Source organism: Rutidosis leptorrhynchoides, chromosome 11, assembly GCF_046630445.1.
Source record: "Rutidosis leptorrhynchoides isolate AG116_Rl617_1_P2 chromosome 11, CSIRO_AGI_Rlap_v1, whole genome shotgun sequence".
NCBI lineage: Eukaryota > Viridiplantae > Streptophyta > Magnoliopsida > Asterales > Asteraceae > Rutidosis > Rutidosis leptorrhynchoides.
The window spans coordinates 317549751-317621839 of NC_092343.1; the positions used below are offsets into that span (position 1 = coordinate 317549751).

Sequence of the window (72089 nt, forward strand, 5' to 3'; positions counted from 1 at the left end):
ATGAAAGAAACAGATACAATGGAGAGACTTGCTCAACTGTACATCAAAGAGGTTGTATCTCGACATGGTGTGCCCTTATCAATCATCTCAGATCGTGATCCCCGTTTTGCTTCCAGATTCTGGCGTTCCTTGCAAGAAGGCTTGGGAACCCGTCTCGACATGAGCACCGCATATCACCCCCAGACCGACGGTCAGAGCGAACGAACGATTCAGACTTTAGAGGACATGTTTCGTGCCTGTGTTATTGACTTCGGAAATCTTGGGAAAGGCATCTGTCGCTAGCCGAATTCTATTACAACAACAGTTATCATTCGAGTATTAAAGCCGCGCCTTTTGAAGCATTGTATGACCGCAAGTGCCGTTCTCCTATTTGTTTGGCCGAGTTAGGCGAAGTGCATATCACCGGATCCGAGATAGTCCATGAAACGACGGAGAAGATTTCTCAGATTCAGGCGAGACTTAAGACGGCCCATGATCGCCAAAAGAGTTATGCTGATATTAAACGTAAAGACTTCGAATTCAACGTGGGTGACCGAGTAATGTTGAAGGTCGCACCTTGGAAAGGTGTAATTCGGTTTGGAAAGCGCGGAAAGTTAAACCCGCGATATATTGGTCCTTTTGAGATTTTGGAACGTGTTGGACCGGTTGCTTACCGTTTGGATCTTCCGACTCAGTTGGGTGCTGTTCATCCTACCTTCCATGTATCAAATTTGAAAAAGTGTCTTGCTCCACCGGAACTTATCATACCATTGGAAGAACTTACGATTGATGATAAACTTCACTTCGTGGAAGAGCATGTCGAAATTATGGACCGTGAGGTCAAAACCTTGAAACGCAATAAGATTCCAATTGTCCGAGTTCGATGGAATGCCAAGCGTGGACCTGAGTTTACCTGGGAGCGAGAAGATCAAATGAAGCAAAAGTATCCTCACCTTTTCCCGACTCCAACACCTGCCTCAGCTTAAATTTCGGGACGAATTTTCCAATAACAGGTGGGTAATGTAACGACCCGACTTTTTCGACTTGCTTTTGTGCCTTGTATTTTAGCGAAACTGCGTATTTGTGAGTACTGTGTTATTTTATACTCTGGAAACTTGATATACGTGGTTTACTTCCAATTATATGTTAAAACGTGCCTTAGAGTACATAGGATACTTAAATTGTTCACCGGATGCTTTTATAACCGTTAGTGTTATTTAACGTTTCGAATAAACAGCGAACTGCGTGCACGTTTAACTTTATCGTAACCGGAATATTATGACTGCGAAATATTGATTATTATATTATAATAATAATTACCTGGGCTTTTGGATGCTTAATTTTATTTATTTAATTGCTAAAGCCCAATAGTTAGTCTTGTTGGACTCAAGCCCACCCTACTCTAGCTAGTGACCCAATTAATTAGCCCAAGTATTATTACTAGTGACCCATAATAATAAATAAATAAATAAATAAATTAATTAGTGAGTCATACTAGCATAATGGATAAGGTTTATCTAATTGTCACATGTGATTCTAGCATTAGTACACACTTTAGACAACCATTATCCATAAAGCAAAGTGGTGTCCCCTCCCCTCCCCTTGAAAATCACGGCCCTAGGCCAATCCATGTCATCAATCCTTGTCAATTTTCTTGCTTATAAATACTAGCCATTCACCTCTCACTTGTTCATTTGATTTTCACACACAATTGTTCTTTCTTTCTTTTCTTTCTAGTAATACTTGTAAGTTTTCTTTCTTCTTCCTTTTTCTTTTCAAATTTGTGATCATCATCATCATTTTATGGAGATCAAAGTTCCATTTAGCTTTGATCTTGGTTACATCTTGTTGATTTAAGCATGAATCCTTCAAGAACATTGAAGATTCAAGTTTTCTAGCTTTGAATCTTCACCAACTTTGTAGATTCATCTTTCTTTTACTTTAATCTTATTATTTTGTGATAAAGATTCAAACTTTTGTTTGTAATCTTCATGCATCTTCAAGATCCAAGCTTTATGCTTCAAGATCTTCAAGAACAATTAAGATGCAAGCTTTCTAGCTTGAATCTTCATATCTTTTTGTTAGATCTAAGTTCTTTTTGCTTTGATCATGTTGTTTTGTGAAAAAGATTCAAACTTGTGTTTGTTATCTTCATATATCTTAAAGATCCAAGCTTTATGCTTCAAGATCTTCAAGAACACTTAAAGGTTCAAGCTTTCTAGCTTTGCAACCTTGTAACTTGTGTGAAATGGATCCAAGCTCTCTAGATTAGGGTTCCATCACCACATTTGACTTGGATTGTGGTTATACTTATTGAATTGATGTAAAGTTTGTAGCTTTAGTTGTTATTGTGAATTGAAATTGTGTTAAGACTAAGGATATGATGTAACCTTGGTTCATCATCCATCTAAGACTCATGAATGAGTTGTGTTCTTACTTGGTCTTAGCATATTGTGTATTGATGGTGAATCTTGGTCAAAAGTGATGCTAAACCATCAACGAGTTGTACACTGTAAGCTACAAGCATCAAGGATGAGAACCGTGATGAGCATCAAGCACCAAGAACCCCACCGGAGCAATTGTCCACTGATTTTCGTATGCTATCAGACCATCTGGGCTACTAGAAAGTTGATTTTCAGTTAGTTCGGTTCGAGTAGATGATTTTACGTTTAGGCCTCGTCTTAATCCGAGTTATGATTTAGGATTTATGGCCCTCCGATAGTCACTACACCCTATTATCGTTGTTCTGAAATTTCTGACCTACTCGCACTTAAACCGTCACCACGGTCAAACGAAGATGAGTTAGGTTCTGGAAATTGTTCAGTGGTTTGGGGACTCATATACGGATCCATAGCCACTGACTATGCGTCTTTTTGATTTACGTAGAGGTCGTAGCACCTGACCGAAGTCAGCCTATTGTTTCGATCTCTATTCTTGACGAACTTACTTAGCTTTTATGATGATGAATGATGATGATGATGACACTTAAACTTAATTATGAACTATTTGAACTTATAAAGACAACCTACTGACCAAGTAACCTTTGATTTAGGTTGAGTATCTTTCGGACCGACTTACTACTTGTGTACTTTCATTACCGACTTTACCGCATTTATCACTGTGAGTTATAGCATCCCTCTTTACTACTTTTACTATTTTTGGGACTGAGAATACATGCGCTTTTTACGTTTTACATGCTAGGCATGAGTACTTAAACCTTGTATGTATGTGGGTTATACAACGGCATAAACTTTCCCCTTAGCACGGTAACGTTTAGTCATTGGTTTTTGAACTGGTGAATGCGAATCTTAGATATGGATCCATAGGGTTTGACATCCCCACTTGGGCTCGTCGCGCTAGCATTTAACGGGTGTTTAATACTTCGTGAACATACGCACTCGCCAAGTGTACTTTCAGGAGGTTATAAACGTTAAGTCTAGTTACCGGGTGCCCACGGTTATGCATATACTTTTCATACTGTTTTGATACGCTGTTGCAGCACTGAAATCTCGTGGCCTATCTTACGTTACTATTACAACTTAAACTATAGCTCACCAGCATTCGTGTTGACTTTTTAAGCGTGTATTTCTCAGGTGCCTAGAGGTTTATTGCTTCTGCTGTTACACTTGCTATCATGCTGTTATTGAATTGCTGTTATGGACCTACTGTACTAGTTATCCGCTGCATTGCTAGAGATGTCTCAAATTTTGAAACTTATGTTTTGCATTCGTAAACTTATGTTATTTTGGAACAATGGTTTGTAATAAGTCTTATGACATGTTATCTTTGTAAAACGTTATCTTTTTAATGAATGCAAATCGGTTTTCAAACAGCATATAGTGTTTGACCTTGTGATGATCCTGATGTTGATGATCCGTACACGATGGTTTTGTACGGGGCGTCACATCATACAAGTCTCAAGTAAATAAAACCCTAGCCATAAACCGATTAAAACTCAAAACATAGAGTTAAGACTTACCAATACTATCACAACATAGCTAGTGACTTAGGGAACAACTTTAAAGCTTGGGTTCGGGTGAGATTGGCCTTCTTCTTCACCAAAGGGAGCTCTCTCACTCTAAAACCTTATATCTCTCTAGATTTAATTTGGGTAGATGAGAATGTGATAAATGAAGTTAGGATAAGCTTGAACCAGCTTTTAGACTCCCAAAATCGGCCACAAATAAAAAGACCAATATACCCTTCTTTTAAATTACAAAATAAAAAGGTATGCTGATTCAGGGGTGCGCGCGCCGCGCACCAAGTGTAAATTCTGTGAGCCGCGCACATGAAAGTGCGCCCCGCGCACCTAGTGTAATTTTTGACTGATTGCTTTTTCTTCATACGTGCGCGCCTCATATCCTAACTAGCGCGCCTCACACATTCTAGACTTCAATTTTTGGACATTTTCTTTCACTTTCACCCTATCTTGCTTTCACGGCTTTGACCGGGGCCTTCCGGGCCTTCGAATCCCGGTGCGCTTGTGACCCCAAATACTAGCTTGGAGACATCCCTACGGGCTAGAATTGGTCATCCTCTCCCATCCAAGTTTGGGCTTTCAACGGGTCTTACCAGGCAAAGGAAGGAGTGGAAAATCCTAATCGAACTTATACCCACAACCTTTATAACACAACTTTCACGATAAACATAAGAGCTTCAAAATATAGGAAAATAACACAACTTTCACGATAAACACTTTAAACTACACACAATTGATCGCGGTTAATATTAAACATTTACAAGGTAAAAAAATACGTACCTTAAGTCATATATAAGGAAAACGGGATGTTACAACTCTCCCCCACTTGAATTGGAGCTCGTCCTCGAGATCAAAGCCGCATGACAAGTCGGGAGATAAACCAAAACAAACTCTTCGGATTCTCACGTAAATTCGGAACCCTTTCGATGTCGCCATTGCACTTTGAAAGTTCTAACTTCTTTGTTCCGCAACATTTTAACCTTTTCATCAAGGATTGCAATCGGCTCTTCAACATACTCTAATTTGTTGTTCAACGCAATCTCATCTAACGGCACCCAAGTCGAGTCATCCGCAAGACACCTACGAAGATGGGAAACATGAAACGTGTTATGGATCCCCGCAAGCTATTCGGGTAACTCTAGTCTATAAGGAACCTCACCAACACGAGCCAAAACCTTGAAAGGAACAATAAATCTAGGAGCTAACTTTCCCCTTTTTCGAAACCGAATAACACCTTTCCATGGCGAAACCTTAAGCATCACCATGTCACCTTCTTGAAACTCAATCGGTCTCCTACCTTTATCGGCATAAGATTTTTGTCTATCTTGCGCTGCCTTAAGTCGAGCCTGAATCATCTCAATCTTACTATTCGTCTCTAAAACCAAATCGGTACTCCCGATTTCTCTTTGACCCACTTCACCCCAACAAATAGGAGTTCGACACCTATACCCATAATGCATCTCATAAGGTGGCATTCCAATACTAGTGTGGTAACTATTATTGTACAAGAATTCCACCAATGGTAAGTGCTCATCCCAACTACCACCGAAATCAATAACACACGCCCTTAACATATCCTCCAATGTTTGATTCGTACGCTCGGTTTGACCGTCCGTTTGAGGATGACACGCCGTGCTCATTTTCAATTGAGTACCCATATCTTCATATACCTTATTCCAAAACCGAGACGTGAAACGAGTATCTCGATCCGAAATAATAGATATAGGAACCCCATGTATCGATATCACCTCCTTGATAAACAACTTGGACAAAGTCTCTGACGATATCGTTTCCCGAATGGGAAAAAACAAAGCACTCTTCGTCAACCGATCAACTATTACCCATATCGTATCAAATTGGGTTCTCGCCGTCTTGGGTAACTTTGTAATGAAGTCCATGGTAATGTGCTCCCATTTCCATTTTGGAATTTCCAATGGTTGTAGCTTACCGTACGGCTTTTGGTGTTCGGCTTTAACTTGCAAACACGTGACGCATTGTTCAACATAATTAACAACATCACGTTTCATGCCAGCCCACCAATACTCTTTCTTCAAATCATAGTACATTTTTGTGGCACCCGGATGAACGGAATACTTTGACTTATGTGCTTCATCAAGTAGCACCTTTCGGTAATCGCCCATCTTAGGTACCCACGCTCTACCTTGAAAGGACAACAAACTATACGGGCCTAAGGAAATGGACTCCGTTTGCCCCACGATTCGTTCCTCATGCTTGTTGTTAATAAAAGCTTCAATTTGAATCTCACCAAGATTTACAAGAAAATCGTTAGTAATAATCATGCGTAACGATCCTACTCGTATTGCTGGATGTTGACTCTTCCGACTTAAAGCATCCGCGACCACGTTCGCCTTACCCGGATGATAAAGTATCTCACAATCATAATCCTTTACCACATCCATCCACCTACGTTGACGATAATTCAAATCTCGTTGATTAAAGTGATGTTTCAAACTCTTATGATCCGAATAAATCGTACACTTGACACCATACAAGTAGTGGCGCCAAATTTTCAACGCATGAACCACCGCCGCTAATTCAAGATTGTGAGTCGGGTATCTCTTTTTGTGTTCCTTTAATTGTCGAGAGGCGTAAGTGATGACTTTACCTCTTTGCATTAGAACACACCCGATTCCATTTGATGTCACATCTTCGATTCCCTCCCGTAATACCAACACCGGAGCTTGACACAATTTCTCCTTTAATAATTGGAAAACAATTTCTTGCTCGTTTTCCCAATTAAACCTCACGTTCTTCCTTGCAACTTCGTCAAAGGAGAAGCAATTTTAGAAAAGTCTTGGATAAATCGACAATAATAACCGGCCAATCAGAGAAAACTTCGAATTTTCGTAGGCGTAGTCGGTTTTCCCCAATTCTTCACCGTCTCTATCTTCCCCGAATCTACTTGAATACCTTCTTGATTCACAATATGGCCAAGGAATTGCACCTCCCATAGCTAAAATTCACATTTGGAGAATTTAGCATACAACTTCTCCTTCTGCAATGTCTTCAACACTTCACGCAAATGCTGCTCATGCTCTTTCATACTCTTTGATTAGACAAGTATGTCATCAATGAACACAATTACCGACTTGTCCAACATAGGTTGGCACACCCAGTTCATAAGATCCATGAATGCCGCCGGTGCATTCGCAAGACCAAAAGTCATAACTACAAACTCAAAATGCCCGTAACGTTTTCGAAAAGCCGTTTTCTCTATATCTTTCTCACGGACCCGCACTTGATGATAGCCGGACCGTAAGTCAATCATAGAAAAGTACGTTGCACCTTAGAGTTGGTCAAACAAATCGTCAATCCGAGGCAATGGATAACGATTGTTGATCATCACTTTGTTCAACTCCCGATAATCGATGCACATCCGCATACTACCATCTTTCTTTTTCACAAATAAAATCGGAGTGCCCCATGGTGAAGCACTCGGTCGAATGAAACCCTTTTCAAGCAACTCGTGAGTTTGATTTAACAACTCTTGCATTTCCGTCGGCGCTAAACGGTAAGGATTTTTAGCCATGGGAGTAGCTCCCGGAACCAACTCAATGCGAAATTCAACTTGTCTTTCTGCCGGAACACCCGGTAACTCATTCGGAAAAACGTCTTCAAACTCATTAATCACCGGAATTTCATGAATGGATGGTGGCTCATCACGAGTATCAACTACATGGGCGAGAAAAACCATACCACCACTCTTGAGAAAATGCCGCGCCCGTGAATAAGTGCATAATGGTACGAGTCTTCTTCGTTTATCGCCATGAATGATTAACTCTCCCCCACTTGGGGTCTTGACACGAATAAACTTTTCATGGCATGCAATATCGGCTCTATTACGATCGAGCCAATCTATACCAACAACAATATGAAACTCACCCAAGGTCATCGAAATGAGATCATATTTAAACGTTTCGGTACCAAACATAACATTACAATCTTTACACACATCAACCCCTAGCATCATCTTACCATCCTCTATTTAAACTTCTACCGTATGACATAACTTAGCTAGCGGTTTGTTAAGCTTAGACACAAATCAAGGCGACACAAAAGACAAATTAGCACCGCTATCAAATAATATCCTTGCCGGATTAGAGTTAACTATGAAAGTACCTGACACAACTTTATTGGATTACTTGGCCTCATCATTGGTCATCAAATAATTTCGCCCCCGAGCCGTACCCGCCGCTTTCTCCAACCTCTTAACATGATCACCCCGCAAATCGGGACACTCCGTCCTTCGGTGCCCTTCCTTGCCACAATTCAAACAAGTGAGCTTGGTTGTAGATGAGGGTTTCGGACAATCACGAGCCATGTGCCCCTTTTGTCCACAATTGTAGCACGCATAAGTAAACTCTCCGAAAGCACCCTTCTTCACACTACCAACACTCTCGAAGCCCTTCTTGTTCTTTTTGTTTGAAAAGTTCGAATGACTAGTAGCTTCAAACTTCCTTTTGCCAAAAGTAAAGCCACTTTTTCTCAAGACGAGCGACTCAAAACCTTTAGCCATATCGAACAACTCATCAAAACTTTTCACCACATTCACACTAATCTTCTCTTGATAGCTATCGTTCAAGGTTCGATAAAAATATTCTTTCAACATCTTATCATTCCCGACATACTCCGGGCAAAATTGGGTCTTTGACAAGAAAACGAATTTGAGAGTGTTCAAATCCATCGACCGTTGCCTCAAGGCACACAACTCGTCCTTAAGTCTAGTAAGATCGACCGAAGTTCGGTACTCTTGGAAAAACTCCGCCTTGAACTCATCCCAAGTAAAGTCCATACATTGTTCTTCACCATAAAGTTGGATTTTCGCATCCCACCACAACTTAGCATCACCTCTCAACATGCTACAACCATACCTTGTCTTCTTATCGAGAGGGCATTCACAAGTATGAAAAGCCCCTCCATATCGGAGATCCACCGGGCACTCTTAAGTGGGTCCTGTTCGCCCTCAAAAGTAGGAGGTTGAGCATCTTTGAAATTCTTGTAGAAAAAGTCCCGCCTTCCAACGTTATCCTCTTGAAGGACAACCTTAATTTGTTCCTTTACTACATTGACTAATTGCTCATCAATCGTATCTAGAAACATCTTCTTAACATCTTCTAAGAAGGCCGCGTGATGACTTTTCAAAATGACCTCAACTTTGGCCGTGAACTCGGGGTCCTCGCTCGTGCCCCCATTATCGGTGTCGTGTCCGTTTCTCATCTTCATTCTATAAAATGGAAGAGGTTAAACAACGAAACGAAAAGACATGACACATACATATACACATATACACCTCACTACCCCATCTTGCTCAACAATCATCGTAAATCGCTCGTTTGACACGATTTTCACCCGTAACAATGGTAGCTAGTCATTATTATGCGAGCACATCGCATTAACTTAGTAGTACAACGTCTACCTCGCTTGATGATTTCAAATACAACTCAAAACAAGTAGCGCAAGGTTAGTTCACATAAACCTATGCACTAACCAAACCCGGTCCGACCCGTCTCCTACAAGTCCCGCATACAACACACACACAATAAAGTCTAAGTCTAGGCACCTATCTCAAGTCGCCTAAATCTCTTAGACCATGCTCTGATACCACTTGAAACAACCCAACCCGTATTCAACACGACAAATTTTTTTTTTTAAAAATAAATAAACCATTAACGCCTAATTAAATGGTTACATAACTTGAAACGTTCCATTCAATCCATTAAAACAATGTCACAAGTTTAATATTTACAAATAAGGCACAAAGGCCCTTAAACAAATGTAATACAAGCTCGACCCATTAAAAATGATAGTTTCGCCCCAAACCATGCTCGAGTGTTGTTTGGATTAAAACTATCATTTTTAATGGGTCGAGCTTGTATTACATTTGTTTAAGGGCCTTTGTGCCTTATTTGTAAACATTAAACTTGTGACATTGTTTTAATGGGTTGAATGGAACGTTTCACGTTATGTAACCATTTAATTGGGCGTTAATGGTTTATTTATTTAAAAAAAAAATTTGTCGTGTTGAATACGGGTTGGGTTGTTTCATTTTTGTAATGCCTTTCAGTGCAACTAATGCCCCGGCCATATGCATGGGTTGTTTCATTCTTGTAATGCCTTTCAGTGCAACTAATGCCCCGGCCATATGCATGGATCTTATGAATCGCATATGCAAGCCTTATCTAGACAAATTCATCATCGTATTCTTCAAAGACATCTTAATCTACTCCAATGGTGAAAAAGGAACACGAACAACATCTCCGTCTTACGCTCGAACTCTTGAGAAAAGAGCAACCCTACGCCAAATTCTCCGAGTGTGAATTTTGGTTAAATGAAATCCAATTTATAGGCCACATTGTTAGTGGTCAAGGTATTAAAGTCGATCCCGCAAGAATCAAAGCCATAAGTAATTGGGAGACTCCCACTACTCCTACTCATGTTCATCAATTTTTAGGCCTCGCCGGTTATTATCGTAGATTCATTCAAGATTTCTCTTTGGTTGCACGTCCTTTAACCTCGTTAACTCACAAGAAAAGAAATTCATTTGGTCCGCCGAACAAGAGTCGGCATTTCGAATCTTAAGGAAGAAGTTAACCACCGCACCTATCTTATCTCTTCCTGAAGCTATGATGATTTTATTGTATATTTTGTGATGCATCCAAACAAGGTTTTGGGTGTGTGTTATGCAACGAAAGAAAGTTATTGCTTACGCTTCCCGACAATTAAAATTTACGAACAAAACCATATGACACACGATCTCGAACTTGGAGCCATTGTCTTTGTACTTAAATTGTGAAGACACTATCTTTATGAAACCAAAAGTACCATTCTCACCGACCACAAAAGCCTCCAACACATTTTCGATCAAAAACAACCCAACATGAGACAACGACGGTGGTCTAAAACATTAAATGATTATGATTGTGAACTTCGTTACCATCCAGCCAAAGCAAATGTTATAGCCGATGCCTTGAGCTGAAAGGAAAGAATTAAACCTCTCCGTGTCCGAACTTTAAACGTGATTATCCACACCAACCTACTAGTTAAATTCACGTAGCGCAAAATGGAACTCAAATATGAAAATATTTCTAAGTGAACACCTGAAAGGCCTCCTCTCTCGACTCGAAATCAAAGAAACTGAAATTCGTTGTTTGCCGGAAGAATTTGAGTACCTAATTATGGGCTCAATCAACCTTCTCATCACCACGTACCATGTTACATAACTCTGTAATTTCACTGTTGCCGTCTGATATTACCGGGACCCAAGATAGCACACAATCCAAGGATACCTTTTCCTCTATTGACTTACCATCCTTATGCTTCTGATAAATGGCCAACTACTACTCAACTCCGAAATATATAACTATGTGTACTATCTCGTTTCCACCAAGTCTCAACATTTGACCACAAGATGCGCGATGTGACTATATCAAAATGAAAACTCCTCCTATCATTACGCTCATACTCCCGTATAAGAAACTTGTTATAACAAACATTTTCAGAAACAGATAAGAAACTTGTTCTAACAAACGTTTTTTTTTTCCAGAAACTGACAAGATGGGAAAAACTTGTACAACTATACATTATAGGAATTCTATCTCGACACGGTGTGCCATTGTCATTTATTTCAGATCGAGATGCTCTTTTCACTTCTAGACTTACAAAAAGCCTTAGGAACACGTTTAGACATGAGTACCGCGTATCATTCACAAACCGACGGACCAAGCAAACATATGATTCAAACCTTAGAAGACATATTATGAACTTGTATTGTTGCCTTTAGCCGATTTCTCTTACAATAATAGCCATCATTCGAGTATTAACGCCGTACCTTTTCGAAACTTTATATGGCCGCAAATGTCGTTCTCCTAATTGTTGGTCCGAAGTAGGCGACAAAGCAAACCACCGGACCTGAACTCATTCATGAAATAACCGTTAAGATCATTCAAATCCAAGAAAGGCTTAAGACGGCCCGTAGTCGCCAAAAGAGCTATGCCGATGTTATACGTAAATCTCTCGAATTCCAAGTGGATGACCGCGTAATGTTAAAAGTCGCACCTTGGAAAGGTGTATTCCGTTTCGGGAAACGTGGAAAGCTAAATCCGCGATATTGTGATCCTTTTGAAATCTTGGAGCGTATTGGACCTGTTGCTTATCGTTTAGATCTTTCAACTCAATTAAGTTTCCATTTATGCTACATTCCATGTGTCAAACTTGAAGAAGTGTCTTGCCGAACAAGAACTTGTTATTCCTTTCGATGAACTTACTATCGATGACAAACTCCACTTCATAGGAGAACCGGTTGAAATTATGCATCGTGAAGCTAAACCTTAAGACAAAGTAAAATCCCGATCGTCAAAGTTCGTTGGAATGCCAAAAGAGGACCCGAGTTTACATGGGAAAGAAAAGATCAAATGAAAAGGGAGTACCCTCACTTATTCGTAGAATTGGTAACGCAAGGTCTCGAGGAAGAAACAATGACTACTACTTCCAACTAAATTTCAGGACAAAATTTCTTTTAAGGTGTAGGTAATGTAATAACCCGCATTTTTCTGTTAATTTATTTTAACGCCCGTCTTTTTTTAGATAATATCTTTCGTTATCTAAATTCGTATCTTCCTTTGATTAGCATTTTTAATATTTTCGTTATTTAATTATAACATCGCTGGTTTACCCTAGCATATTTAAAATAATTCGTTTGGTTAATTTCCACACCCGACTACAAACTCGAGGGACTAACTTTGCCAATGGACCAAAGATGTAACTAGTGTTGACTAGTCACCCATCTCCCACCACTCATTCTTCACCTCCCATTTCTTTTTTCTTTCTTGATTACTTCCAACTTTTCTCTCAAAGCCCAACATCAAAGAATCATCATCTAAATCCGATCTAGAAAGCTAACATCAAAACAAACTGCATATTTGGAATCCTTGCATCTTCCTCTACAACTTGATACTAATTTCATTTCTTTTGGGTCAAGACTAAACAACTTTCATTGCAAAAATTTTAAAATGAAGTACTTTGGCATGCAACTACGGTGAGATCATAGTCCCACCTTTCCAACAATTTTTACTCTTTAAATCATGGGATAAGAAACATATACAGTTTATACTTTTATACTTTGAACACAAGTACGAAAACAAACATTCCACGTACAAGTTATAACAAAAATTCTCAAGTTCAATTATCATTAGTTGCACTTGCAGGTTGTAAGAGAGCACTTATGCTGTGTGGCCATACGGGTTTGACGAACCCTCATTCGGACGGTTCGCTACCGTTAGCGGATGAAACATATTTTCGGGTATAGTGTAGGTTCTAACACTATGATTCAAAGGTACCATTCAGTTAAGCCTTGATAATTGGGTGCTCATGATACAAACAACACCTTTGGAATGTAAACGATTTGGATAATCAACTTATAATAAATCTTGTGGTTCAAAAACAACGTTTACAAATACACCTATGATTTCACCAATGTTTTTCGTTGACAGTTTTCTATATGTTTCTCAGGTTCTTGATTGGCTACTTGATACATGCTTTCGCACACTTTGATTACTTGCTTGGGGTCAAGCATAGATGCATACGCTATTGATAGCACCTTTGGATTCAAACTTAAGTATACATGCATAAGCTATTGATAGCATCCGTGATTTTCAACTTACATTATGTCGCAAATTATTTCACTTATACTTTATAACTTTTGTAAACTTAAACTTGTTGTCGAATCCGTTTGTTAAAATTAAAACTTTGCAAGTCCTTCGACATAATTTCGGTCAAACACGTCTCATTTAGGGACTATGACCACGTAACGGGACCTAAGTTGACGGCGCCTTCAATGGCGATTTTGGCGGGTCGTCACACTCGAGAACATGACAATGCATCATCATGACTGAAATAGTGGTGAAACAACATCATCATCTGCACCACTCTCCGCACTTAATAATCAAACAGAGGCCATCAAATCTCTCACAGACAAGATGGAGTCTCTTGCCAAACAACTTGGAGAATTGAAGACGCAGCCACAGCAAGTTAACCAGGCCCAGGCCTGTGTTAATTGTACCAACCCGCAACCCATTGAAGAATATCAAGTTGAGTACGAAAACCCTGATGGTTCAATCCGTTACGTTCAATACCCAGCACGCCAATCAAATCCCGGATTCAATCAACAACCTAGGTTTAACCAATTCCAAAGAAACAACCAACCTTTTCGCTATGGTTACCTTATCCACCCTAACAATCTCAATTGATCTACGATCAACCACTTCCACTCACTAATCCACCAGCTGAGAAAAATTCCCCAACCACCCAGATTACAAAAGTAACCAACCCTACTCTCGGAGATGATGATCAGTTGACACAGTCCAACCAAGGACAACAATAACTAAATCAGAGAACTGCATCTAGACAAGACCACACGGAGATACTAATGAGAAATCAATTGGCTCTGCTGAAAAGTCTAGAAACGCAGCTCGGACAGTTATCACAACGCCTTGAAACCCGGCCTCAAGGAAGGTTGCCCAGTAATACTATCCAAAATCCCCACATAGAAGAAGCTAAGCAAATGGACTCAGTAATTCCAGGAGAAGAACCACGGAGAAGGTCAGCTAGGCTCAAGAACAAATCGACGTATACTCAGCAGCTGCCCAATACAACTCCGGTTCGTGTACCTTACCCTGGAAGGTTACAGGAGGAACCATCCAAGCTTGATTCCTTCAAACTTGATGGAAGATTCGTGGACACCGTATCCAAAGTGCCCAATCAAAAGAGATATATCTGAAGGCTTCTCTCTACAAAGGAAAAGATACCAGATTCTAAAAAAATTCAGCTGAGTGAAGAATGCTCAGCAGTACTCAGAAACTCTCTACCACAGAAGCTAGGAGATACGGGCCGATTCATTTTCCTGTGTTCAGTCTACCAATCTGGAACCATTCATGCGCTAGCAGATTTAGGAGCAAGTATCAACCTAATCCCCTACTCTCTCTACAAGAGATTAGAGTTAGGATACTTGTCACCGACCAAAATGACAATCCAACTTGCTAATCACATAATTCGATATCCTAAGGGCATAGTTGAGAACGTCTTGGTGAAAGTTGACAAATTCTTATACCCTATGAATTTCGTAGTAATGGACATTCAGGAAGACCTACACACACCAATAGTGTTAGGAAGACCTTTCATGAATACGGCTAGGACTGTCATTGATGTGTACAATCAAACCTTGATCTTACGATCACATGGGGAGAGCGTTACCTTCAAAATTGACCGACCTACCGATCTTTCTGGACAAGCAGAGATGTTTGCTATTTCCATCAGACGGATCAATTCCGAGAATGAGTCCCCACCACCAGCCGAAGATATCGATATGGGTGTCGAATCTCAGTCTGTTGACGACCCAGAAATGGAAGAAGAGGATCCCGGTGAAGAAATAGAGGAAGAGGAAGAACCCGAGGAGAAAGATGAAATAAAAGACGTAAAAGAAACTGCGATAATACCATCTCGGAGCCCGGAACGTCACGAAGAATTAATGAGGCTTGAGACAAAATATCACATTTTAATCATTTGCTTCAAGAAGAAGACTGATAAAGTTGAAGTTAAGAACATAGAAATTGATCACGAAAGTGTCAAAGTGAAGAACCAGAATACCGAAGAAACCCGTTCATCAGATGAATCTTCAGACGACTATTATACCAATGATAACGAGGAAGAGCAACATGAAGACATTCTAGATAACTCATATTCTCCATCCGAACCAGATCAGGAGGAGCCAGACTCTTCTTCAGATCGAATTCCGATCATATCTACTCACGCCGACATGATAACCTTCATCAATGACACTGAAGAATTTGAAGAGATTCTTGAAGCCATCCATAAATCAAAAATTGATTACATGTTACGCTTAACCGAAAGAATCACGGCTATCAAAGACGAATACAACCTCTATCTATAGAGAGAAGACAATAATGTTGAAATCCTAGAAGAACGCATTCAAGACTTTATCAATACCCTTCACGATCATATCTACCGCGAAGAAAGGAAACGAGAGCACGATTCAGTAGTTCGCACTATTCTAGAGTCAAGATTCTGTCGAGATCAGAAGATCATTTACTCGAAGGTCTACAACGCCTTAGCCGGATCTGCACTTCCGTTCTCAGCAAATCAACGAGCAATACTGACTCTCATCCGGAAGTATATGGATCTTTCCACCGGATGCCCTACTTATCACTCTGATTTGCAAATGATCGAGGATATTCACAACTTTTTCGCTCTCCTGGAAAGAGATAATTTTGAAAGCACACCAGAGAGGCTAGTGATTTACGTAACAATTGATCATCATGCTGATCTAATTATCAAAGAGTTACGAGATTCAGTCACAGAAGAAGTAAGATGCAACAATCCATTCCTTCATCTTGAACCAGATCGAGTCAACATTGCCACCTACGTTACGAAACAAATAGCACGTATCTTCCAAGAATCCACGAATCCCAGTTTCACATTCAAAGCCGGATGTCGGGAGATATACTCAAAGACGGTGAAATTAATGCTTGGGTCAGGACTGCTCTTCACTTCTTTTCAGCTTCGCCTCTTGACTACTCTGTGCAAGGCTACAGATTCGTACTGTGGAGACCACCGATCAGAAGATTTTGAGATACTAAAGATACAATTTCTGACACTATTTTAAGACCTCCGAAATGAACATCCTATCAGAGAATTAATCACCACCAGCACTACCTCAATGATTGACATTCATGGATCAATCAGCAGAGCAGTTGATCATATTCTTATCGGACTTCAAGATTTGTCATGAGCTGAAACCGTGGATTATCTCTCTTTCAGAAGATCTTCAAGAGAAGTCCCGAATCTGTTACCACTTTTGGTCCGACACTTTCTCGGGATTTATCCACCAAGACTCACATTCCCTCGAGAAGACCAAAATCACAACTACCAGAGGGGAATTTCTGCTCTTTAGACATCATTACAGTCGAGCCATCGACCTTAAACAAAAGCGCTTCTCGAGAGGCAACCCGTGCAATAAAGTAGAGTAGAAGAATAAAGGATGACAAGTGAGCCGATAAATAAAGGATGAAACTTCCAAGCCCGCCAGCTTCTTCACAAACAACCACGTCTGCTGGGGTACTCCTTTCTTCCCGTTACTAGCTCAAATTTTGAAATTATGCAGCATCCTAGCTTATCACTAAGTGTGAGATTTCAACCTAAATAAACACTAAACGAATAATCCCAAATCTTTAACTAAAACTCCTAAGTGTGAGATGCACTGGGAACATTGAGGACAATGTTCGTCTAAGTGTGAGATGTTGGTATAATCTTTTTATGCTGTATTAAAATAACCCATTATGAAGATTCCATGTTCTTAAGCCAAATTTCAAATTTTTAACAAAAGAAAGGCTTTTCAAAAAAGTATTTTTGAAAATCTAAAACGTTTGTAAATAAAAATAAGGCTTAAGTAAGGTGGAAATCTTGTTAGGACGAACCGAATCTCTAAAAGAGCATTGCATGCCTAGGCATTATCGACCTAAATTGATTATGGTGAGGCACCCAAATAAGACCAGCATTCATCTTTAATGCTTCATTATTTTTCGTTGAGAGTGCCGATGTCTGTGCTCAGAATCAGAACTTGCTCTAGTTCTGCATTTCCAAATAACGAAATGTGATTCGGCTATAATTAGAAGAGCTAGCCATTTGTCAAATACCCCTTTCACACCTCCGCTACTTCTACCACACAACCTCATCCACATCATCTTTACTATCACTCGAAAACCCATAAAATGAGATTCCTCCCGAAAACCCGATGTTATAAACTTCTCAAGTATCACGGCAAAGGTCTTGAAAATGTTTACCGGCAAAAAGTTTCTCGATATTAATACTCAAAAAAAAAAATTCAAAGCTCTGAGAAAAGGAGCAGAACATATAAAGAGAAATGCCGAAAAAGAACTTGACCACAAATGCCTATCACTCCAAAAAGAATAGTTCAAAAAGTGCTTCTCAAAAATATCAGCACTCCTACCTATCTTAAAATCCCCGAAATCCAGAACCAAAGTCTCTTGAAACCATATTACGATATTTCTCACCCCTTAAAACAACTTCACCACCACTTCAAAATTCCTTTCCATCATTGACAATTGACCTAGAAGCTATGGTTACTACCATTTTCACATTAGTAGCAAGGATTTGAGTCTTTATCAAGCCTATGACAATGAGTGCAACATGACTGGCTATGAGTGAATTCATTTCTTAGATCTACAGGGAACCCTAACATAGATGACTCACCTTATCTTTCGCTCTTATAATCAAAAGCAAACCGCTTAGGCTATTAGGAAGGAAACTCTGAAAAGATTTCTTGAGGAAAAATGAGAGTTTTCTTGAGGACAAGCAAAGTCTAAGTTTGGGATATTTGATATCGGCTAAAAAGTTACGTTTTCACCTCGGTATTAAGGCCCAAAAATAATAGAGTTCCAAACTTTATCGCCAAAATACCTGCTTCGTCGGTTAAAATTGAAAAAAAGTGGTTACGAAGACGGTGCAAAAAGAATCAAGAAAATTGGAACTAAAACGAAGATTCTAGAGCGAAAACGGTGAAAGAAAAGGAATCGAGTTACGATCCGGCAAATCATCAAGCCAAACAACTTGCCAAACGGGCTTCCAAATGGCCTGCCTGGCTTGCAAATGGCCTGCCACACACCCAGATCAAACGGCCTCAGCAAACGGCCTGGCTTGGCAAACAGCCCCTGCAAACGGCCTGCCAAACGGCTTGCCAAACGGCCTGCCAGCTGTTTGCAGACAAAAATTAAGCTTATTTAAAGGGTCTTTGTCATTCATTTCAAACACACACTTCAATTCACTTCTTTCTCTATCTTGTACAATATTAGTCATACTCTTAAGGCTTTCAACTCCATGCGGGAAACCTAGTACCCGGAGAAGAATGCCAAAGATTGTATTAGGAGCGGTTTGGAGTTTGAAGTTGTCACTTATGTAGTCAGAACTCGTTTAATCTACTGGTACTTCTATCCTTTGTCTTTATATAATGTCTTCCATTATTATGCTTTGTGATGTTGTTGCCATGATTAGCGAGTAGTTATCTTTAGTGTATGTTATGACGTAGTCAGTTATAATGTCAAAGTTATATTATGGCTTGTGTATGTTGTTAAAATGCTTCCCGATTATGCTTTGAACTCAATCGCTTTTCCAACTAATAGAACGTAGTTATTGGATCTGTTATTGGGAAGTCACAAACCCCAATTCAGAGTACACTATCTGTGTCACCCCTTGGTAAGAGAAGTCTGTTGGTTGAATGTTGGTTAATGAACTAAACGACAAAGTTAAGTATAATGATTAACCAAAGAATATGTTTTGATGATGACACATACATATGCATAAGTGATGACCGACATCTTAACATAAAACACGTAAGGTCACTAATCCATACTTTATCTTGCAAATGACCAAGTCAAACATAGCTTAAAGAATAGAATAAAAGATCAGCAAAATACACGGTCAAAGGTACGGTCGACCGCATAGCCAGCCGTAGAACCTCAAACTCAATTGCAACGCAGTTTTGTGAAAACAAGTTGCACGGTCGCCACCACGGTCAACCGCAGTGCGACCGCAGTTTTCTCTGTTACCACTTTTGACCAAATTAAGTTTGACTAGTTCCTGACATCTATAATTCATGAAACCTTTCTCAACATGTTTAGAATAGATGCCTTCTCCATACTCAATTGAGTTTTAGTCATAAAAACACTAATCGTGGTTAATTTCGCCTAATGACATCTTAATGACAAATTAACCAAGATTAGGCATAACACATAAGTGTTAAACAACAACTTGTGATCTAAATCTTATCTAGACATCCTTAGTATGATCATCAAGTACCAACACACTTAAGCCAATGTCACTAGAACAATAATTACTATTAAAGATGACTTAGTGATTAATTAAGGCTAAATGAAGAACAATGCTTTCAAGTGTAAATAGTAAAGATTTGTAATCCTAAAATAAACTTAGATACATTTAGGATGGTCACCAAGTCCCAACTAGAGATTGCTCTTCCCTGTGTATGTGTTGGACATTAATGTGTGCTTACACATTAATCATGCAATATGTTATATTGCAAGAAAGCTTGCTAAAAGCTTAAATTATAAGTTGTGCAAATGTCTATATAATTGATCTTAGAGTAACTATCTCTTGCTATGTGTGAGTATTACTTGCTACTTGCTAATATGTTTAATACTCATAAATTTGTCAACTTAATTAATATGCTTGCTATGTGCTTACTAGTTAGAATACTAGGATTCAAGTAACTAGCCTACTCCAATTAATTAAGTGTAAAATGGTTCACAATGGAATTACAGTCAATTGCTTATTTGGTCTTGTCTAAGTAACAAGTTGTGATTGCTTATTCAAGTGTGACTTAACTTTGATGTCTCTACACACTTAATGATTATCTTAGAAAGACATCATTCAATTAATCTTTACATAATCATAAAATGAACATGACTTGTGATTAATTGAAACTAGAAAGTTAATGACATATTGACTAGTCTTTAGAATTGAACCAAATGCATTAATGTGACTAACTAAGTCTTGACCAAACTGAGATTTCCTAAAATATCAATCAAGACACTTCTCCAAGAATGTTTGGTTTACCACAATTGGAGTGTTATGTCACTTTCACTCAATAAGACCAAATCTCACACAATTAATGCATCTAGTACTTGTATAGGATGTTGGGTTTCTTTTGCAGGTGCTAGATGGAGTAAAGGTTCCAAAATGTGGTGTTCAAATCTTAGTGAAACGTTCATACAATGGATACATATTTTGGAGTAGAGCACGCATGGTCGAACCACGGTCGACCGTGTTGGCAACCGTGTGACAACGGCTATTTTTTGAATCCTACTATAAAAGGCAAGCATTAAAGAGCATTTGAAGCTGATCCTCTTGCATATTTCAAAAGCTTATTTCCAGATATCACAAGGGCTCTAATTACTACTCAAATGTGATCAAGCAAGAGAGGATTCAATGATTTTATAGATATAGAATTTGGTTATTGTAAACTTACTAATCAAAATCATTAATCTTGTGAGTTTACTTAGTGTAATGTATGTCCTATTATTGTCTTAGGATCATCATTACAAAGTGTATAAGTCTTGTAACTTCAATTAGTAGAAGCATAGGCTAGCTTATTGATCTACTTCCTTAAAGGGACTTAGGAAGTTGATTAATCTTATTTGGAGATTAATACTTGTCCAAGGTGAAGACAAGTTAATCTAGGTTGGAGTTGATCTTTCAAAGGGATAGAAAGATTAGGTTTGTTGTCTACCAAAGAAGTTGAAGACATGTAAATCGGATCTCCACTGGGTTTGGAGAAAAGTGCTTAGTGAAGCAGATTAGTGTAATCGGGGAGTGGATTACAGTGGATTAGTTAACATCCACATGAACCACTATAAATCTTTGTGTCTATGTTCTTTACATTACCCTATTCATCATTTTGAACATATACACTATACACATCATGTTTGAGTTGAATTGGTTGATCATAGGTAATCGAATTTGGCGATCAATCGAAAAATTGTTAACAACGTATTAAGTAACTATTCACCCCCTCTAGTTACTTACAAAGTCTATCGGATACAACATAAGTTTGACTGAGGCACACCGGTTGTAGTAAGTCCACCGAGCCTTAGATTCCGACTGAGGACTCTTTCATAGTGAAACATCTAACTAGACCCCTAGTACATTGTCGGTCCTAGACCATGCTAGTGTAGTCACCAAGCATATAAACTTCGTACATGCACGCTGAAGCATAACGGTTGTTGTAAGCTGTACCTATGCTAAGTTAGGCCATGGAACACGGTTAGTGTTGACTAGTACACTTCACTATAACGCGGTCTCAAGCATTGCACCCCGTTTGAAGGATTCTTGGTTAATTAAGAAACTGTTTGTTCGAACACATAAAGGATTGGACCGTTAGGATAACCGAACGTGTTCATGGAAGTCAACTTGACTTGGGCATGGTGTTCTTATGGTTGAACTCTTTTAAGGGCCTAACTATCTTTTAAAACGAATCATTAACAAAAGCATTGAGGTACATCACATTTCTCGGATATGGAAAACCATGTATTCTATTATCATTAAGAAAGTTTAGACCATTGTGGAATGTTAATACGTCACCCAACCGAGTCGCTCAATTGGATGAGCCGTCTGAACGTGTATGCTTGTAGTCAGACTGCACGGGCGTCGGGGGTAAGGGACGTTGCTGTCTATTCAGAATCTTCAAGCCTATCGCATTATCCAGTGACATGTCTTATGATAGGGGCGTTTAGGACTAGTGTAGTAAATATAAGGTCACTGCCTATCCATGAGCCAGCATTCCATAATCCTGCCAAAGTAACTGACGAAATCATAGCATGCACTTGTTTTAGCTTTATCTGAATTACAAATTTTATCGTATTTACTTTACTTTATCTTATAAACTAGAAAACTGTGACGACCCGGAAAATTTCGACTAAATTTAAATCAAACTCTCGATACGATTTAATATTTTTGATACGATAAGCAAAGTCTGTTATGTTGCGTCTCAAAATTTTTGATCTATTTTCGTACATTTGACTTCGACCATTTTCGACGATTCACGAACATTAATTGTAAATAGATATCTGTGTGTGTGTATATATATATATATATATATATATATATATATATATATATATATATATATATAATAATTGAAAATATAATTTGAAATACTATATGCTGTTGTTATTAAAATTAATTATGTAAAATAAAATAAAAATATAATATTAGGATAATTATTATTTAAAACACATCTATATATATAAAGTATATTAAATATATATTTGTGATTTCGAATCTATTTAGTAAACGTCAGTAACACTCGATTGTCATTCGATCGAAAATAAGCAAGTTAAATTCGAACTTATGTGATTTAAAGATAAACAGTAATTCGAAAATGAGTTATATAATTTATAGACTTATTCAATATGTATTTAGGAACTATTTGTTAAGTTTTAAATTTTTTTATATTTTATCTGAGATCGGGCGTGGACAGTGAGTTAATTTTTTTTAATATTTAATGATCGAATTTTATACCATAATGAACAAAATAAATAAATATAGTTAATTTAAAAATATGAGATTTTTCTGAACACTTTTATTCGCCACTAATGTACAACGGACTACGATATAATATTCGAAATTAAAACTGTCGGTAATTAGAATCCAAATTAAAATGATGACACACTGTTCTTTTTTTGAATTCATCACATGATCTAGTTTTAGAATGATATTATATTTATTATTATAATATTTATATTCTTGTTGTGTTTCCCACTTTTAAAATTTTGTTAGAGAATCCAATATTAGTACTGTGCCATCTTTGAAACTTTGAGGATTACTATTCTATTATTATTATTATTATTATTATTATTATTATTATTATTATTATTATTATTATTATTATTATTAATTATTATTAATATTATAATTATATATAAGTTATATATATGTATATGTATCTTACGGAGGAGAGAGGGATACAAGTAAACCACCATTTCTTCTCCATCTTCAATCTTGAACCACTTCACAATTACCATCTCAACCTCCGGTCACCAACATCATCCGATCATAACCACCGAACCATTTTTCCCCACTACACCCACTTGTTTTAGTGCATAGATTGTTTCATGTTCTCAACTCACCATCATAAAATCCACAAACCACCATCTTCATTTGAATTGTTGTTCGTACTCGTGTTCCGATCAACAAACCATCACCACAACTACAACCTTGTGTCGTGAGCAACAACCATCCATAACCAACCTCATCTTCAAACCCACCCCATTGAATCACCATCGCTCTATAACCCATCACCACCTCTTCGTTAACTGTTACACAAATCAACCACCTTCACCATTAAGTTGCTATTCGAATACCTTAAACTGCTGCTCGGTTTTGTTTCTGTTTGGACGGAACACCCACCACCACAAAACCACCACAATCTCACCGTCACCCTAAAAACCCAATATGATCACCATGTAAACTATTTCTACTGATGTTATACTTGCGATTTCTGTTTGAAATAAAACCCACACGCCACCACTTTGAAACCATCTCCATCTCTCTTTCTCTATATATATCTCTCTCTTCCTCCTTTCAAACGATAAAACTCCATTGAAGGCTACTGCTGCTACAGCCGTCGAATCCATCACAACCATCATCATGTTGTTATTCGAGCTGTTACGTTATTATTATTTTTTCTCTCAAACAGCCATAAACCCGTTTAACTTCACTATGTGCTACTACTCTATGTTTTCTTACTCGTTCGAATACCATAACACCCACAACTCAACTATTAATTCTTGCTACTAAACGCACGTTCTGCTTCTCGTTCAGACCATAATCCACGATCCCAAAATAACCATAACTGCTGCTGCTAAATTCCCTGTTTGGGTTGCAACGATGTTGAAGATAATGATATTTTATAAAAGAAGATGTATAGTGAATATAGATTGTTTATGTATTTTTGAGGCTGCTATTCGATTCCCATTTAAACATCAACGACACCCCATGAATTTTATTTGGGCTTCAAAATGTAACAGGCCTTAATTAAACTAAATATTGCTAATTGGGCTTGTGTAACTTGGGCTCATGAAACTGTTGTTGGGCCGAAGGATTAGGGCTAGATTAATAGGGATGATGAAAATGATGGTTGTTTATACGAGTTAAATATTTTTTTATACGAGTTAAATATTTTTGGTGAAATAATAATCCCAGAAAAACAGAAACAGAGGGACGGTTAGGGTGTGGTTTCTAAACGAGAGGTCTTGGGTTCAAGCCCGGGCAGTGGCATTTTATTTTTAAAGTTTGCTTCTTCAAAGGTTGTACTCTTTAATTATTATTATTTTTATTATTATTATTATTAGTATTACAATTATTATTATTATTATTATTATTATTATTATTATTATTATTATTATTATTATTATTATTATTATTATTATTATTATTATTATTATTATTATTATTATTATTATTATTATTATTATTATTATTAGTATCATTAAGTATTAAGTATTATTTTCAAAATTATTATTTTCATTATCATTATTATTAAACTTATCTTTTTATAAAAAAAAACTATTATTATTATTATTAAAAGTATCATTCCTATTAAAATTATTTTTTTGTTATCATTAAAAACTATCATTTTCTTTATTAAAATTATCATTATTAAAATTAACATTTTTATTAGTATTATTACTATTATTACTATCATTATTATTATTATCCTTAACTTAGTATTATTAGAATTATTAATTTTTGCAAACAGAAGATACTTATATAAAAGTATATTTCTGTATACTAATATTACATAATATTATATTTTAACTAATATAATATTATTTATGTTGATATAATAAGCATTATAATATATTATAAGTATTAATAAAAAAATATATAAATATTAATCTTAATACATAACTAAATATATGTAAATTTGTTCGATTACAATTATGAGTGTTAATATATATATATATATATATATATATATATATATATATATATATATATATATATATATATATATATATATATATATATATATATATATATATATATATATAAATGATATAGGTTCGTGAATCCGAGGTCAACCTTGCATTGTTCAGTTCCGTCGTATGCATATTTTTACTACAAAATATCGTATCGTGAGTTTCATTTGCTCCCTTTTTAAATGCTTTTGCAATATATATTTTTGGGACTGAGAATACATGCGCTGCTTTTATAAATGTTTAACGAAATAGACACAAGTACTTAAAACTACATTCTATGGCTGGATTATTAAACCAAATATTACACTTTTTAGTCTGGTAATCTAAGAATTTGGAAACAGAAACCCTAATTGACGCGAATCCTAAAGATAGATCTATTGGGCCTAACGAACCCCATCCGGGTTATGGATGCTTTAGTACTTCGATTTTATCATGTCCGATGAGAGTCCCGGATTGATGGGGATATTCTAGACGAGTTTTGTTAATGTCGATTACCAGGTGTTCACCATATGAATGATTTTTAATTCGCGGGTTATGCATATTATTTTGTACTCGGGTTACGTGTACAATTAAATATCTGGAAATCTTGTGGTCTATTAAAATGATGAAAACGAATGGCTATGATAAACCTATGAACTCACCAACCTTTTGGTTGACACTTTAAAGCATGTTTATTCTCAGGTATGAAAGAAATCCTTCGTTGTGCATTCGCTCATTTTAAGGATATTACATGGAGTCGTTCATGGCATATTTAGGACTGTACCTCGCAATGGGACCAAATGTTGATGACTTCGTCCAGATGGATTAGGACGGAGTATGACAGTTGGTATCATAGCGGTGGTCTTAGCAAACTAGGTCTTGCATTAGTGTGTCTAACTGATAGTCGTTAGGATGCATTAGTGAGTCTGGACTTCAACCTTAGCTCCATATTATAAGTATTATTTATCATTCCTAGTGGAAAATTACCTGCTTATCATTCCTAAGTCTAGACACATCTTACTGCTTTTATTGCATAGATAGTGTATAGACAGATTCATATCTTAGCATATCTGTTACTATAAACTTTGTCTGACAGCTTCCGAAGATTCCTCCGTGACTTATGGGATTTTGGTATTGTATATACATATGTAAATTATGTATTGAAGCATACCAAACTAAATCCTATAATCTATTTCCTATCGAAAATACTTTATCTGACCGTGCAAGATGAAACTCGCTACTAGTTCAAGTTCCTCAGATTCCGACAGCTATTCCGATATGGATTTCCACTCGAGCTCCAAACCGGAATGGATCAATCGATCAGTCACCATCAATTCTGAATGAATTAGGGATGGATTCGTAGTCGACTTAATCAATGGAAATGCGAAGAAGGAGATCCTTTCCATCCATCAAATTTCCCTCTTGGCGAAGAACCTGAAGCACTTACCGGTGAACCATTCCGAAACACCATTTTCACTCTCATCTCCAGGATATCTTGCAACGACTATATCATATTACAGATTCTAAACCTTATTCATCCACTAGTTCCAACCGCCAATCATTCCGGAATAATCAAAGAAGTCAACGAACTTCGTGCTAGAGGAGTAGGTTTGAAGAATATGGTGCAAAACTTACCAGCATCAACAACATCACCGGCACTACCATTACCACCAACATCAACAGCTGTACCACTAACAACACAAACCTCAACATCCGCAGTACACTTCAACATCACAATCTATACCTCGAACATAATCTTCGTTCTACATATCGTTCTACATCAAAGATTCTTTTGTACAAACTGTTAATGGTGAAAATATTTTAACACGTAGGTAATACCTGAGGAATATTTAGATTTCATATTAATAAGTTACACTGTACATTCTTCGAAGCTGATTCAACAGTCATTTACTATCCTACTTACATCCACAGATATATGAATCCATTCACCGCAGAATAACCATTTTCATTCAATTTCATATTTGGATTTTGACTTACCAGAATCCAACAAGTGGCATAATGAAGAAAACATTGGACAAAAAATAAAATTTGTTAGAAATAAACAAATTAACTATGAGAAATTTTGTTAAGAATCCAAGCTAACAAAATCCTAGCTAACTGTTCCTAGCTAACTGTTAATTCCTTATTACATTTTATTTATCGGAATTTATTTATCGTAATTTATTTATCGCAATTTTAATTCTCGCAATTTTATTTATCATCATTTAATTTCTGTTATTTATTTTACGCACTTTAAATATAGTCGGGACACATATACAATGTTTTGATATATCATATCGGCGTCATCTATATATATTATTTGGAATAACTGTAATTCACTCTATATGGCAGTAAAGCTCGAGTTAGCATATAAATGGTCGAGGTTGATTCTAAAATAATATATATACTTTCAGTTGTGATCGAGTCTGACACATGTATACAATAGGTCACGATACGTATTAATTAATTCAAATATGATATATTAAACTATATATGAATTATTGAACTACTAACTATGGACTACTATCATTGGACAATTAAAATTAATTAAAATATTGATTATAACATATGAAACTAAAAATTTCTTCAAGTTTGCCACTTGATTTCATCTTAAACCTCATTTGTATCTTGACGATTACCATCTACGTTCAAATCCTTCGAAACCCTTGAAAATATCTCAGATTGATAACCAATGATTCAGATATGAGAGTGCTGATGAAGCAGCAAAAGCTATAGATGATCTTAATGGCCAAAAGCTTGATAATAAGAATGGTGTGTTAAAAAGGCTCAGCTTTGGAACTGAAAAATGGATTGAGCAAACCATGAAGGAGACCGAGGACAAATACAAGGACCAAACCCTATATTCAAAGAATTCTGATAATTCTGTATTCGATGAAATCTTTAAAGAATATCTTGCTCCGTACCCATGTTAAATCTTGTGGAAAATATTTCTTCATCAACCTTCGATCATAGAAATTCTGAAAATATCATCATAAATATCTTCGATATTTCTGTGGATATCTTCATAAATATTCTTGTCCAAAATTAATTATCTCTTCGTACTATCTATGTTACATCATAAAAGAAATATACTATCTAACGTTAATTAAATCATATATCAAATAAGCATTATAATATATTATAAGTATTAATAAAATTATATGTAAATATTAATGTTAATACATAACTAAATATATGTAAATTTGTTCGATTACAATTATGTGTGATAATATATATATATAAATGATATAGGTTCGTGAATCTGAGGTCAACCTTGCATTGTTCAGTTCCATCGTATGCATATTTTTACTACAAAATATCGTATCGTGAGTTTCATTTGCTCCCTTTTTAAATGCTTTTGCAATATATATTTTTGGGACTGAGAATACATACGCTACTTTTATAAATGTTTGATGAAATAGACACATGTACTTAAAACTACATTCTATGGCTGGATTATTAAACCGAATATCACCCTTTTTAGTCTGGTAATCTAATAATTAGGGAACAGAAACCCTAATTGACTCGAATCCTAAAGATAGATCTATTGGGCCTAACGAACTCCATCCGGGTTATGGATGCTTTAGTACTTCGATTTTATCATGTCCGATGAGAGTCCCGGAATGATGGGGATATTCTAGATGCGTTTTGTTAATGTCGATTACCAGGTGTTCACCATATGAATGATTTTTAATTCGCGGGTTACGCGTATTATTTTGTACTCGGGTTACGTGTACAATTAAATATCTGGAAATCTTGTGGTCTATTAAAATGATGAAAATGAATGACTATGATAAACTTATGAACTCACCAACCTTTTGGACTTTAAAGCATGTTTATTCTCAGGTATGAAAGAAATCCTTCGTTGTGCATTCGCTCATTTTAAGGATATTACATGGAGTCGTTCATGGCATATTTAGGACAGTACCTCGCAATGGGACCAAATGTTGATGACTTCGTCCAGATGGATTAGGACGGGGTATGACAAAAACCCAAAATTAGGTAATAAAACACTACTCCTGCACCTTAGAATTATCTTAAGTTTTAGATATAGGTTCGATTCTACTGATATCTCAAAAATACGACCCTAGGTCATACTTCCCTTACTCATAATAAGGAGTAGTAAGATTTAGGCCCCGCTAAATATAAATTTAAAACCCATCACCACCTTGATCGTGGTCGATTCTGACGCCTTGCAGCCTAATGACACCGCATAAATAAAACCGTCCGTTTTGGCCATACTACGGTGGTGACATCACCCAGTAAAATTTATTGATAATAAGATATGTACAATGAGATACAAAGAACGAAAGAGGGCAAACAAACACCCACTACTAACAACCAAAGGCTAATATAGCGCAAAACAACCAACAACCATATACTAAAACAAACAAGTGACTTACGGAATCTTCCATCTATCTTTCAATAGCTTACTAGAGTCTCTAAACTTCAACTTCATCAATTTCATTCTAACTATAGAGCAAATCAAATCATAATCTTATCCACCGAGCGTAACTTTCCTTTAAAGCAATGGTTGTTCCTCTTAATCCATATGAAATACACAGAAGCTGAGAATATAAGTTTTGCCACTACTATGTTATCTAGTCCTCTATGAGCCATGGGAGAAATATATCGAACAAAGTCCTTCAAGTCTTGAACATTACTCGGAACATCAGTACATTGCAAAATCCTCGACCACACACGCTGCGAAAATGAATAATCGAAGAATAAGTGTGTATGAGAGTCTGGTTGTTGTTTGCAAAATGAACAAACCAGTGGAATACCACATCTGTTTTCCCAATCTTTAACCTTGCCATGTGTTTTAAGTTCTTCTTTAACAAGCAACCAAGTTACAAACACATAAAACGGAATACATTGAGCGAACCAAATCACTAAACACCAAGCAACAATATTCGCTTGAGGACGAATGGTGTGCCATGCTATTCCAACAGAAAAATATCGTAGGTTTCCCTCAACATCCCTCCAACGAATCTTATCATCATCACTACTAATAGAGGGAAGTTGAATAACATTCAATATTTGATACTTATGCATCCATGAAATAGGCCATTTCCATCCTGAATGATGCACACTATCGTTAACTTTTGAGGATTGCGTGAAACCAGCCAGTCGAATGTCTCTATAAGACGCAATATGAGCTAATGGACCAACATCACACCACGTGTCGAGCCAAGCAGAACAAGAGCTGCCACTGCCAGTCTGATGGATTATGTGAGGCCGAACAATATCTCGCATGTGCAAAATCTTTCGCCACCCCCAAGTATCGTTATGTTGAAGCGAAATCTCCCAAATACTTTTCGATGACAACCTATATTCATGGATCCATTTGACCCATAGTAATTGCTTGTGGGTAATAAGACTTCATAAATGATAAGACATTAAAGCCACATTCTAACCCTTTAATCTGTTTATCCCAAGACCGCCTTCCTACTTTGGCAAACAAACATCGTCCCATTTAACTTTGGATTTCCCTTTTTTAATAGAACCTTGACACCACAGAAAACCCCTCATAAGTTTTTCAATATCTTTTATGACAGCATCCGGAAGAATGAAGACTGACGACCAATACACTTGCATCGAAGTCAATACCGAGATGATAAGTTCTACTCTACTAACGAATGACAGAAATTTATTTTTCCAATCATCTAGCTTATGCTTCACTTTCTCCACAAGGACTTGACATTCCCGATACATAAGTCTAGATGATATAAGAGGGAAACCTAAATATTTAATAGGCAAAGTCCCCTCATCGAAAGACAAAAGAACATGAATATGAGCTTTAACAACTTGAGTACAATTTATGAAAAATACCGTACTCTTCGGCATACTTGGAACAAGCCCTAAACATTTCTTAAACTCTTCAAGAGCCTCGGAAATAATACTAATAGACTCAGTATTTACACCTGAGAACAAAAATAAATCGTCAACAAAACAAAGGTTAATAATTTCCCGATTTTCACACTTAGGATGGAACCTGAAGTTATTAGAAGAGTTGACACCCATGCAATTCCCCATTCACATTTAATGAGAACGAAGTCGTAGAAACGCATTTCATTATCCAATAAACCATGGTATTGTGGAAACCGAAATAATGCAGAATTGATTCAAGAAATTTCCAGTCTACGGTATCATACACTTTTTGAATGTCTACTTTAAGCGCACATCTTGAAATTCAACGATCTAAATGATTGTTCCTCATCAACTCTTGAGATAACAATATGTTATCTGAAATTTGACATCCAGGAATAAAGGCCAACTGATTATCACTAACAATGAAAGTCAGTCCATCTCTTACCCGGTTGGTGATTATCTTACTAATAATTTTATAGATAACATTGCAAAAAGAAATAGGACAAAAGTCGGTAACTAGAGAAGGAGATTGAACCTTCGGAGTAGAGTAATAACTGTGTTGTTAATCTCCTTCAGAAACTGGCCATTATCAAAAAATTCTTTTACAGCCTCGACTACATCATTACCAATAATGTACCACGCCTGCTTAAAGAAGGCAGCAGAGTAACCATCCGGACCCGGGGATCTACCATCACGAATATTAAACACGACGTCTTAACCTCACTACTACTGACTGGATGAATCATTGCTTGGGTGATCGTAGGAGGAAGACGTTTAGTGAACAAGTTTTCGGGATATGCAATATTCAAACAATTTGAAGCCATACTCAAAAAATGTGCATAATGATCAACAAAAGCATTCGACACATTCACATCTTCATGCATCTGACCTTGTTGATCTACTACATTATGAATTTTGTTTCTACGAATTCTTCCTTGGACAACTTTGTGAAAGTAACTAGAATTGCTATCACCCACACGCAACCATTCAATTTTTGACTTTGGTTTTAAAAAACGCTCCTCATCAAAAAGCGCTTCATTAAATAATTTTAATGTTTTACTTTCCATTACTCTGATTTCACGAGAGTTTGGCTCTTTATCCAACTGGATTTAAATATCATCCAAATCTGTACGAAGTTTTTAAACTCTCTCATGCAAGCTACCTTTTAACCACATTAGTTGCCTTATAGGTTTTTTTAGAAGACTTAATTTCTTGACAATACGATACATTTTATGGCCTTCTAAAACATTGCTCCACCAAATACTAATAACAGCATCTGTTGGTTAGTGATCCAATGATAATATTCAAATATTAACCACTTTGTTTTGATGATGACACCAAGTCTTATGTGCTTAAACAACGTATAGAACAACACAAGCTCACAAGTCTACACAATCTCTAACAAACGACCAATACACAAAATAGACAAGTCAAAAGAGTGATTTGAAAAACACTGGAGGAGCATGGCTAGTTCCACGGTCGACCACGGTTCAGACTGTAAGATGCCCTGTACCTTGGTTCTACGAAACAAGGTGCATGGTCAACTCCACGGTCAGCCGTGGGTCAACCACAGTTTTCTTTGTCCGATTTTTTGATCGAAAAATGTTTGACTATTTCGGGGCATCTATAATTTACAAAACCTTTTTTGATATGCTTAGAATAGTTGTCTCCTTTGTATTCAAAAGAGTTTTGAACTAAAAGATGTTAATTTTGATTAATTACACCTAATGATGTCTTAATAACAATTTAGCTTGCAATTAAGATTAAACTCATAAGTGTTGCAAGATATCATTTTAATCCTAAAGTTTATCTAGACATAATTAGGATGGTCATTAAGTCCCAACTAAAGAGATGATCTCATCTTAACCCTTGAAACGATACTTACATGGTTAAGTATAATTAACTTGGAAGATTAGTGTAACTTTCAAGAAGTCTTCACCAGTGTTAAAATGGTCATCTTTGGCATGTTCCAAGCCACCGATGAAGATAGATACTTCCACTCATAAGTTGACAAAATAGATAAGACTTGGGAATTTATAATTGGAGTGTTATGGTATGGTATATGAGGTTTGGAATGTAATGGTTTATCTCTTTATGATTAATGCAACTAGTCAAAGCATTCCCAACTAGATTCAAACAAATCCAATTGAATTGTAACAAGCACCAATGAAGCAAGATATTTCCATCAAAGATGAAGACAAGGGTTTCAATATTTGGGTAATGAAGTTTGGATGTTAGTGGTTTGTCAAGGGACAAAAATCTGTGTATACCATAATAGGAAATCAATGACACAAAAAGGACTTTGTGACTTTCCTCTTTTACAAGCTCATGTCCACTTCAATGAATGCATCCAAAGTATAAGAAGAAGGTCAAGGACTTACAGGTGTATTAAGCATCTTTTGAAGGCTCTATATTGGGTAAAGAAGCCAAAAATTCAAAGAAAAAGGAGCTCCAACTGATATATTGAAAAGCTGTCCAGTAGGAGCAAGGTCGATGCACAGTCGACCGTGAAGTCAACCGTGCACCATCTGAGAGAATTTTTCCTCTCCTATAAACACCAACATTTGCCAAACTTGAAGTCTACCTCTTTCCAACACACTTCCAAGTCAATATGAGCTGATCTCCTAAGCTTCAACAACACATCTTTAGAGAGATCATGATTAAGAGAGAAAGAGAGATTCTACTTAATTAGTAGAATTATGTGTAAACTCCAAAGCTTAATTTCTTTCATTTGTGAGTTTGTAAACTACATTTGATAGTAATCAAAGAAGTATTATAGTTCTCTTTGGATAATTTGTAATAGTGGGTGATATACTAGCTTTATGTTAGTTCTTGTGATAAGAACACTATTTTACTTAGTGATCCTTCTTCCTTAAAGGGAATTAGGAAGTTGGTTAAATTTCTAGTGAGAAATTTGGTGCTTGTCCATGGTGAAGACAAGTGAGATCTAGGTAGTCCTTGGTGTGATCGAAGACGGTGATGATGTAGCTTATTGAAGAGCTTTTGGTGTAACCGGATCTCCACCACATTTAGAGAAAGCTAGTAAAGATAACTCTCGATTAGTGAATCGAGGAGTGGATTAAGGTGGATTAGTTAACATCCACCCGAACCACTATAAATCTTTGTGTTTGTGTTCTTTACGTTTATCTTTTGCAAACACATATTATTTTTATGTTAAAACTCATACTTTGGTCTTAAGATAATAAAAGTAATCGAAAAAGTTTAACAAATTACCAAGGAACTATTCACCCCCTAGTTCCTTACAGCATTAAAATAATCATGGAACACCACATGGTTACTAAATTGAAAAGGTTTCGGTTTAGAAATATCATCATTAGGAATAAGCATAATTACAGCACTATGATCAGAATTGCGGTATGGTTGAAAAATTGCTGAAGCAATAGAATATTCCTTCACAGATGAATCATTAGCCATAATACGATCAATTTTTTTTTAAGAATACTAGATGTTGAATTTGGACGTTGATTCCATGTAAATTGCATTCCGAAATGATTAACATCTATCATTCTCAAATCGTCAAGACATTCTTTAACTTCTCGCATAGGAAGCGTTAACCGATATAAACTCAAAGTAGATTCCTCAATCTCAAGAGATACATTAAAGTAAAATATCTCATGGTTCCATCCAATTATTATACGAGTACCTCGAATGATCATGGTTCCATCCAATTATTATATGAGTACCTCGAACACAAACTGAATTATTCGATGTCCATTCCCATCATGGAAACACAGCTGAACACACTTTATTATGTTTATTAGTTGCCACATGTGAATCTAGAATAGCACAAATCGAAAGTTTATTACTAGAAACAACCTCTTAAACCTCGCTTTGTTTCGAGGAGAGATTCATACCCTTAATATTCCAAGATGTGATACTTATCATTGAAACGTTGTATACTGGGAGTGCTTGCCCCCTCATTTTTATCGGCCATAACTTGTGATGTTTCAAGAGGTGAGAACTTTATTATTAATATGATGTATATTTATATATATACACTTGGAACATATTACAAATATGATTTATATATAAATAAGAGTAATTATATGTATACTTATGAATAAACAAATAATAAGACACATATTTATTGGTGTATATATATATATACATATAACTATATAGTTATATACTTATAAAAAAATCTATATATATATATATATATATATATATATATATATACACACATACATACATACTATATGTATATACATAAAAAAAATATAAGATTATATGATATACACAAATGAATATACATAAGAATATGTATAAGAACACAAAGATGCATAAAGAAGTGCAAATATACACATATACTTATTGTTTATAAACAAAGATACACATACCAACATATAATTATATAAGGATATATAATTATATAAGGATATATAATATATACATCAATGAATAAACATAATACGTACAACATGTATTATACGAGAGTATAATATACAAAGTGGAACTATAACATAAGCGGATAACATTATAACTCTTACGAAATTTGTGACGACCCGGAAATTTCCGACCAAATTTAAACTTAATCTTTATATGATTTAATGTTTCTGACATGCTAAGAAAAGTCTGTAATGTGGAAATCTCAAAAACTTTGAACTGTGTTCAAGTATTCAATTGCCATTTGACTGTTCTCGACGATTCACGAACAATGATGTGTAAATAGATATGTATGTATATATATGTGTGCATATTAAATTGAGAAATATTAATAAAACATTAAACGGTTTGATTGATATGAAAATAAATTATGAAATTTATTATATGACTTGAAAACGTTAACAAAGTATTAAACGTATAACATTATACTTATTCGTTTTAGATAAACATCTACGTAATAAAACGTGTTATGTGAAACGTATGTATATATATATATATATATATATATATATATATATATATACATATACATATACATATATAGACAAAGTATATTGAACTTATATATAAGCGGTTTCGAATACAATTAATAGATATAAGAACACTTGATTGTTATTAAACAAATTAATACAAACTTATAAGGATTTAAAATAAACATAAGTTCTAGAAATAGATTATGTGACCTGAATATAATCAGTTTTAGAAGAATAAACTTTATGATAGTTATTTGATTTAGTTTCAAACGTACGAAAACGTTTTTAGTCTAAAAGAATTCTATTATTAAAACGTTTTATAATGTAATTTGAATATGTATATAAAACCTAATTAAAGTTTTATGTTATGTATATTAAATCACATATATATATATATATATATATATATATATATATATATATATATATATATATATATATATATATATATATATATATATATTGCTTTAAGGATTTAAAACGTACTACGAAATATTTCGAAAGATTAGTACATTTTACAACATGTCAAGAATTAGATTATTAAAGTTATTATCTTTTATTATTATAAATTTTAAAAATTATATAAATGATTAGAGTGTCACGTCTTCTTTAAAAAAAATATAACTTTATAAATATCTGGAACCACTTTTGACAAATTGTTACCGAGCCATTTTAATAAGGATAAAGGTTTTAACGTTATCTTAAAATTTAGAATCTTTCTAAAAACCTTTTGACAAATTAGAAATGATAACGGTCCGTGATTCAATTAAATATAAAAAACTTACAACGTGTAATTAAAAACGTGTTTATATATATTTCGAATTATTTAATAAACGATATTAGTATTCGTTTGGTGACTTGATTGATATTTAAATAAGTTAACTAGAGAAGTCAGAGTAAACGCTAGAACATAAAGGATTCATATCAAATTATGTTATATTATGAAAACGATTTTAAATTATATAAACTCTGAAATATAATTAGTTTTGAAAACCTAAATATTATATTTAAATAGATATTTCTAATATATATAAATTTATTTTTCAAAATGAATATATATATATATATATATATATATATATATATATATATATATATATTACAAAATAAAAAAATATAGTATTAACCTTGACATAAAACGTTTTGATTTAAAATAATACTATTATATATATATATATATATATATATATATATATATATATATATATATAGTGAAACGATGATTTAAAGAAGTAAATGATCAAAACACTCAAATGAATAAGTTACACTTTGAGTGGGATAGTTTCTCATTGAATTGAGTCTTGTTATTAATAAAGGCACAGTACACGAAACGTAAAGTACAAGATTTTATAGCGTACGAAACAACAATCGAAAAACCGGAACCAGGACATTAGTCGAGCGTCAACGTACTAGTTATCGGAACCAAAATTACAAGTCCACTATGCACATGAATATAATATTATATATATAATTATTTAGATTAAATATATAAATATATATTTATAATTATTAAAAACTGTCGGCAGTGTAAAACAAAAATCAAATGAGCTGGATAACCATACCAAGAGATCGCATGGGAAATGGCCTAGGAAGCCATGTGATCGCATGGCAATCCTGGATAGGAAAACTCTATAAAGCTCGATCGAATTCATTCAGTTTTACACAGACTTATATCTTACTCTCTCCGTAAACATATATATATATATATATATATATATATATATATATATATATATATATATATATATATATATATATATATATATATATATATATATATATATATATTATTAAAATTAATATTATTATTAATCTTATTATTATTATTATTATTATTATTATTATTATTATTATTATTATTATTATTATTATTATTATTATTATTATTATTATTATTATTATTATTATTATTATTATTATTATTAGTATTATTATAATTTATACATAAAATACTACGACGAGGTTCTGCTCACATGTTTACAAAATGGGTTCTCAAATGGGTTAGAGCTAAGGAAACTATGGGTTATAGCTAAGGAGGTTATGGGTATTGCTTGTGGGTTATGATCATGAGTCAAAACTAGTGTTTATCATCTTCGTCGCCATATGCTACTGAGATAAGGTATAAGATATGCATGTCGTTAGAAAGCTGGCAAAAAATTAATAACTTTTCTTTAGAAATCGTGTGGTTTCGATGAACAGATTGAAAGATATGGCGATATCGGCTAAAAAGTCATGTTTTTACCCCCGATATTGACTCCCAAAAGCATAAAGTTCAAAACTTTGTAGGCAAAATAATCGGTTTTTCATTTAAATTTGTAAATAAAGTAATTACGAAGACGATGCAAAAAGAATCAAGAGAAACGGAGCTAAAACGAAGATTCTAGAGCGAAAATGGTGAAAGACAAGAAATCAAGTTACGATCCAGGGAATCAACAAGCCAAACGGCTTGCCAAACGGGCTACCTAACGGCATGCCAGTGTGGCGAACGGCCTGCCAAACGCTCAGATTAAACGGCCTCGTTAAACGGCTTGCCTTAGCAAACGGGCTCTGCAAACGGCTTGCCAAACGACCTGCCAAATGGCCTGCCAGCCGTTTGCAGGAAAATTTGGGGCTTATTTAAAGGCTTTTTGTCATCCAATTTCTACACACCTCTTTTCACTCTCTCACTACAATATACTTTCCCTCACTAGAGCTTTCAAGGCTTTCTCACCTCCGTGCGGGAAATTAAGTACCCGGAGGCTAACGCCGAAGATTGTAATAGGAGCGGTCTAGAGGATGTCAGCAATTGTAATGGTCCAGATCTCGTCTGTAAACAGTGAACGCTTTCCTTAATTTAATAAAGTTATCTTGTTATCTTAAGTTGCTTTCATCTTGCATGCTTATTTGTCTATTACGAATGTTTAATATATGTTGAATACACTATCTGAGACTTATCATATTGTTATGCTGAAACCTTGACGGTTTAGAAGTTTAATTTACGGATCACCCTTTCCGCTTATTCACGTGGCTATAACCTAGTATTAGGACATGATCAACCCTAGGATACAAGGTAAGTAGTTATGTGTGCTTAACGTCACAATAGAGATATAGTACCTACGTACGAATAGCTATTTATTCGTCAAAGAAGAGATGCCCATTTAGGTTGTGATTAGAGTTAGCAACATAGAGTTCAGTGAACACTAGCTTGCTCAAAACATGATTCGCGTCAGAAGCAATGTTCTTGAGATGTTGTAAGATGATCCGGGGTTGAATAAGTAATCGCAAAAGGAGAGACCTCTAACCAATTAACAGTACCTTAGAATATCTAAGATTGCACATATGTTAATGTTAAGGCATAGCATAGTGTTAAGTGGTGGAATATCGCTTTAGTTAGACCAACTAGGATTAAGAAAAGATGAGACTTTCCTTTATGGGTATACCACTTGTTCTATCCATAAGGTCGTTTAAACCTTTTAGGTTAACGTTGGGAGTAGGGATATCCGTCTTTTCCAGAATCTTCAAGGCCTAAACTCTTAGTGACAAATCAGTTAGGTTCATTGCCCAGTTGATTGAGGTTTAGTGTTTATCCTAGGAAGTTAAACCCAATACCAATACCACATACCCAATACCACATGAGTGGTGTATGGGGGAGGTGAGATAAAGACAATCCTTCCCCTATCTGAGAATAAAAACAAGTCATTTCTCCACCTAGAGTAAAAACACATTCAAAAGTAGAGAAAGTCATCCCTCTCTCTATTCGACGGATAAAGAGATTACTTCCGAGTGGACCTCCGGCCAAAAAGTAATTTTTTTTTAAAGTATAATAAAAATTAAAATAAAATTGATACGCCATGAAAATGGTAGAATCAAATTTTCATGGTTTTTAAAACCAACTTGGAATTCACTTTAGGCTCTAAACAGCAGTCAAGACGCCAATAAATCGACGCTTGATGTAGACTCAAAAATAGAGTCAATATCCTAGGAAGTTAAACTCTTGTGATAATTCCCCTTCAGAATTCTATTATCCATACCTATCTATCTCTATCTTTATAAGTTTAATTACTGTTTTATTTAGTTAATCTTAATCTATCACCACTTGTCACTAGGGTTAACTGTATAGGCACTTTTGTCCCACGTTACTGAGCAAACATATAAAAATACGAACCTGAGTTATATTTACCACTTACTCGTTAAAATGAAGACAAGTAGGTGAGTTATAGCTAGGAACCCCAGCTAAATATAAATGATAAAACCATTACTCTCTTATGGTAGCTAATTCTGACGTGTTGCGATCTAACGACACCGCACAAATAAAACCATTCGCTTTGGCTATATCATAAGTGGAAGTAAGTTTTTGGCGCCGCAGCCGGGGACTTATTTTCTGTCTGTTAAGGTAATCGTTGATTCCGAACAGTCTCCAATTATATTGGAACCAAAAGGATCCTACCTCTCCGTAGTCTGCCTGGCCACTTGTTTCAAAGATAAATTGACGAGAAACACACATACTTAACAAGCAGGGAGTTTATCGGCATAGGATTTAAGTTGCCATTACAGTAAACCCTTTTCAAAACTATAAAACAAAATACTAATTATGGTATTAATTTCTGTAGATTCCAGTTCAAACTTAACCGACTACGAAGAAAGTACGAAAGGCAGTTGCTCTCCCACAACTTCGGAAACCGGCGAAGTTTTTCTTTATAAACCTAAAACAAATTTAAACCCTGATGAATCTCATCAAGAAAAAGTTCTTGATCCTTGTAGCCCAAGAAGCCGGATAATTTCATCTGACTTAGAGTGTTCATTGCTTTTGGATAAGTTTTACTCAAATGAACCAGGATTCAACCCTCTTCACGATCCAAAAGGGAGGCTCAGTCTTAACAAACTCCTAATTATGGAAGACAAAATACGGGAAGAATATCCAACTATCTTCAATTATCCAGACTTGTTTGAATTTAATCCCAATGAGTTACGACACATTGATAAGACAAAAGCTTCGTTTACTGGAAATCTGTTAAATCCTATTAGAAGGTTAGATGTCTATAGAGAATTCATTAGGCACCTCTTTTCCTCAGACTTCCCGTTCTCAACATTTCAAATCAATCTGTTAAAAGAGCTGCGTTCTCAAATTCGTTCTCTTCCCAAACTATTAAAAGAATGTGGGGATGATATTTTTGTCAAGTATCGGGATGCAGAAATTGATTTCAAATTCGATTTAGAGTCATTCGTCAGTTTTCTCCCTCACTTCACCAATAAGGAAGTTTTTCCAATTCATATAAACCGTTACGTCACCGCAATGATCTCTGAATTAGAATTTTGGGTTGAAAGCAAGAAACCTAACCCTATTTCAAAATATGGAAACCGAGATTTCTTCTACTTTGATCCAGCCTCATTTCTCATCAAAAATATTAATTGAAGCTTTTCCAAATTCTACCAAGGAAAGAATACATCATAATTTCTTCACAAAAAGAAAGGAAATATATTCAGAACTCGTACAAATCCTCACTATGTCAAAATTTCCATTTACAACTCCGCAAAGGAAGATCATTCGGGAAATATCTACGAATTTTAAATTTACTATCGGTGATCCTGACTGCGCGGAAGATCTTTTATTTCAAGACACAGTGTGAAAACTTCTTTTTGAACTTAATTATCGAGATACTGGACCAAGGGATGGAATTTCGAACATTAAAAAAGTTAGAAGGGCTTTGGTTAAACTTATGGATGATATCGGAGATTTACAAAAACGTGAGCGCAAGATGTTAAGTGATTTCGAAATATTTTCAGTACACTCTGCTGATTTGCTCTAGATGGATAAAGAAGCTTTAAACTTGTCTTTCTTCCCACGTCATTTCTGGAATTTAGTTGTGGAACCTGTGTAATTTGTGTTTTTAATAAAATAAAATATTTTAATTTTACTCCGCCCATTTGTCATTTTCTTTATTTAATAAAATAACCGGATTAAAATCCGAAATAAAATTTTATTTATTAACCTCGTTAAGTTTAAAAATTTAAAAAAAAAAATTGCTAGTCGAGTCGGGGAAATAAGCCCGTAAGCCGCACGGGCCCATTTTTCTTTCTTCTTTTCTTCTCCTCCTTTCCTTTTCTCCTTTCCTTTTTTTTTTTCTTTCTTTTTCGTTCCTCTTCTCCCTTCGTGGCACCCAAGGTCGACAGCCTCAACCATCATCAAATCTTCATCATTTTCAACGATTCAAAGCTCAAGTCCGACTCTCTCGTGCCTCCTAAACACGTTTCCATAATCAATTTGGTGTAAAAGGTACTCTTTCTTGGTTAAAATTTGAATTCATACTCAAGGTCAAATTTTTGATTTTTGAGAAAAATTGTGTTTAGGCCGAATTTTGGATTCCTTTATGCTTAGTTAGATAATGTGATTGCTATGTGTTAGTTTTTAGGCTCGATTGAAGCATTTTGGATAGTTTTTAGCTCTCGATTCGTTAGTTGAGGATTTTGGGTAAAAATTGGTAAAATTCTTGGAAAATTGATGTTTTGCTAGCTCATTTAGGTTTAGTGAATCATTTAGAGTGCTTAGAAACTAATTTTGGAACAATGTTTGTTTGTTTGCTTGAATTTGACATTTTGGTAAAACTACACTTAATTAGGATTATAATTTTTCCTATAGTTAAAACGTTTTTAAAACTTAGGATTGCCTTAAAACTAGTTCAAATGAAGATATCATTGGTTTGCTCATGAAAATGTAGCTTATTCTTTGATTTTCCTTATTTTGTATATTTTTGAACAAAATGAATATTTTTCGGTAAAATGGCTTCAATCTTTGACTTAAGAATGTTATAGCTCAAGTTTGATGATTAAAAATATTTTAGGTAATCAAACATGGTCATTAGAACCATTGTATGCTTAAAAATCATCACACTTGGATCAAAATTGCTTATTACGACTTACTTGCTATAATTATAATTTTTAACATTATTTATTGTAATCACGGGTACACTTTGAATTTTTCTTAAAAATAAGTTTGTAGTTGGTTTAGATATTGTTTGTGGTAATTTTGGCTATATTTGACTATAACAGGAATTTGAAAAATGCCATTTTTAAAGTCCTCATTTCGAATTTTTTTCGAAAAAATATATGCATTTTTAAATTCTAAGTCTTAATCTTTTGGAACATAACTTACGTTACTTGACTTTCGCAGATGGCTAATTCCATACCAGCAAAATATGAGTTGCCCCATTACATTCTCGGACAAGATGATCCAGCAGATAATGAGCCATTTATGAGAACCTGGATTAATTGGCCAAAAGGGCTAACAAATATATTAACTGGATGATTATGGAATAGTGTGGATGGGCCGAAGAGCTTAGGGAAATCTTGAACTTTAGAGAAATCGGGAGAACACACAGAGCCTAGCAAAACTTGTTTGAAATAAATGAGAAAGCGTACAATGAGCCATACGCAGAATTTATGGCTACTTGGATGTTTGATTCAGACGTTGATCAAGAGGATTACAATTATCAAGAGTGTATCCACTTTCGTCACCAAAATCAGATGTACCACCTATCTCTTACACGGTTTGCAAGGTATTTGGAACTGTACAAACCATCACAGCTCAACAGTTATTTATTCAAGAGGGGTTACACCACCTTGAACAACATAGACTTCCAAGCTTTCTGGCATGAATACCTCCGATAATGAGCCGTGGAGATCAAGTAAAAAAGGCTTCGAAATTCATCAACCCCGTACAACGCATCCTTCACCACCTTATCACTAATACCCTTCACCCAAAATCCCAACATGGTGGTGCCATTACCATTAACGATATGCGCCTAATGCACGGCATGATACACAACAAGAATATGCAAGTTGCGCACCTCCTGGCCCAGGCATTTACTAATGAAAAGAATTCAGCAAGGACAGTTGTGCCAGTTTTGGGAGCAGTTATTACTAAACTCCTCCGTCGGATGCATGTTTTGGGGAGTATCGAGAGGTTTGGGTATAATATTGGGGCTGAGTCGCAAGAGATAGGTTATAAGATATTCAACACTTGGGAATACATTCGTATTGAGGGTGAACAGTTGATCATTGCAGCTAATCTGGCAATACCGGATTCTGAAGACCAGATAGTGCCAGGGGTGAGAGTAACAGGGTTTAGGCCTGATACAAGGACGAGAGATGGTAGGAGACGGCGAGGTTCTCAGGAACCGCGGGATGAGGATGATCCCACCACACAGGGACGGCCCACTGACACCCACTGACACTCATCAGTAGGAGAAGGGGATAGGCCGCGCTTTCCGCCGTACCACTATCACATGGGAGACTTGCCTGGGCATGAGAGTTGGTTTGCCCAGCACGCTATCTTTTAGAACCTGGAGCACTTCACACATTACCTAGGTAGACATCTCAATGTTCCACCGTACACTCATGAGTATCCAGTGATGCATGCCCACGGGGACCCCAGAGGTGCAGGCCCGAGCTGTCAGAACACATGACCCCCATCTCCTCCTCCTCAGCATCAGTACACGCATCATACAGTCATCCCATCTCCTCATAGGGAACCGAGCATAGGGGTAGCGGGTTTTTTCGACAACCTGTTTGACACCTCCCATTTGCACACTCACAGAGATACATCCGCCGATGCTCAGGCTTTCGTATGGGATCAGGCTACAAGCAACTATATGACTGAAGGAGTCACGCAGGGTATAGACAGTATGGGTATGAACCCACATTTGGGAAGCGATTTGCAAGAATGGCAGAATTGGCGTACTGGGCCTATGATTCATACGAGTACATCATCGCTCACAGGACTGATCGCACAGTCAGATGAGATTCAGTTCAGGGTATCTTCTAGGATGAACACAGCGGAATTGGCACAACAATTCGATACAGATGAGGGGATGACTGATGAAGGGCAATCAGCCCTTCGACCAGCGAGATAGTCCCGCACCAGCGTATCGTATTCCTTACCTTACCCTCCACCTCAACCATGACTTACCTTATTTCTGGAATATTTGGATAATTACTTATGATACTCTATTACTTTATGTTTGTACGCCCGATTTCGGGCATCACTATTTTATGTTTTTAGTATGTATGGTATTTAGAATAACAATTTCATGAATAAAACATCACAAACAAACGACGATCGAGACCGTACGAGATGGAAGCACGACTTGGAGCAAGGACGCATTGAACGAGGATGATGCTGGCACAAGAATTGAAGAACCCAAAATAGGCACGCCATCCGACCGCACGCTTTGCAACCATAGGGGAGTACTACGTCTTCACCACTTTTTCAAATAGAATATACGCAAACTACTATACCACTTTAAAAACTAAGTGTGGGATTGGCAACCCCACCAACATAAACTTTTAATAACATAACGCTTCTTTTAAAACCTAAAGTGTAGGATACGTCGTATCCTTAACATTGAGGACAATGTTATTTTAAAGTGTGGGATAGCAAATGTTTCACATAAAGATTCTTGTGAAATCCTCAAGTGTTGAAAAACTAAATTTTTCACGAAAATTTAAAACTTTCTGAAATATAAAACACTAAGGATTATACAATTCTATAAAAGATCAAAAAGTTTTTGCTACAAAATAGACAAAAGGGTAAAACAAGGTTACAAACTTTTTGCGAAAATCAAACCAACTTTCCAAAAGAGCATTGCATAACTAAAGGCGCAAATTGACCCATTGTAATTGTTGTGAGGCACCCCCAAATAAGGCCTTAGAAGCACTCATTTTTAGTGCTTCACTATACTTTCGTTGAGCTCGCCGATGTTAACATCTCATAATCAGAACATGCTCTTGATCTACATTTTGGAATCACACATTTTGACAAGGATGACTAAGTTAGAACCTCAGCCAATTGTGAAGACAAAAACATCCCCCACTACACATCTTCGTTTCCATTCCACAAATCTATTTACCTCTGCTTATCTATTCTATCCGCTTCATAAACAAAGAAATAAATCCCGACAAAATCATTCCTTTCGGGAAACCATCTACAAAACCGCATTAGAAAAAAATGCGAGCATCCGAGCCAATTATCGAAGAAGACCGCCAATGAAAGGAGACCTCGAAGAGAAAAGCAAAAGATGCTTGTTATCTTTAAAAACAAATTATTTGATGAATAAAGGTTCTGAAAAAGGGAGCAGAACCAGAAAAGATTCGAGGAAAGAAACTCCTGGCAGTCAAAAAGAGGGATGCTCACCGTGAAATTCCGGACAAAAAGTTGAAAGGATCACTAAAGTCGATCTTTTAAAAAGAAACTCCTATCTATCAAAACCTTCGCACCCTCGAAACCTCCAAATCCCCATCTCTTCACAATCCAAGCTGAGTCGATAACTGAAAATTCTCTCAAATAAGTGATGGAGATTTGAGTCTTGATCAAGCCTATGACGAAGAATGTAAGCATGACTGGCTAAGAGTGATTTCATTTCCTAGAACTATAGGACACCCTAAACACTTTAGTGAAATGAGTGACCCGAGTGAGATAGCCCAGTTATGTAACCTCCTCTCATGCTTGCGGAAAAAGGTTTGAGAATAACAAAAAGAATAAAAACTAAGTTTTCACTCCTTCATCTTGCGAAACAAAGACCACTTGATCACTACGAATAAAAGTCCTCATTATTTAAAGTTCGGAAGTTTGCTTGAGGACAAGCAAAGTTTAAGTGTGGGATATTAGATATCAGCTAAAAAGTCATGTTTTTACCCCCGATATTGAGACCCAAAAGTATAAAGTTCAAAACTTTTTCGGCAAAATAATCACTTTTTCTATTAAATTTGTTGATAAAGTAATTACGAAGACGGTGCAAAAAGAATCAAGAGAAACGGAGCTAAAACGAATATTCTAGAGTGAAAATGGTGAAAGACAAGAAATCAAGTTACGATCCAGGGAATTAGCAAGCCAAACGTCTTGCCAAACGGGCTGCCAAATGGCCTGTCAGTGTGGCAAACGGCGTGCCAAACACTTAGATCAAACGGCCTCATTAAACGGCTTGCCTTAGCAAACGGGCTCTGCAAACGGCTTGCTAAACGGCCGGTCAGCCGTTTGCAGGCAAATTTTGTGCTTATTTAAAGGCTTTTTGTCATCCAATTTCTACACACCTCTCTTCACTCTCTTACTACAATACACTTTCTCTCACTAGAGCTTTCAAGGCCTTCTCACCTCTGAGCGGGAAATTAAGTACCCGGAGGCGAACGCCGAAGATTGTAATAGGAGCGGTCTAGAGGATGTCAGCACTTGTAATGGTCCAGATCTCGTCTGTAAATGGTGAACGCTTTCCTTAATTTAATAAAGTTATCTTGTTATCTTAAGTTGCTTTCGTCTTACATGCTTATCTGTCTGTTACGAATGTTTATTATATGTTGAATACTTTATCTGAGACTTATCATATTGTTATGCTGAAACCTTGATGGTTTAGAAGTTTAATTTACGGATCACCCTTTCTGCTTATTCACGTGGCTATAACCTAGTATTAGGACCTGATCAACCCTAGGATACAAGGTAAGTAGTTATGTGTGCTTAACATTACAATAGGGATATAGTACCTACGTACGAATAGCTATTTATTCGTCAAAGCTAAGATGCCCATTTAGGTTGTGATTAGAGTTAGCAACATAGAGTTCAGTGAACACTAGCTTGCTCAAAAGCAAGATTCGCGTCAGAAGCAACATTCTTGAGATGTTGTAAGATGATCCGGGGTTGAATAAGTGATCGCAAAAGGAGTGACCTCTAATCCAATTAGCAGTACCTTAGAATATCTAAGATTGCACATATGTTAATGTTAAGGCATAGCATAGTGTTAAGTGGTGGAATATCACTTTAGTTAGACCAACTAGGATTAAGAAAAGCTGAAACTTTCCTTTATGGGCATACCACTTTGTTCATGTACCTAGGATTCTATCCATAAGGTCGTTTAAACCTTTTAGGTTAACGTTGGGAGTAGGGATATCCGTCTTAGCCAGAGTCTTCAAAGCCTAAACTCTTAGTGACAAATTAGTTAGGTTCATAGCCCTGTTGATTGAGGTTTAGTGTTTATCCGATGAAGTTAAACTCTTGTGATAATTCCCCTTCAGAATTCTATTCTCCATACCTATCTATCTCTATCTTTATAAGTTTAATTACTGTTTTATTTAGTTAATCTTAATCTATCACCTCTCGTCACTAGGGTTAACTATATAGGCACTTTTGTCCCACGTTACTGAGCAAACATACAAAAATTCGAACCTGAGTTATATTTACCACTTACTCGTTAAAAGGAAGACAAGTAGGTGAGTTATAGCTAGGAACCCCAGCTAAATATAAATGATAAAACCATTAATCTCTCGTGGTAGCTAATTCTGGCGTGTTGCGACCTAACGACACCGCACAAATACAACCATCCATTTTGGCCATATCATATGGTCAATTGAACTATCATTAATATTATTATTATTATTATTATTATTATTATTATTATTATTATTATTATTATTATTATTATTATTATTATTATTATTACTATTATTATTATTATTATTATTATTATTATTATTATTATTATTATTATTATTATTATTATTATTATTATTATTATTATTATTATTATTACCATCGTCGTTATTGTTATCGTCATTATTATTATTATTATCTAATAATTATTATTATCGTTATCGTTATCGTTATCGTTATCAATATAAGTATTATCATTAAAATTATTATTAATCCTGTCATTATTATCACTAAGGTTAATATTAATATTAATATTATTATTATTATTATTATTATTATTATTATTATTATTATTATTATTATTATTATTATTATTATTATTATTATTATTATTATTATTATTATTATTATTATCATTATTATTATCATTATAATAATTATTAGTATTATCATTAGTATTATTATAATAATTATTATTAGTATCATTATTATTAAAACTAATATTCGTATTATATAATTATTATGTTTACTAATATTATCATTATTATGAATACGATATAAAAGAGGACTAAAAGCTATTAAACAAATCGATTATGAAATAATGAGTATAAGTATCATGATGAAATTAAAATATTGTAAGATATTGATTTAGATAAAAATATCGTTTTTATTATTCTTATCAGTATTATTATTATTATAAGTATCATTAGCAGTGTTGTAAAAGTCGGTCGACTTGGCCGACGCGTCGGCCGATGCGTCGTTTTTTTGGGTTCTCCGTCCCGTTTTTTCTGAAAACAACTCAAAAGACGGTCAAAGCTAAAAGTTCGATCAAAGACGGTCAAAGACGGTCAAAAACGGTCAAAATCATTCAAATTTTTGTCAAGATGTGATATGTTTTAAAATTAGGGTACATTTTCATTTTTTGGGCCGCTCTTTTCTCTGTGTCCTTACTGATTACGTACTCGGTAACATTAATTAAGTTTGAAGTTTAATTGTATTTAATTTCAAATTCTTATTTAAGAAAGTTATGTTACAGAATCAACTATTTTATACATATATAAATATATATTTAAGAAATTATCAATAAAGTCAACGTTGGTTAACGACCGATGCGTCCCCGATGCGTTCCCGACTCGGCCGACGCGTCCTTTTTAGGTCTCGGCTGATGCGTACCCGACTCGCGACTTTTACAACGTTGATCATTAGTATTAAAACTATCATTTTTATTAAAATTATTATTTTTAATAGAAATATCATTGTTATTATAAAATATCATGATTATGATTATTATCATTGTTATTATTATTATTATTATTATTATTAAAAATTATCATTTTGAACAGAATTATTATTTTTATAAAATATTATTATAATAGTTAATATTAAACAGTGTTGTTATTATTAAAAGTATCATGATTAGAATTATTATTTTATTATTAATATCATCATTAGTAAATAAATATTGTTATTATTATTATTAGTGGAATAATAATAATAATTATTATTATTATAAAATAATACAACTTTTACTTATTATTATTATTATTATTATTATTATTATTATTATTATTATTATCAATATTATTTATCAAATAAATATGTGATACAAAGATATTTTTACCACACATAATATAATTACATTAATAATACATACCACTATATTTTTATGATATTGAGTGAACTGTATAAATTTTATTACTTGATATATATATAAAGTATATTTTTATCATATATAAATTTTAATATAAATTTTTATTTACTAATAAATCACTTGTATTATTTACTCTAATAAAATCTAAAAAATATATTTAAATATATAAAATGACTATATTTAAGTTATATAATAAACATGCATAGATTTTGGAAGTCAGTTTGGGTTAAGTTGACTTTTGTTGACTTTTACATATCGGTCTCGAGCATTAGGATTGTGATACACTACGACTTGACCTAAATTGTTAGACAGATATTGACCAACATATAAATATATATACTTAATATAGGTTTGTGAATCCGAGGCCAACCCTACACTTGTTCAGTGGCGTTATATGTATTTTTACTACAAAATACAGTATCGTGAGTTTCATTTGCTCCCTTTTTAAATGCTTTTGCAATATATATTTTTGGGACTGAGAATACATGCGCTGTTTTTATAAATGTTTTACGAAATACACACAAGTAATCGAAACTACATTCTATGGTTGGATTATCGAATTCGAATATCGCCCCTTTTAGCTTGGTAGCCTAAGAATTAAGGAACTGGCCCCTAATTGACGCGAATCCTAAAGATAGATCTATGGGCCTAACAAACCCCATTCTGGAAAATGGAATGATTTAGTACTTCGATTTATACATATACTGATTGCGATGGCCGGTATATGGCATACTTGTTGCGATGTGCCGGTATACGGGGGATATTCTATATGCATCCTTGTTAGTTCGATTATCGGGTGTTCACCATATGAATAATTTTTATCTCTATATAGTTTGCGAAATGCCTGATATGAGATGTATATTTATGGAAAAATGAAATCTTGTGGTCTATTAAAATTATGGAAATGATCGATTATGATAAACTAATCAACTCACCAACCTTTTAGTTGACAATTTTAAGCATGTTTATTCTCAGGTTTGAAAGAAATCTTCCACTGTGCATTTGCTCATTTTAAAGATATTACTTGGAGTCATTCATGGCATATTTCAAAAGACGTTGCATTTGAGTCGTTGAGTTCAACAAGATTATTATTAAGTCATTTATAGTTTGGATATATTATGAAATAGTATGCATACATATCAACTTTCGTTGTAATGAAAGTTTGTCTTTTAAAAACGAATGCAATGTTTGTAAAACTTATTATATAGAGGTCAAATACCTCGCAATGAAATCAATTATTATGTAACGTTTATAATCGATATGTACGGGGCATTTCAGTTGGTATCAGAGCAGTGGTCTTAGCGAACCAGGTCTTGTATTAGTGTGTCTAACGGATAGTTATTAAGATGCATTAGTGAGTCTGGACTTCGACCGTGTCTGCGTATAAAAAAAAAGTTTTGCTTATCATAAATAGTGTACAGAAAAATTCATATCTTAGCATATCTGTTACTTTAAACTTTACCTGACATTTTCCAAAGATTCCTCCGTAATTTATGGGATTTTGGTATTATATATACATATATAAATTATGTATTGAAGAATACCAAACTAAATACCAATACAAGATGGATGCCGTAACCCGTTCAAGTTCCTCGGATTCCGATATGGAGTTTCACTCGAGCTCCGAAAGCAGTGTGGCCGGAATGAATCAACCAATTCGCCATCATCTATTCTAGATGAATTGGGGATGGGTTCGTAGCCTACTTAATCATTGGAGACAAGAAGAAGGTGATCCCTTCCATCCACCACATTTACCTCTTGGCCAAGAACCTGAAGCACTTACCGGCGAACCTGTTCGAAACACCATTTTCTCTCTCATCTCTAGAGTATCTCATCACGATTATATACTATCTCAAATTATAGATCTTATTCACCCGCTCGTCTAAACCGACAATCATTCTGGTGTAATAGAAGAAGTCAACGAGCTTCGCGCTCGGGTAGTGGCTTTGGAGAATATGGTGCAAATGTTACAAGCACCAGCAGCATCACCAGCATCAACAGTACCACCATCACCAATACCAATAGTACCATTACCACCACCAACAATATAACAACCCTCATTTTTCCTTCATGAATTTACTAAATTTCCCTTAGGGTTTCATTGTCATATTCTGTGTATTAGCACTAGGGTTATTATCCGGATATAATGAATATAGTAATTAATACTAAAACCCTAATATTATTTAAAACCCTAAACCTAACTCTATACATTAAATGCTAAACCCTAATACCATTTAATATTTAATATTCAACCCTAACCCTAATATTAAATTAATAATATAAATTATATGTAATACTATTAAATGGAGACATTTATAAAATAAAAAAAAAACTAATTAGAACTAAGTAAAATTTATAAAAGTTAGGGACTAATAATTAAATAAAATGTATTTAAATAAATCTAATCTCAATAATAATAAAATATATATAAAATACATAATTCAATTAATAAATGTCGAAAAAAATATATATAAATATGTATTAATATATAAAATTCGGCTAAAATAAAAAAAGGGAGATGAGCTTGATCCCTAAGTAATCTACAATCCTAATACTAATCTAGTTCTAAGTCTTGAAGCTAATCCTAAGCCTTGCACACCAAGTTTTCATGAATCCTAAATTTAACCCAACTCTTGTAATTCATCTATAAAAGGCATTATGTTTTTCCATGTTTGCACCACAAAACAAATCACAATTTCCTTCTTAAAATTGCTGCATTAGTCGACAGGTTACCATCTGTTTTCCCTCTATTTTTAGTCGAATAAAACAACCCAAAAATACCTGCTGCAGTCGACTGATTTTGCCACCCTTCTTTCTTCTCTTTTTGTCGACCAAAAGCAGCCTCCACAGCCCCATTTGTATCGCCAATCATCACCTTCACACGAGCTTGCAATCGACTATTGTTGCAGCTTATTTCTACTGTTGCTATCATGATCTATAACAATTTCAAAGCAGCCTTTTTAGTCATCAATCACCACCACCAAATAGCCTCCATTTGACATCCCTTACAGCCCTTCTATCCATCCTTGTTTACCATTGATTCTTGCTGCTGTACCTGCTGTCCTGTCGAGCCAAAACAGCCCAAGAAAAGAGCCCATTGTTGCTGTTATTTGCTATTTCTGTTCGTGATCAAGAGGACCCAAGAAAACCTTGTTTTGGGTCGTGAGTTTCTGCTGGAAGGTTACTGCTATTAAGTTTTCATAATCACTATCTTCTCTTGATCTTTACCTTCTTAAGGTTTACTAAAACCCTAGCTTAATCTTACTTGTAAATTCATTTAAGTTGTTATAAGTATTAGGATATAAGTAGTAGGATTAAGTAATGATAAAGATTATGATCAAGTATTACGATTAATTATTAATAAGAAGATTTTGATTATGTTTATGATTAAAAGAACAAGTAAAGTTAATAATGGTTAATGAGTATGATTAGTGATTAATAAACTAGTTCATAAATGTGATTAGTAAGGTTAAGATTGTTAAATATAAAAGTATTATGGATAAGTAATTGATTTGATCATGATTATTGTATATGATTAATGAATATGAGTTGTTTATGATTAAAAAGATTAGGGTTAATGGATACGATTAAGTGTCATGATTAATGGACTTGAAAATAATAATAAGGTTATGATTTCATGTGGTAAAGATTAGTGTTATTAGGTTAAGTTTATGATAAAAAGTTTTGATTGTATGATTAGTAATGTATAATGATAAAGATATACATGCATGCATGCATGCATACGCATGGGTTTACATGTATACATTGTGGATGTATGTGTATGTGTATATGTAAATATATACATACGTGTATATGTATGTGTATATATGTATGTACATGTACGTGTGTATGTATGTATGAATGTGTATTATGTAAGTATTATATAAGGTTAGTAAACATAAAGAGTAAAGTAATATAAATGTATATATATATATATATATATATATATATATATATATATATATATATATATATATATATATATGTACCACCTTTCTAATTGTATATGTAACACATACACCTAATATATACCATATAGTTGTGAACATGTATGATCATAAATAAAGAATATATATATATATATATATATATATATATATATATATATATATATATATATATATATATATATATATATATATATATATCACATTGGTGTGTATTTATATATGTATAACACATATAATGATAAGTTTACATAATAGTTGATTAATTAAAGGATAATAATACTATTATTATAACTTATAAGCTTAACTATATGATAAAACTTAATTACACTAAATATATTATCACCTATACATATAATTAAATAAGTACATTAATAACTTGTTATGTGTATACATTTATAACGCTAAGGTTATAATTAAAGAGAGCGTACAAAGACTACAAACATTATCGCTACTTGTGGCCTAGGGTGATCCTTGTTGCAATTATGGGACACGCTTGTAGATCTCGAATGCAAAGACTTAGATTCTGGTCAAGAGTCCTGGGCGCCCGGTAACAATAGATCATTCGAGTGACTTGCATGTTAGCAACGAAGTTTGGGCGAGATTGTAAAACATCTTTATTAAGAATTATAACCCGAACTTCTTAAACTATAAACTTACTATAAGTGGAAGCTTTTCATAAATAGTAGGTTTCCAAAAATAGAAACTTTTGAGAAATAGGAACTTTTCTCGAAAACCGTCACTGTTAATATAGTTGCTATATTAATAAACAAACTTTATGTCTGTTAGACATTAACTAATTAAAGGTTACATTTCTAGGTTGAGATATCCGTTTACATACTCCGTACACACTTCTTGCGTGGAATTACTTACTTGCTACTAAGGTGAACTTCATAGCCCCACTCTTTACTATTTCTTAACTGTTTACAACTTTTGGGGTGAGACACATGCTTACTTCTAAATGATTTACAATTTAGACACAAGTACCTAAACTATTTGATATGCAATTTCGTGAGACTTTTGTTAAACATGTATTTATTGTTACATGTAAATCCCCGCCATAATATCGTTAATTGCTGGAATTGGAAATTTGCAAGCTTAATTATTGTGAGTAGGCCTATTGAGAGTGACGTCTCTATCCATTGGCGTGTTCGTCAAGGAGGTACATAATAATAATTGCCGACACCCGTACAGTATCAGGGGTTCATGTTTAGTTTGATATTATAACTCATGGCATATTGAATATTTTGATGTTTTGAACTAAATCTTGTGGTCTAAAACTTATTATGATTGTTAAACCTATGATGTTCACTCAACCTTTGTGTTGACATTTTAAGCATGTTTGTCTCAGGTGAAGATTATCTTGTGTGATGCCCTATGATGCTTAGCTAACTGTTGCATTGGAGTCCACATATTAGACTTATCATTTGAATTTCATTATGTAAAACATTATTATGTTTCCGCTGCAAATCAAATTTTGTTAAAAAGTCTCATGTAGAGTCGTGCTCGTTTATACATATTTGTGTTGTGATATTGTGAAGTCTTATTTCCCCGGCCCTATTTGGGGGTATGTTAGAGTGGTATCAGAGCTAAGTTGTTATAGGGAACCAGGATTGCATTTTATGTGTGCCTTATGTGTTAATTAGGTGCCTTAGCAATCTTTAGGACTTTAACCTTTCCTGCCTTAGTTTTAAGCGCTTCCCTTTAATCTTTATACTGCCAATTCATCTTAATACATGATTTTACCTCTATTGATATTTTGTATCCTTTCCTAAGGATGTCAAGCCAAAACCCTATCATCTTGCATGATCCCGACTCTGAAGGATCAGCTAGTATGTCATTGTTATCATATCCATACATACCCTATGATCTGACTTTGCCATTGTGATTCAAAGTATTCTTTGACTCACGCGAAGGGATGTCACTTATGACTCAACATTCCCACGTCAACTATCTAAGTTTGATCACGTGTCCTGACCTTTTGGGGTGATATTGAAGTGGAAGTATGAATTAGTGAAATATAATGACGCTTGGCCAACGTGATTATATTACGGTAATTCATATTGAAATTCCAATATCATGAAATATGGAATAGAAAGTGAATCAAAGAAAAATTCCCAATACACTAATTCAAAAATCTCAATGTTATTACATGAAGGGTAATTATCATCTGATTTATAGATATATGAAGAGATCGTTTCAACCAAACTATCTATCTCATACCCATGAGTAGATTAACAAATCCTCATATACCATAAAGGTTGTGAAACTTTACATTCTTTCTTTTTAAACATTCTATCTCTTTATCTTTTATGCCTAATGGTCACGCTTAATCACTACCATATCATCGCTGGAAGGAAGGATGCATATTCTTAAGAGACCCGAAGTGACACCCCTAAAATTTCTTCGATGTATGTCTCCTGTAGTTACGCTCCTGGTGTAGATTCTCATAAACCCATTAGGAAACCCGTCAAAGATAAGCAACAACCACTCGCAAGATTTTCAAACAATGATATTATAAACACCACTTTCACTATTACATTCTCTGTGCTGAGACGGTCAATATCTCACGAGCATAATCTCATGAAGAATAGGACATTCCAACAAGTATCCTTTGATTACCATAGCCAAGGAAAACTTTTCGCACTCATGCATCCCTTACTTTGCACCATGCAAGTGATGATGTCATACCCAAAATATAATCAACCATTGTTAATTCAAAATTAAGGATTAGATACACCACCTGAAGTTTTTTTTTCATATTCTCACAGGCTGTGGCTTGAGCTAAACCCACCCGAATCACATCTGAAAACTACCATAGCAATTAAAAGAACCCCATCGTACTCTAGCGTATTCACATTTTTGGCCAGTTAAGTCTGAAGTATACATATATTTACATCACCATATTGAAAAGCATGTGATCCCTCACCCGCTCCATAGGATCAAAGGTAGTATTGATATGATTATCATTATGTTACCTAAGGTCAAACATCGCGTGATTTGTTGTACCTAAACAATAAGTCGCGACCTTTGAATCGTTGACCATTTCCCTGAAAATCTTATGATTTTGCCCCGGTGTTAAAATCATGTTAGACGTATCATTAAATGATCATATATTAATGGTCCTAACAATAGGCAAGTGACACCATGTCCTTACATCACCCTTACTCATTGGGAAATTCATACCACTCCAGAAATAATCACATATTTACCGAGAGCTTAATAAACTGATTTTCAATGATCACCACATAGTCGAAAGCCACTGCAATAGTGTGTCTTCATACTTGTCTATGTGAACATCGGATTATTCATGCTCAAGTCATTATGAAATCTTTGTGACCGTCGAAATCAAGCAATCCATGCGGAGATATAATATGGGCACGTACTGCCAGCCTTCCAACTCCAATAAGTAGTCTGACCTCTTGACATTTCAGAGTCAACAATAGATTAACTTCACGTTCTCATACTCTACCATTCATATCTCACTTGTCAGCAACAGCTTCACGCATGAACATTTTGAATTCCAACGACATATGTCCTAATAATAGTCAACAACTGTATTTAAATACAATAGATTTTATTACCTCGCAACATTTTTGCTTAAAAATAACACAAAATTTTCAAAATTTCTTCACCCGATCTTCGCCGATCTTTTTTCAACTCGTAACCTCCGAAATATGAAAATTTTGTTACCAAAATTTTACACACACTATTTTACTGTGCGATCCTCCCGAAATTTTATAAAATAAATCTATTTACTACCATTCGTGCAAATTTTATAAACCGTATATGTTTATATAATAAATTTATTTACCTTTACTTATTTTTGACTAGTACATATAAAATTATACTTTGACTTTTATAAATCAATTCTTTTATTCAAAAGATATTTTACTTAAAATAGTACATGTTGTACATAACTTTAGTTTTACTAAGAATTTCGTTCCTTTTTACATTGTCACCTTAAACGACTCAAACGTCTATAAAGTTTTCATTGCTTGTTCATATAAAATTTTCGTGTTATTCTACACCACATATTAATCCCAATTCCTCTCAAACTTATCATTAAGTTCATCATTCAAAACCCTCTGTTCTCATCAACTTTTCCCTTTTAAGGTTGACCTCTGAATATATTTTACTTCCGATATTTCACGACTAAAACATCTTCGTAAACATCCATTCTATGATTTAATATCTTTTTGGTACGAGAAAGCATTTTTCGAAGATTTCCTCACCTGTTGGAAATAATTCTTTATAGCCAAGGATTTACATCTGCACTTAAACTCATAAGTGAATGATAGATTGACTCGTCATCTGTGCGAGAACATTTTTCCCATCAAGAGATCATACCTCTCGTGTGGTTTCATATCAGAAATATAACTTATGATCCTCGCTATCCTCACTAAAGGAGTTACCTTAAACGTTTATGATGTTTATGTGTTTACTCTAAACTAGTTACAAATAGATGTGATCCTAGACAAATTTCGACCTCTGTTTCAACATATAGCTGAAATCATGATCATATGGCACTTTCATTAATCACTCATACCATTCTGAGGGCATTTTAGTAATTATGGCTTGCTTTGCATATAAGCCTGATTAGTGACTCCTCAGCTGGAATCTTGTTTCGTCTATTCACATTAGATATTTCTTGAAAATCAAAGGTATCATGTCTATGGTTATCTTTCGGAATATGAAGTCGGTACCATCTCTAACAAACACAAGTCATGCATCAAACTACAAGGCTGTGATCTTCAAGTACTTCTCTCTGATTGTCTGCCCTAATGGCGACATAAACACTCAAGGTTTCAAATAAACTTAGTAATGTTCGTGGCACATTTCAGGTGTCCAAATGCTTGTACGACTAAAATATTACATTCCCTTTTAAGGAAACCTAGTCAGATGACGCTCATGTTATCCCTTTGAAATTACCTCCGCATTGATAATAAAATGCACTTCATAGAAGAACCTGTGGAAGTTATGGATCGTGAGATCAAACGCTTGAAACAGGACAATAGTTGCTATTGTTAAGATCCGTTGGAATTCACGAAGAGGCCTCGAGTATACCTGGGAACGTGAAGACCACATAAAGTGGAAATATCTATATCTATTCTCAACCGCTGATGTATCCGAGAAGATCTTCCTGAAACTTTGGGACGAAGTTTAAATTAGCGGGGAGGTACTATAACAACCCTCATTTTTCCTTCATGAATTTACAAAATTGCCCTTAGGGTTTCATTGTCATATTCTGTGTATTAGCACTAGGCTTGTTATCCGGATATAATGATTATAGTAATTAATACTAAAACCCTAATATTATTTAAAACCCTAAACCTAACCCTATACATTAAATGTTAAACCCCAATATCATTTCAAAATTTAATATTAAACTCTAACCCTAATACTAAATTAATAATATAAACTGTATGTAATACTATTAAATGGTGACATTTATAAAATAAAAAAAAAACTAATTAGAACTAAGTAAAATTTCAATAAGTAAAAAAAAAACTAAAAGTTAGGGACTAATAATTAAATAAAATGTATTTAAATAAATGTAATCGCAATAATAAAAAATATATATAAAATACATAATTCAATTAATAAATGTCGAAAAAATATATATATAAATATGTATTAATATATAAAATTTGGCCAAAATAAAAAAAGGGAGATGAGCTTGATCCCTAAGTAATCTACAATCCTAATCCTAATCTAGTTCTAAGTCTTGAAGCTAATCCTAATCCTTGCACACCAAGTTTTCATGAATCTTAAATTAAACCCAACTCTTGTAATTCATCTATAAAAGGCATTATGTTTTTCCATGTTTGGACCACAAAACAAATCACAATTTCCTTCCTAAACTTGCTGCATTAGTTGACAGGTTACCATCTATTTTCCCTCTATTTTTAGTCGAATAAAACAACCCAAAAATACATGCTACAGTTGACTGATTCTGCAGCCCTCAATTCCTCTCTTTTTGTCGACCAAAAGCAGCCTCCATAGCCCCCTTTGTATCGCCAATCATCATCACCTTCACACAAGCTTGCAATCGACTATTGTTGCAGCTTGTTTCTGCTGCTGCTATCGTGTTCCATAATAGCTTTTAAAGCAGCCTTTTTAGTCGTCAATCACCACCACCAAACAGCCTCCAATCGACATCCCTTACGGCCCTTCTATCCAACCTTGGTTGCCATTGATTCTTGCTGCTGTACCTGCTGTCCTGTCGAGCCAAAACAGCCCAGGAAATGTGCCCATTGTTGCTGATGTTTGCTGTTTCTGTTCGTGATCAAGAGGACCGAAGAAAGCCTTATTTTGGGTCGTTAGTTTCTGCTGGAAGGTTGCTGCTATTCAGTTTTCATAATCACTATCTTCTCTTGATCTTTACCTTCTTAAGGTATACTAAAACCCTAGCTTAATCTTACTTGTAAATTCATTTAAGTTGTTATAAGTATTAGGATATAAGTAGTAGGATTAAGTAATGATAAAGATTATGATCAAGTATTATGATTAATTATTAATAAGAAGATTTTGATTATGTTTATGATTATAAGAACAAGTAAAGTTAATAATGGTTAATGAGTATGATTAGTGATTAATAAACTAGTTCATGAATGTGATTAGTAAGGTTAAGATTGTTAAATATTAAAGTATTATGGATAAGTAATTGATTTGATCATGATTATTGTATATGATTAATGGATATGAGTTGTTTATGATTAAAAAGATTAGGGTTAATGGATACGAGTAAGTGTCATGATTAATGGACTTGAAAATAACAATAAGGTTATGATTTCATATGGTGAAGATTAGTGTTATTAGGTTAAGTTTATGATAAAAAGTTTTGATTGTATGATTAGTAATGTATAATGATAAAGATATACATGCATGCATATAATGATAACACATATAATGATAAGTTTACATAATAGTTGATTAATTAAAGGATAATTATACTATTATTATAACTTATAGATTTAACTATATGATAACACTTAATTACACTAAGTATATTATCACCTATACATATAATTAAATAAGTACATTAATAACTTGTTATGTGTATACATCTATAACGCGAAGGTTATAATTAAAGATAGCATACAAAGACTACAAACATCACCGTTACTTGTGGCCTAGGGTGATCCTTGTTGCTATTATGGGACACGCTTGTGGATCTCTAATGCCAAGACTTAGATTCTGGTCAAGAGTCCTGGGCACCCGGTAATAATAGATCATTCGAGTAAATTGCATGTTAGCAACGAAGTTTGGGCGAGATTGTACAACATCTTTGTTAAGAATTATAACCCGAACTTCTTAAACTAGAAACTTACTATAAGTGAAAGCTTTCCATAAATAGTAGGTTTCCAAAAATAGAAACTTTTGAGAAATAGGAACTTTTCTCAAAAACCGTCACTGTTAATATAGTTGCTATATTAATAAAAAAACTTTATGTCTGTTAGACATTAACTAATTAAAGGTCCGTTTACATACTCTGTTCATACTTCTTGCGTGGAATTACTTACTTGTTACTAAGGTGAACTTCATAGCCCCACTTTTTACTATTTCTTAACTGTTTACAACTTTTGGGGTGAGACACATGCTTACTTTTGAATGATTTACAATTTAGACACAAGTACCTAAACTATTTGATATGCAATTTCGTGAGACTTTTGTTAAACATGTATTTATTGTTACATGCAATTTCCCGCCATAATATCGTTAATTGCTGAAATTGGAAATTTGCAAGCTTAATTATTGTGAGTAGGCCTATTGAGAGTGACATCTCTACCCATTGGTGTGATCGTCAAGGGGGTACATAATAATGATTGCTGACACCCGTACAATGTCAGGGGTTAATGTTTAGTTCGATATTATAACTCATGGCATATTGAATATTTTGATGTTTTGAATTAAATCTTGTGGTCTAAAACTTATTATGATTGTTAAACCTATGATGCTCACTCAACCTTTGTGTTGACATTTTAAGCATGTTTGTCTCGGGTGAAGATTAGCTTGTGTGCTGCCCTATGATGCTTAGTTAGCTGTTGCATTGGAGTCCACATATTAGACTTATCATTTAAATTTCGTTATGTAAAACATTATTATGTTTCCACTGCAAATCAAATTTTGTTAAAACGTCATGTAGAGTCATTATCATTTATACATACTTGTGTTGTGATATTGTGAAGTTATATTTGCCCAGCCCTATTTTGGGGTATGACAAACAACAACCACACCCCATACTTCAACATCACAAACTATCCCACGAGCATCAACGTCATACACACCATAGATACTAAGGAGTACCAACAACAATAACCGATGAAGTATGAATTCATAACTTCATTGGAGAAACATTCTGCGGCGATTATGTAATCTCTAAAGTCTTAGAGATTATCTATTTTAGCCTTAACCATTGATATCGACTAAAAAGTCACGTTTTCACCCAGGTATTAAGGCCTAAAAAAAAGAAATATTCGAGCTTTGTCGGAAAAATACCCACTTCGTTGGTTAAAATTAAAGAACAAGTAATTACGAAGACGGTGCAAAAAGAATCAAGAGAATCGGAGCTAAAATGAAGATTCTAGAGCGAAAACGGTGAAAGACAAAAAATCAAGTTACGATCCTGGGAATCAGCAAGCCAAACGGGCTGCCAAACGGCCTGCCAGTGTGGCAAATGGCCTGCCAAATACCCAGATCAAACGGCCTCGTTAAATGGCTTGCCTTAGCAAACGGCCCTTGTAAACGGCTTGCCAAACGGCCTGCCAAACGGCCTGCCAAACGGCTTGCCAGCCGTTTGCAGGCAAATTTTGTGCTTATTTAAAGGGTGTTTGTCATTCATTCCATCACACACTTCAATTCACTTCTTTCTCTCTAGTCATACTCTCTAGGCCTTTGACTCCGTGAGGGAAACCTAGTACCCGGAGAAGAACGCCGAAGATTGTATTAGGAGCAGCCTGGAGTCTTGAAGTTGTCACTTTTGTATTCGGAACTCGTTTAATCTACTGGTACTTCTATCCCTTATCTTTATATAATGTCTTCTATGTTCTGTGAAATTGTTGCCATGATTAGCGAGTAGTTTTCTTTAGTGTATGTTATGATGTAAGCAGTTATAATGCCGAAATAATGTTATGGTTTGTGTATGCTGTTGAAATGCTTTCCGATTATGCTTTAAACTCAATCGCTTTTCCAACTAATAGAACGTAGTTATTGGCTCTGTTATTGGGAAGTCGCGAACCCCGATTCAGAGTACACTATCTATGTCACCCCTAGGTAAGAAAAGCCTATCGAATACAACGTAAGATCGACTGAGGCACACCGGTTGTAGTAAGTCTATCGAGCTTTGGATTCCGACTGAGGACTCTTTCGTAGTGAAACATCTGACTAGACCCTTAGTTCATTGTCGGTCCCAGACCATGCTAGTGTAGTCACCAAGCATATAAACTTCATACGTGCACGCTGAAGCACATCGGTTGTTGTAAGCTGTACCTCTGGTAAGTAAGGCCATAGAACCCGGTAAGTGTTGATTATTACACGGCACCATAAAGCGGTCTCAAGCATTGCACTCCGCTTGAGGGATTCTTAGTTAATTAAGGAACTGTTTGTTTAGACACATAAAGGATTGGACCGTTAGAATAACCGAACGTGTTCATGGAAGTCAGCTTGACTTGGCCATGGTGTTCTTTATGGTTGAACTCTTTTTAAAGTGCCTAACTATCTTTTAAAACCAATCATTAACGAAAGCATTGAAACACATCACGTCTCTCGGATATGGTAAACCATGTATTCTATTATGCTTAAGAAAGTTTAGACCATTGTGGAATGTTAATACGTCACCCAACCGAGTCGCTCAATTGGATGAGCCGTCTGAATGTGTATGCATGTTGTCAGACTGCACGGGTGTCGGGGTAAGGGACGTTGCTGTCTATTCAGAATCTTCAAGCCTAATGCATTACCCAGTGACATGTCTTATGACAGGGGCGTTTAGGACCAGTGTAATGAATACAAGGCCTCTGCCTATTCATGAGCCAGCATTCCATAATCTCGGCAGAATAACTAATGAAGTCATAGTATGCACTCACTTTAACCTTGTCTGAATTACGAATTTTATCGCATTTACTTTATATGTCTTATAAATTAGAAAATAATAAAATTAAGTAACCACTACTCCTTCCTAACTATCTTAGGCTTAAATATAGGTTCGATTCAACTGATATCTCAAAAATACGACTTTAGGTCATACTTCCCTTACTCATACTAAGGAGTAGTACGATTTAGGCCCCGCTAAATATAAATTTAAAATAGTACCCACCCCCTTGGTGGTTGATTCTGAATTGCTGCAGACTGAGAACACCGCATAAACAAAACCGTCAGTTTCGGCCATATCAACCTTAAATCAGATGAGTGGACCGAAATAATTGGAGGAAGAGTAGAAACCCTGACAAGAATGGTGCGTGATTTACAAGATAGACTTGTTGTACAAACGCCACCGGTAATGTCACCAGCAATACCATCAGTATCACCAACACCAGCCACACCTATAGCACTACATACTCCCCCAGCTCCATAACCACCATTGATATCGACACCACAATCACCAAGAAGTATATTAAAATAATGAGTTATGGAGTATTAACTCATTATTTCCAAAGAATTTATATATTATATATATAAATTTTGGAAACCCTAATATATCTTTTCGTACTAAGCTATTATGTATGAATTGAAAAAGGGTAGATATTACTCGGTTAATTCATATTCATGTTACTAATATGCTATAATGTACATCATTCGTTAACAACCTAACCATCGTTAACTACAATCTCTGTTTCAACTCAATGAATTCCATTTCATAACAAACTAAGTGTATTATTCAATTATATGTTTGATTTTACACTTTCATTTTTGATATGCTCGAAACTCCCTGGAAAACATCATCGTATCTTGCGAAGTTTACAAGAATTCCACGAACATCAACATCCTTCACTGAGGAATATCAATTAGTATAGATAATGAAGTACTAATTACATTAGTGAAACACTTCGCGAAAACTATGTAATCTTTAATGTTTTAGAGATTATTCATTTCTAGTTCCAGTCAAAAATCAAATGAGTTTAATATTATATTAACTCAGTAAATCTGTATTACATCTGCAGAAAATATACATATATTTTCATAAAGACTAATAAAAATTCTCTTGTACAAAATATTACTTGTGAAACTTTTAACGGGTAGGTAATACCTGAGAGATATATAAATTCACAATTAATATGTTACACTATACATTCTTCTATTCTGATTCAACAATTATTAACTATACTCACTACTTACATAGTGATATACATTTTTCATAAAAAAATCAGGACAACCATTCTCATTCTAATTCAATTACATATTCTGATTTTGACACATCAAAATTCAAGTCAAGATCTAACAGAAGACATCATTCTTAGATTCCTACATCTTCCAAACCATACTTTGAATCCAAACTATACTAGAACATCACTTTTATTCATAAAAACACGGAAAGATATTCGAATCATTCAAGATTCACGACAACTGCATCATACGGATATTGACGACGACAACCTGCGTTCAAACCCTTCAAAATTCTTGAAAATACCTCAACTAAGGAACAATCGAGATGATGAACTAATCACACGATACATGCGAAGAATATATGCACCTGGAGGACACTTGGAACCTAAGTAAAAGTTTAACACATATCGGCATTAGATCCTTTGGCATTTATTACCAAAAATAACTTTGCGATCCCTTTTCAAAGTAGCAAATTCTGTCACAGCTCCAGCAAGTCAACTTCGACTTTTCAGTCTGACTAGCCTTATTATAACCTTGATATATATGTTGTCTTTTCGCCATCGTTACTGGGGAACCTTTTATATTCCACCAACTTCATTACTCTTTAGCGTAAGCCTATCCGAAGAATCATTATATGTACTCATTGAAACCCCATCATCTACTCATCTGCATCTTGTAACGATAATTGCCATACCAATTACTGAGAATCAAAAATCAGTATTTCAAATCTCGCAGCATTTCTACATAAAAAGTTATATGTATACATATAACATTTATCTCCTAGAATTATGATCTTCAATTCTAAAATTCTGAAAAGCACACAGTCTATGAATCAATACCATGAATTTTGAAAAATGCAGATGAAAGAGCAAAAAAAAAACTGTAAACGACCTTAATAGCCAAAAGTTTAATGATAAAGAATAGTGTGTTGGCAAAGCTCAGAAAAAGAGAAGGTTTGGTACTGGAAAACGGATTGAGCAAACTATGAAGGAGGCTGTGGACAAATCACAAAGGCTAAACCTGCCTTCAAAGAATCCAAATAATTCAGTATCTGCTGAAGTCATTAACGAATACCTTGCTTCTGACTCTAAACCTCTACGGACAAATCTTCTTCATCATTATTCGACATTAGAAATTATAAGATATCATCGTATCTTTCATTATAAATATCCTCGATATTTATGAAGATATTTTCATCTGAAATTATATATGTCTTCGTGCTTTCTGCGTAACATCATAAAGGAAACTGTTTTGGTTTCTAAAATCTGAAAAATTCGAATTTAAAATATGAATGTTTTTGAAGTAAGTTGGGAACTGAAGCATGAGTTAGTATAATATAATGACACTTGATCAAGGTGATTATATTACAGTAAATCTTGCTGAGTTTCTAATGGAACGTGATGATTCACAGACCATAACGTCATCATGTGCCATGTTACATGACTCTTACATTCTATCAAATCTCTAAACATATCAAGAACACATTCCCTTGATAGTTATGTCTTTTCCTTTGGATTCTGGTAATTTGACAAATCAAGATCATGCCATTACAATTTCTTTGTTAGAACATTAACTATGTTCATTCTGAAATTCATATCTGCGAATTCTGAACCATTGTTTGCTGTACTTAAAGTCGAGAAGAGAAAACAAAAGCATGAAGCTTCGAAATATAAAGGGGAGTATAAATCGCAGCAAATAGAAGAAATCATTAACCGTAGATGTCAATAATTATGGAAAGACATATGCAAGGAAGGATTATGAAAACCATTACCCCAAGAGCGAAGTAGAAGTAAACAGATTCCTCCGGTGGGAGTTGGAATAAAAGGATATTGTTGTGATAGTCAGAATAAGATCAAGGATCAGAACTAGATGAAGCATTTCCGCAATATTTGGAAATATGAATTAAGGAAGAAAGTATAAAGGAGGGGAGTTGTGGAAATAACAAGCTTACTGACACCTTATTCGTATTTAATCTTAACGATTGGTTCGTAGATTATAATACAGACACTTGAATTATAAGAAAAATGGTTTTCTTAAATCACTTGATATGTATATATAAAAATTATGGAATAATTTATATAATGCGGATTTAATTATTTATTGGTTAAATAATTAATTAAGTTATGTTACATTTTATAAAATGGGTTTTATAAATAAATTATACATAACTAATATATGAAAGTTTATAAAATATATTTTATAAAATCTAATTTTATAAAATTATTTAAATTAAATGGAAGTGGCATTGGAAGTAGGAGTTCTTGTGCCCAAGACACCATCCATTAGCCATTTAATTCCCATATCTATATGCATGTATCTAGTCCTCTTAGTGACCGCATACACATGCAAATACACATATCAAGTAATTGGAAAAAGCTCTCCTCCTACTACTTGGTTTTTGGCTGAAATTTTTCAAGGGAGTAGGAGGCGTTCTTGAGTTTTCTTTTTAAGGCAAAATTCAAGTGTAAAAATCATAACCAAAATAAGAAAGGTGTTGGTGTTCATGCTTGGGGTATCACAACTTGAGGATTCATCTATTTGGAGCTCGCTTTTATCATCATCTTCGTCACCCACCTCCTAACTTAGAGAAGGTATAATCTCTTAACTCACTTGTAGTTTGTAAGCATATTTCACAACTTGATCTGATTTGGAATTTAACTTTAATCAGTTAAAGTATAACATGTTTGTAATCGGGTTTTACACGCTTCTGCAAAGTTTATTTCTTAAATGGTTTTTAAGATTTTGAAACATGTTAAATCCCAACAATGGTATCTAGAGCCGAGGTTGTTGGAATGTGCTTCGAGATGGTTATTAAACCCACTATTTGCATTCTATGAACATGCATGAAAGTAGAATGCAAAACTTTTCGGGTTTTGGGTGGTTTTGATTTTGGCCGAAAATTGGGAACCCAAAAATGGGTTTTGGGTTTTTCTATTTTGGTCATACTTGGTTGTATGATGAAGTTTACAATCTAAGCCTTGACCCTGTATTTGGTTGCATGTTTGGTTGATTCATTATTATTCATTTGGTATGTAATAATAATTATTCATTTGGTCATGTAATTTATTTTATATTTGGTATGTAAAATAGATTAGGTTGTATTTTCATTTTCTAGAGAAAAATGTATTAGGATATATTTTTTGTAATAAAATGAAGATACAAGATGGAAACAAGGAAGAATACAAAGAGGAAGCATTTGGATGCAAGATTTAGTGGAAGATTTTGGAATCTCTAAATTTGTGTTTGTTCCCATTGACCGGTGACATTTGTTTTCGGCTAAACAAATGTCCACTAAATTGGCTTGATTGTGAACATATTCTTTGCATGCTTGGTTGTTTATTGTTTGATTATGGATTGTATATTTATATGCTACAAGTTTATCTTACATATTAACAACTCGCAAAGAATATAAACTAAAATTTAATTGGTTAAATTTGAAGTGACTAAAAGGATTTAGTAGTAATAAAATTGGTTTTATTACATGACATGAAAAAGGATTTTCACATGTACCACACACTAAATGCATGGTAGTGTGTGGAATAAAAGTTTTCTTGAACTAGAATAAAGAAACTTAAAAACACTTTTACATGCAAGGTAAACAAGTTTAACGCCATCCTTTTGTGTGACACTTAGGCATATTAGGGAACTCATGATGGGATAAAGGTCACCTAACCGTTGTGAGCAAACTAATATGATTAAGGTGAATTTTGCATGCTTGTGGGATAAAGGTCACCTAACCACTTGTATGTTAAGTTTACATGTTTACACAAGTAGGACGACTTGATTTGAGAATCATGAACTTAGGGTCACCGAAGCATGAGGAATAAATAGGCGTTGATGGGATAAATATGTCATGCAAAAGGATTGCATGATCCCATACCTTAGAAGTTGCAAAGAGTTGCAATTGTCATATAAATGACTACCTAGCTAAATCAAATAATGGGATAAAGGTCACCTAACCGGAATTTTGTTTACCGTTGGATTCTAAAATTTAATATATCAATTGGATTTAAAAGGGTATTGATTGTTAAATTAAAATTAATACTTAAACGAACTTTGTTACAATTTGTAGATGGCCGCTAATAACAACAACATTCCAAACGCACCAATCAACTTTAATAACCTATCATTAAGGTCCTTACTCGAAAAAGAAAAACTCAACCATACGAATTTCATGGATTGGTATCGCAATCTAAGAATTGTCCTCAAGCTTGAGGATAGGGCGTATGTGTTGGAAGACCCCATTCCCGATCAACCCGAGGAGGATGATGTCGAAGGCATGGCATATTGGGAGAAATATTGCGCCGATTCGGTGCAAGTTTCTTGCCTTATGCTTGGGACCATGCTCCCCGAGCTCCAAAAGGATTTTGAGCATCATGAGGCATACGAGATGATCACTCAATTGAAGGAGATGTTCCTTCAACAAACTCGTATTGAGCGCTTCGAAATGGTTTGAGCGCTTCATGCTTGTCGAATGGACGAGTCCCAATCCGTCTTATCCTATGCTCTTAAAATGAAAAGCCTAATTGATCGATTGCACCGTCTAAACTGTAACGTGTCTAATGAATTAGCCACGGACCTTATCCTCAACTCTTTGTTAACAAGGTTTGACACATTCGTGTTGAATTACAACATGAATGGTTGGGATAAGAGCATTGGCGAATTGCATGACATGCTTAGGATGGCCGAATCAAGCATGGGTAAAAGGGCTTCACCCGTGCTTATGATCAATGAAGGTAGGTCCAAGGATGATTCCACTTCTAAGCCAAAGGTGGCTAAGAGGAAAGGACCCGCCTACCAAGGCAAAGGCAAGGGAAAGGGGAAGATGGTTACCCCAACCAACAAAAACAAGAAGCAAAAGGTTGCTGGTAAAGGAAACCTCAAGGAAGATCCGTTCTTTGGTTGCGATGAAATGGGTCACTGGAAACGCAACTGCCCGATCTACCTAAATGAGTTGAAAGAAAAGAAGGATGCAGGGCAAACCTCAGGTAATGTATACATGGTATACGTTGAGCTTAGTATTACTTCTTCTAATACATGGGTATTAGACACAGGATGTGGAACTCATATCTGCAATTCTTTGCAGGGGTTCAAAAGAAGTAAACTAGATGCGGGAACAACAAGTCTCTTCATGGGAAATGGTGCAAAGGTGCACGTGGAAGCTCAAGGAGACTTTGTTTTAAAGCTACAAACTGGTTTGGAGCTTATTTTGAAAGATGTTTTGTATGCACCTGATTTGACACGAAACATTATTTCTATATCCCGTTTAAGACAATGTGGTTTTGATCTTAATTTTATTAATGATGATATCCATGTTTCTTTAGATAATGTGTTCTATTTCAAGGCTTCGCCTGTGAATGGTATTTATGAATTGGTTCATGATGACACATCATACAATAGCTCAATATTCCATGCAAACACCAAGAAACTCAAAAGGGATTTGAGTGATTCCTACTTATGGCATTGTCGCCTTGGTCACATAAACAAGAACCGAATACATACACTTCAAAAGAATGGTCTTTTGAAATCAAGCGAGCTAGGCTCATTTGATGTATGTGAATCTTTTTTACGAGGCAAAATGACTAAAGCACCTTTCAAAGGGACTTATGAAAGGGCTAAAGACTTATTGGGATTAATACATTCAGATGTATGTGGACCCTTTAAGCCCATGACTAGAAATGGTGAAAGATATTTCGTTACTTTCATTGATGACTTTAGTCGTTTCGGATATGTCTACTTGTTAAGACACAAGGATGAAACTTTTGAAGCATTCAAAGAATATCAAAACGAAGTGCAAAATCAACTCAACAAGACAATCAAGATACTTCGTACCTATAGAGGAGGTGAATACCTAAGCGATGCTTTCCAAGGTCATCTTAAAAGTTGTGGGATTATCTCGCAACTTACTCCTCCTGGAACACCCCAACTTAATGGAGTATCTGAAAGGAAGAACCGAACCCTAATGGATATGGTTCGATCTATGATGGCAAGAAGCTCGTTACCTCCGTGGCTCGTATTCTAAATATGGCCCCAACCAAGAAAATGGAATGAACTCCTCATGAGATGTGGTTTGGAAAACCTCTTTCTCTATCATACTTGAAAGTATGGGGATGTGAAGCTTATCCTAAGTGTTTCGTCGCTAATAAGCTGAATGCTCAATCCACAAAGTGTATCTTCATAGGATATCCCAAGGATGATGCGGGATACTATTTCTATGATCCAATTGAGCAAAATGTATTTGTTGCTCGAAAGGCGGAATTCCTTGAAACTAAGATCCTTATGGAAGGTAATAGTGAAAGGAAAGTGGATCTTGAAGAGGTTCAAGATCAAGAAGATGATACACAATTGGTTGACACTAGCACTCAACATCAAAATGTTGGGAATGATCACATGGGTAATCAGAGTATACATAACGTTCGTAGATCTGGTAGGGTTAGTAGTCCTCCTGAGAGATATGGGTATCTCATGGATGGTTGCTATGTGGT

At 35.0% G+C, this 72089-nt stretch overlaps 1 protein-coding gene across 1 annotated transcript; it reads right to left on the reverse strand.

Annotated features, from left to right (window-relative positions):
* Positions 1-30027: 30027 nt before the first annotated feature.
* Positions 30028-30798, reverse strand: LOC139875680 (uncharacterized). Its single transcript, XM_071862992.1, has one exon. The coding sequence runs from the start codon at positions 30796-30798 to the stop codon at positions 30028-30030; it is 771 nt and encodes a 256-aa protein (XP_071719093.1).
* Positions 30799-72089: the final 41291 nt, after the last annotated feature.

Bases quoted from the DNA above. Each gene is read 5' to 3' on its own strand.
- LOC139875680 (XM_071862992.1), bottom strand. From the start codon at position 30,798: ATGCGAGATATTGTTCGGCCTCACATAATCCATCAGACTGGCAGTGGC.